A 68493-nucleotide genomic window follows, 5' to 3' on the forward strand; every position below is an offset into this window, starting at 1 on the left:
CACCCTTTCGGTGTGCCAGACTCATAGCAATGACATGAACAATGAACCTCCAGTCTCTTGTGAGTCCTCCTCTCTTTATTTCTTTCTTTTGACTGAAGTCCCCTGCATAACCCATTCCTCGAAAACCATCCAGAATATCATCTTTGCTTAGGCTGATCGGATCTTGATCATCGTCTTGTAGCTTCAGAACCTTGCGGATCCTATCTTCAGTTACCTCTATTCTTTTGTTTCGAACTGTTGACGATATCCCTCTGTTGTTGTTGATAGTCTCGGGTTTTGCATTTTCCCAGAATTCTTGTATGTGAATTCTGTAAACCTTAACATCTGTTTCCACAGCATAACCGATTCTGCTAGATCGAACCCATCTAGCTGCATCTTCAAAATCTTGTGGCACCTGATCCAGATTGATGCTTTGATTATGTTTCAACGTTTTATCCCACTCGAGGTTCTTCACCATACTGCATTTGTCACGTAAAACGAGGCAAGTTAGAAATAGCTTGAGAGAATAGATATTTACACGAGAGACTATACACAAAACAGTATTTACAAGAAAGAATATTAAAAGAATTTAAAGAAGTTTGTTAATTAATTAATTAAAAAAATATTTCAGCATAATTTCGCTGCCGGGTCATGATTTGCCTTCGCTGGTGCCGGTTATCGAGATCCGGAGTCTAGATCAACAACAAAAATTGGTCATCGTCGTTGTCTTCGCTGATGTGCCAGACAGACATTATCGTTGATGTCGCACACCGATTAGATACTTTGTCTTCACTGAGTTCGCTAGTGGTCCGGTCAACTTTGTCGGCATCAATTCCGGATTTAGTGCAACTGTACCGGGTTAAATTCGCTAGCGAACTTAGCGACGACGTGGTTTCGTTTCCGAGAACGGTTTACCAGCGAAGGCAACGTACTAGATCGCTACATGAGCGAAATAGATTGTTTTGCTGGTTGCTCGAACTCGCGTTCGAGACTTTTGATCTTCCGCGACCAGGGCTATTTCGCTATCATCGCTATGTTCATATTAAAATCGCTGGCATCAACAATTTCTTATTAAACCCTTGAAAAGCCCTAATAGTTAACATCCAAACGATCAGGCATGAGTTTTGGACAAATCGGGACATGTGCAGGCATTGTAATGTCGGATTTACTCGGTTTTATACTTGTAACATCTAACACAATCAACAGATTCGTAACTTAAAAAGAACAACATAGCGTTAATCACAACCGAAACCCACACAATGTTTGAAACATGAACCGTTAATCCGAACAGATCAAGAGGTGAAAGTAGTGATTGAGTGAAAGAGATTACCTGATAATCTTGATCGGAAACAAATCTTGTGAGAGAAATTTAGAGGTGTTATGAGAATTCAGTTTGAATTATGGTGAAAATATTTGAAATTTTAAAAGAATGGTCGGTTATGGATATTTATAATGGTGATTAGGATATCCAGCGAAATAGTAATTTCGCTGGTATCTTAATTTCGCCGCCTTTGTAAGATTTCAAAACAATTTTTAAGTTCGCTCGTAGATTTCAAACTTTCTCGTAAAACGTGCCCAGTATGTTTTCATATATTATTTATTATGTAATATTCACAATTTTGCTAAAATTTGGGCCATTTTGACTCCGAACTTCAAATATCCAGCTCTGGGAGGTTCCATTTGATGCAAATTTCCTTGAGATATTCCACGCTCATCGTACTTACCTGCAGAAGATCATATTGCCAACACTTGCCAAATTCTTTATATATTATTATTATTGTTTACTAACCAGGGCACAAGAAAAACTGCCATTATGTTTGTCCGCTTAAATCCATGCATCCTTCTTTCAACATGCCTTCGGAGAGCGCTTTTATCATGTTTTTGGTAATACTGACAAGTCTTCGATGGCCCCCACACAAGCTATTAAGAATAGAATCATTACGCCCCCGTGAGTCCCACATCAGGACATACCCCCGCGATCAAGGTATGCACAAAGATTCCTCATAACAGGTGAGTATATTGGTTTCATTCTCTTCAACGATAGAACAGAGATCAGGTCTGTACTTTCGTACAACAGAGATCCCAAGAGCTATCGAGGGCTAAGACAGATAGTTCGGTGAACAGGTCAGTACCACTGTACAACAGAGTTACCAAACTAATCTATCTAAGGATTGTGGCCAAAAATGGCGCTTATTATGGGTTTTGGCCAAAAAATGGCGCTTATTAGAAAGGGTTTGGCCTTTTTTTATGGCACTTATTACTAAAAGAATATCATAGCGTCTAGGTCAGCATGTATCTGGATGTAGCAGAAGAACAACTATGATATCCTCCGAATGAAATACCAATATAAAGACCCGAAATCTCAGACTTTGGCAATCTGCCAACGCAAGATTCAAGACCATTAAGCCATATGCCGCAACGTGTTACCCACTGAGATGCGTAATGCCTGAGAAAAGCCAGAATTCTTGTGTAGACATTATGTTTTGCTCCCTAACAGCAGTTTACTCGTCGGTGTTGCTAAATCTACCAACACGTCGTTGCTTGGTACCCCGATTTCTTTTTGTTTTCTGTTTTTGCAAGAAATGACAAAGTGTTAGCAATTTTCTATCACTTCCTCTAGCAGGAGTCAGACATAAGCATTTGTTTTTGGATTTTCTGAATATATCCCCCTTAAAATCTTCATTTTCGTGAGTCCATTTGCCCGAAAATAAAATTTTAAACAGAAAATCTTTTTGGTGGGCGACGTTTTTCGATACTTGTTTTACACTCAACAAACAGTTTTTTTTAGTAGTATTTACTGAAAAATTAAATCACAAGATTCATTTCCATTCAAGGAAATTAACCATTTCCAACCAGGTTACCAGCTGGTTGAATCGGGTTTTATCGAAGGCTTTCGTGAAAATGTCGGCCCGCAGCTGTGTTGTATCCACTGGCACCACTTGAATATACCCCTTCTCGTAGGCATCTCGAATTGTGTGAATTCGAATTTCGATGTGCTTTGTTCTTGAGTGGTGTATGGGATTCTTCACAATTCCCAGACACGCTTCATTGTCGATGAATATAGGAGTCTTCATGACGTTGATTCCATAATCCAACAACTGATTTTGTATCCAGAGAACTTGTGAACAAGCAGCTGTAGGCCGCGGTGTATTCTGCCTGAGCGGTTGAGGTGGACACCGTTGTTTGCATCTTGCTTTGCCATGAGATCAAACGATTTCCCAAGAATTGACATCCTCCTGATACAGACCTGCGATCTACTTTACAACCTGCATGATCACTGTCAGAATAGGCAATAAGATCAAAATTACTATCTTTAGGATACCAAAGGCCTAGCTTCGGAGTTCCTTTGAGATAGCGGAAGATGCGCTTTACAGCAGTTTCATGAGATTCCTTGGGATTTGTCTGAAATCGAGCACAAAGACAGACTGCCCACATAATGTCCGGCCTGCTAGCCGTCAAATACAACAGAGAACAGATCATCGAGCGATAAAAGGATTTGTTTACTGGTTTTCCTTGAGGGTCTAGAGTAAGTTCTGTCTGAGAGGCGAACGGGGTGCTTGCAACTTTGCAGTCGTTCATGTTGTACTTCGTGAGAATGTCCCGAATGTACTTGGCCTGATGAATGAGAATCCCATCCTCCTTTTGCTTCACTTCTAACCCTAAGAAGAAATTCAGCTCTCCCATCATGCTCATTTCGAATTTTGCCTTCATGACGGTCTCGAATTCTCTACACAACGCCTCGTTAGTTGACCCGAAGATGATATCGTCGATGTAGATTTGAACCAGCATTACATCCTCCCCGATCTTTTTGGTGAAGAGAGTCATGTCGATCTTTCCTCTGGTGTATCCACACTCTAACAAGTATGTGGACAAAGTCTCGTACCAAGCACGTGGAGCTTGGTGAAGACCATAGAGTGCTTTGTCCAACTTGAAATAGCGACCTGGAAAATGAGGATCTTCGAACCCTGGAGGCTGACATACATAGACTTCTTCCTTTACTTTCCCATAAAGAAAAGCACTCTTAACATCCATTTGGAAGACTTTGAAGTTTCTATATGATGCGTATGCCAGGAATATTCTGATTGCTTCCAGTCGTGCAACCGGAGCAAACACTTCCTCGTAGTCAATCCCTTCTTCCTGACGAAAACCTTGTACTACCAATCTGGCCTTGTTCTTGATTACCATTCCACTATCATCCATCTTGTTACGGAAGACCCATTTAGTGCCAATTGGAAACTTTCCTTCAGGTAAATCTACTAGTTCCCAAACTTTAAGCTTCCTGAATTGAGATAGCTCTTCCTGCATCGCCTGGACCCAACTGGAGTCTTGAATAGCGTCTTCGATGTCTCGTGGAACTGATTGTGACAGAAAAGCTGCAAATAGCCCTTTGTTGATGCTTGACGACTGCCCACGTGTACGCACTCCTTCTTCGACTGCGCCGATGACGTTTTCAAGAGGATGATTTCGATTTGTCTTGTATCCAGCATTTGTCAGAGATTCAATTTGCTACGGAAGGTTGGTGAAGTGTTCGTCCATGTAAATCACTGGTGGATCATCTTCTTGAGTTGGCTCATTCACATTCCCCTGTGAAGAAGAAGCACCGTTTTCTTGGGTGTTCTCAGGCGAAGTGTCACCAGTTGCTTCATTCACAGCCAGAATAGGGTCAGCAGATGATGGAGATAGACGGGTGGTAAACGGGGTTAAACCAATGTCTGATGAGTCAAACAATGGTTCAACTTGAGTGTCTTCAACAGGTTCTGTTTCTGGAACTGCTTCCGGAATTTCAAAGGTGTTAAAAATCACACCCACATCGTAGAACCAATCAGGAGTACTTCCGGTGTTGGTGTAGTTTCCTTCTTGAAAATCAACATAGTAAGATTCAAGCACCATCTTTGTTCTTTTGTTGTAAACACGGTAGGCTTTCTGTGTGGATGAATACCCCATGAAGTAGCAGATATCACCCACTGCTTCGAATTTGATGAGATTTTCCTGAGTGTTTAGAAGGGTGCACGAACAACCAAATGGTTTGAAGAAGTCAATGAGCGGCTTTCTTTTGAAGAGAAGTTCATAGGCTGTCTTTCCATGTGGTTTTACAATGAGTACCCTGTTTAGAACGTAGCATGCCGTATTTACTGCTTCTGCCCAGAAGATGATTGGAAGCTTTGAGTCCACCAGCATGGTTCGTGCAGCTTCGATCAACGTTCTATTCTTGCGTTCAGCAACTCCATTTTGTTGGGGAGTTCTGGCTGCACTGTATTGCAGATGAATTCCCTTTTCTGCACAGAAGGATATGAAGGTTTGATTTTTGAACTCGGACCCATTGTCACTTCTGATCGACTTCACTTTTAGTTTGGTCACGTTTTCAATCAGCGGGATGAATGATTTGAGAACTTCAGCTGTCTCGCTTTTTGCTTCAAGAAAATAGACCCACGAGAATCGAGAGAAATCATCTGTGATTACCAAACAGTAAGAACTTTAGCAAGACTTTTAACACTAATTGGACCAAAAAGATCCATATGCATCAATTGAAGAGGCGCAGTGATCGTATTCACTGCTTTGGACTTGTGCGATTTGTTGTGTTGCTTTCCCTAGGCGCATGCTATACATTTTTCAGAAAATGGGAATTCTTTAATCGGAAGACCTCTTACTAAGTTTAACTTAGATAGTTTATTCATATTTTTAAAATTAACATGCCCCAATCACCTGTGCCAAAGCAGTGACTCTGATTCTGAAGCCTTAGAGATCAAGCAGGTTAGATTGTCGTTTGTCTTGGGATTCTTCATATTGAGCACGTATGTGTTGTTTTGTCTTGGAGCAGTGAGCATGATCATTTCAGCAGGAACAACATAACCGGGCTTGAGAAACAAGCATTCCATGTCATTGAAAAGCACCGATATTCCTTTATCACAGACTTGTGAGACACTCATGAGATTGTAGCACAGCTCCGGAACATAGTTGACATTCTCCAGCGTGAGGGCTTCAGACACCACATCTCCTACTCCAACAATTTTTCCTCCTTTCTCGTCTCCAGCGAAAGATACGAAATCACCATCGATGAAGCGAAAGTTCTTCAGAAGTTCCTTCAATCCAGTCATGTGTCTCGAACATCCGCTGTTCACATGCCAGATGTATTCCATGAGCATACGAAGCCATTTCTGGAGTTTATTCTGATATACAAAAATATATACAAATTAGCTTGATTTAGGAACCCAGATTTGCTTCATTTGGAATCTATCGTGGTTTTGACCCACGTTGACCTCTTTTTGTTTCCAAAAATAGGCAGTTGACTCAACCAGATTTTTAACAGACTTTTTAAGATAATTTAATTGATATGTGGAGAAAAACATGTTCTGGTTTAGAAAACTTCTTGGTTTTACAATGTTTCGCTGTATGTCCTAAGTGACCACAGCGAAAGCATCTTTTATGTCTGGGTCTTTTGGTGTTAGAAGATGATGTATGTGATGAGAGTCTTGAGCTTTCTGCTTTCTTCATTTTCTTGTCCACTCTGCTTTCATCTTCTGAGTATTCTTCATCACTGTCTGAATCGAATGAACTTTCAGACATGTTGTCCTCGCTTGAGCTTTGCTCTTCACTTGCTTCGTAACTTGACTCATTGTAGCTTTGATCTTTGTTTGAACTTTCTGAGTCTTGGTCTTCAATGGTTTCAGAACTTGAACATTCGAAGCTTTCATCATTGGTGGGTTGATCTTCACTTGAGGATTGCTCGGTTTCATCACTAGGGAATTCTAGACTTTCATCACTTGCTGTTTGATCTTCACTTGAACTTTCTGATCCTTGCTCGTCTTCTGAGGCAGTGATGCTTGAGTCTTCATTGCCATGATCTTCAGTGACACTCTTTTCTGAATCTGTCACACCTGTTCTAGAAGGAATAAATTCGGGAATTTCCTCTGTGAGGAATTTTCCAAAACTATTCTTTTTCAATTCTGGCACAAATACAGGAGATTCACAAGCAACTTTATCATCACAAAACACATAATTTAAATCATGACATTCAGACACACAATGTTCACGATCACGGGTCTCAAATGTAGGCACATGACCCTTATAGTCATCCGAAGATTTAAATTTAGGCACTCAGCCATTACAGTCATGCATCCAACTTAAATTATTACATTCATCCTTAACATTGTTTTTTCCTAGAACAGTTCCAGGCGAACCAGTTAATGGTGGAATAACTGTCGCCTGAATATCCGATTCCTATTTTTGACCCGCCGCAGTCTCCATCCTCATTGCACACATCTTCTTTACACACAATGGGATCTGCATTACTTTTAGAACAGTTAGCGGTTGTCTCATTTTCATAAAACTCATTTTGTTCAACAGAGGCCTTTTCATTGATGAGATCATTTTCGGGATGAGGAGTCGGCATAGGCACATAGTTTTTGCTATGTGGTGGGAAGAATAGTTTTCTTTCATTTCCGTGCCTATCCTTATACCCAATCCCGTCTTTCACAAACGTTGGTCGTTGGCAGTTTTTAATGTCAGTAAAGGCCTTTTGACTGACATTCCATTTATCTATTATAATTTGTAATTTATTCTTTTCGTTCAAAGCTTTTTCTAATCTTTCTGTGAGATCGTTTATGATAAAATCTTTTCTAAACACAAATTCTTTTAGAGTTTGCATTTTAGCTAAAGTTGAATTCAACTTTCTCTGATATGCAGCCTCATTCTGTTTAAGCTCGTTGTTAAATTTTAAAGCTTTGTCTTTTTGTCTCTCATATTCTAGATTCAACGATTTGTAATGTGCCACGACATCAACGCATGCAGGAGTGCATAATTTTTCTTTAAAACTAAGTGGAATACTGTTTACCAAGTCCTTGTCAGCTTTCTCTTTTGACGAATCTGCTTTCATGGCGGCTGCTGGGACCTTTTCCTTACCCTTCTTTTGATCAGATGCCTCTTTCGAAACATGTTCCTCTGCTTCTCCACACTTCTTTTCATTCTCAGGCTCCATTGAAGTCAGAATGCTTTTCAAACCTTTGTCAGCAGTATTGTCTCCTTTTGGAATTCCGGCTGTCTGCTTTTCAAACTGCCTTGATGGGGATTCACTTGAGATCTTGGCCATCAGAGCTTTGTTGACTTGCTCCTTTGCTTCAGTAATTTCTTCACTCCAATCATAGTCTTCGACGACTAAAGCTTTTGGCGTGCTAGGAGACGCGTTGTTCTTGTTCTCTTCAACTGTGATTTGCTTTACAGCAGGAGTGGTTTCACTGTTTCCTTCTTTCAACAGAGGACAATCACGCTTGAAATGGCCTAGATTCTTGCAGTTGTAGCACCTAAGTTTAGATTTGTCAAAACCAGCTTTTCCAAGACCCAAACGCTTTCCTGTTCTGTCTTGAAATTTCTTTAGCCTCAAAGTGATCATGGCCATTTGCCATTTCAGATCCATTTCCTCCATGTCATCTGGATCAACCTGATACATGTCTTCAGCAGTGAACATCTCCTTCTTTAGTTCTCCAGACATCAGGGCTTCATAGCTACTCAGAAATGTGTTGAAAAGTGCCACGTTTTCAGTGGACACTTTCAACGCTTGAGTGTCAACAGGGATAGTCTTCTCAACAAGTTGTGGAGCTTTCGATGCGCTTGCGGAAGCGTTGGCGTAGATTATGTCAGAAGCTGGTGGAGTGATGCCCCCTGAAGCAAGAAATGCCACATTTTTTAAACCAGCAGTGGTTTGAGTTGACTTTGGTGGGTAACCAGCAGTGTTCATCTCTCTTTTGTTGACATCCATTTCAAAGGCTCTTAGGGTGTTGATCAGGTCGGACAGAGTGACAGGATTTGGATTGTTGAGGAAATCCTTCTTGATCATCATGCATTGTAGGCTCCATTCCTTGGGAAGTGAATCTAGCAGCTTCTTTATTGCAGCACGATTTGTGACAGGATTTCCCGCTTTCTTCATTTTGGTCATCATATTCAGAAAGCGACTGATGTGATCGGAAAGACTTTCTCCACGAACTCCACAAAACATGTCATATTGTTTCTGCACCATATCTCTCTTGCTTTCGATCAACTCTTCATTTCCTTCATAGTACTCAATCAATGCATACCAGAGTGCATTTGCAGTTCGGTGTTCTTCAAACATGTTGCAGTCGTTGGTTGATAGTGCCATGGTTAAGGCAGCATGAGCACGACGATCACGTTGGATTAGAGCCTTGTCTTCATCAGTAAAGGTAGTTGCATCATTGTTGGCAACTACCGCATCTCCTCGAACAACCGTTGGAATGTGGGGTCCAACGGTGACAGAGAGCCACAGATTGTAGTCTGTGTACTCGAAGAACGATTGAATGCGAGTCTTCCAAGTGCTAAAGTCTTCAGCCCCTTTCAACTTTGGTGGCCGAGTAGTGGTTCCAGTCTCAAGTTCCGCTTGAGCAATTGGACTTAGTTGATTCAATGACATCTTTGCTTGATTTTGACGGAATAGGGCTGATCAGAAGCTAATTTCGCTGACAAGTCACAGAAGACCTGTGACAGAGTTAATTTCGCTGATGACAAGAGAAGCTCGTTCAATTTCGCTGACCGATCTTCCTGATCTTCAACCTTCACTGGTACTCTAGGTTGTCCATCACGGGTGAACGAGCTAATTCCGCTGACAAACACAACACAGACGTTAGTTGGATTAATTCCGCCGATTACCGTGATAAGAACGTTGTGGTTCAGTATCACAGTTCTCGAAGTCGCCTTCGATAATTTCGCTCAAGGGTCACCGGACACTATTTCGCTGATGATCAGTAATTTCGCTCGAATGATGATCGTCGAAATTAATGATCTTGCGATAGTTTCTCAATGATTTGATTATGTTCGCTATATTCAACGCTATGTTCGCTATATTCAAAAATTAATTTCGCTGCCTTCAAAAATTGTTCACTGCATTCATGTTAATTTCGCTGGACAGAGGGTTTAACACAAACTAAAACCCTCTAATCACTCAAAAACAACTCAAAAACCATGTTTTGATGCATCAAAATGTCCAAAATGACTCCCTAATCATGTATTAACAACAACCTATCGATTAAACACACCAAATCAATCCATTTTAAGTCCAAAAATTTGAAAACTTTGAAACTCTTGAAAAACCTTCAAAACTAGAGTAAATTACAAGTTTTGTCCTTTATGTTTGTATCAAATTGCAGGCGGTGTCCTTTGCCTTTAAATTTGACGAGTTTTGTCCTTAACGTTTCAAAATCCTGCACGTTATGTCCTTTAGCCCTAACTCAGTCAGATTTTTTTGTTAAATATGGTCATGTGACTTGCCCATGAGGGCATCTTTATCATTTTACCTCCCTATGGACTATTGATTAAATAACTTGATATTCAAGGGACTAATTGGGTAAAAAATAAAACATATTCTCTCTCCCTCTCTTTCATCTCTCTCACTCTCTTCACCCACTATCACCACCTCCACCTCCCACCACCAACACCCACCCACCGCCACAACCTCCCGCCACCAACCTTCAACCGCCACATCCCATCTCCCAGCATTAAAGATAATTGGTGGAAGAAGATAAATGAAGAAAATATCTTCACTGAACACTAGAAGATGTGAGCTTGTTCCTCCATTAGCTAACAAAATAACAACTCCAGTGCATGTCATCCAATTAAACAAAAACAATAACCATTTAATTTCAAATTAATCTACTAATTTCACAATTCAACAAACCTAAGGGATTATCAAACACACACAGAGAGACTTTACACTTACAATAACAAGTGTTGTGATATACTCATTCATCCAGCGATTCTCCTCCAGCAGATGCCCAATCACAATACAAGCACAAAGAAGAGCAACAAACAAGTTCATTTAAACCACAGAAGAATACTCTGAGGTAGCCAGTGTAGTACTCCCCATCTTCCCAACCAAAAATCCTAAATTGGCCAGTCGAATCACAAACGTCAGCAGCAATTAATCCTCAAAATCAGCAATTAATCCTCAAAATCAACCTTCAAACAACAACATCAAAACATAAACTCAATCACATCAGCACATTAAACGAAACGAAAACCTAACATTACCGATTATATAATGGTGTGAATCGATGAAACTAACTAAACAGCTTGATCTCAACCTTCGTCTTCAAATCAGAACATCAATCATCGTTTCTTTCTCTAGAAAATCGAACTTCGTAGGCGATTGATTCTGGTTATCCGGTGCAGATTCCGTTAACTACAACCATAAATGTGATCAGAGAGAGTGTGTGTGTTTGAGTGTGAAAGTGTGAGAGACAAAATGGGGGCAAAACAGGAGAGAGTGATGGGTCGCCGGAGGTGGTGGTGGTGGCATATGGTGGGTCTGTGATTGAGAGAGGGGGATAGAGAGATAGAGACTGAAGAGAGAGAGATTGAGGGAGGTTTTGAGTTTATATATATTATTTTAACTAAATGCATAAAATCACAAAAATACCCTTATCTGATTATTAAAATTACAAAAATACTCTAATTTAACAGAAAAATTTAACTGTGTTAGGCTCAAAGGGCATGTCGTGCAAGATTTTGAAATATTAAGGACAAAACTCGTCAAATTTAAAGGCAAAGGACACCGTCTGCAATCTGGTACAAACATAAAGGACAAAACTTGTAATTTACTCTCAAAACTATGAAAAATCTCAACAAGAACACAACAACCAAGAGCACTAAGGCTCTGATACCAAATTATGGATCCCAAAATCAATCCGGATCACAGTGGTTGGTTGTTTTAACCCAAAACACCTATTGATTAAGTGTTTGAGCTATGAAAAGTCAAGAATGATCAAAGATGAAGGTGAAGCTAATGGATTAATGAATACAACAAGTGTTGTATTGAATCCAAACAATAAGATAAATCAATAGAACACCTTGGATATCAGATTTGAGCACAAGATCAAAGATAGAATGTAACAACACCAATATTCATTCAAGAGCCAAAAGCTTACCAAGGTTACAATGTGAGGGCTATTTATAGTGTTCCTGACTAGCCAGCAAATTTATAAATTTGCTGGAATCTTATCTACACTAGGTCAGGAACCTTAATTCTAGAGAATTACAAAACAAGCCCTTTTACATTCAAAATAGCTACAAACTATAACTAAACTAATCCAGCACAAGTATCAACGATCTTAAAAGTTCTAACATTAGTCCTTGCGAAACGAATGAACAAATTAGTCTTGATAATCAATTGAACAAGATAAAGTGTTGAAAACATAATAAACTCGGCTAGAACCTTGGTTAAATTAGTGGCCTAAAAATAGTGACTACCGAATAGTCGAAGAAATGCCTAAGTGAGTTCGTTGAACTCAATTGTGCATTTCATATATATTAAAAAGGGACAGTTGACTTTTGAGAGTCAAACTGACCATTAATAAGATCGAATGAAAATTTTGATAGAAAATACGTAAGGGGGAATAATCGTATTAAACTATGATTAGTCTAACCACCTTATGAATGATGAATGATAGTTTGGTGCTTAACAAGCTAGGTAGAAGCTTGGGGAGAAAGCGGGTCGAACGAATCAAGTACGAGAAGAAAAGCGTAAACTGGATGAGAGGTATGTAAAGTTTATGCCCCTTTATGTTACCTACAAAATGCTTAATTGCAAGTATTTTATATGAATTCTATTAAGTGATTGGAATATGATGTTCCGGAATGATTTAATGCGAGTCGGAACAAGGGAGAATGGTAAGAAACCATGAATTATAGTAAAAAGTGTAAAATGGTAAATTAGACATGTGATGATGAACAAATAAGAAATTTTGAATCCATACGTTATGATGTAAACCATGACGGGTAAAAGTGGTAAAATAGTAGTCTAGACATGAGTGGGCGGATGGGAAAAGAGATTCAAATAGACACCATATGGCGTAAGTCATAACGAGTCAAACAAACAAGAAACGTTTTTTAAGTAAAACGAGTTCAAGGAGAAAACCGGGATCGGTTTAAGGGGTGAAATGGTAATTAAATACCATCTCATATGGATGAATGGTCATTTAGACTAAATGGGTCAAATGGTGTTGTTAACACCATTTGACAATAACATCTGATAATTGCTTGTTGAGTTTTGTGTTCTCAGGAATTAACATAAGGTTCGCGTTACTATCAACTAGTGATTAATAGTGAAAGGTATTGAAACGAGTCGATATTATGACCCGAGCCAGGTACGCATGAATAAGTTATAGTTAAATGTGCGATTTTGGTCAAATAGTTAGTGAAAGCCTTGTAAAATAAGGGACTTAAATTGACCAAAAAGCCCTTGATGGATAAATCGGGCAAACGACCCTTATGGATTTTTTAGAAATTTGTATTACGATTATGAAATCCTTAGACACGTATAAAAGTAATAGGCATAAACTTTCGTAGGTCAAATGCCTAAGAATGGGTCATTGCTTTAAATGACCAATCGAAGGGTAAAAATTCGGGATAAGGGTTTCATTATGTTAAATCCACCACAAAAATAGTGTGGTGGAATATAAGTAGTTATTTAAATATGGGAATGCGAAGTGAGAAAAGAGAATAGCGAGTCGATGCTTAAATGCATAAAAGATCCTCTAAACGGGTCAAAACGAATTATGTGCAAAACTTGGATATTGGCCGTGTAATTCACAAAGTTATGAATCCAAGATAAATATTTTATGTTAAATACATTGGTGTATGATTTATGATTAACTAGAAACAAGTTCATGATTTTTAAACACAAACGGGTCAAATGCGTAGAAACTAAATATAAAGCCGAGGGCTTAGAATCCAGAAATTTGTTAATCCGAATGTCGGATTTTAACTCCATGTGATGGAGGATCAAATTACAATCGCATAGGAAAAAGAATCGCGTAAAACGGATCAATAACGAATAAGTTATGGTCGTTTCCGTAAAAACTAGTGTAGCTGGCAAAGTGCAGGTCCCAGAAACGGACCTGCTGGAAAAGGGTCTCCCTCGCGTCACGTGAGGGAGCAAGGTGGTTCTGGCGCGTGGCATGACGTAGTCCGTTTCTGAAAATTGTGTTTTTTTTAATTATTTTGCCTCGCGAACTCGTTTAAACACGTTTTAAACTACGTATGACTAATTCAATTCATGTTTTATGAATTGTAGGTATAATTTACAGTACCAAACAACGATCAAGCTCAACGAAGAACCGAACACGATCAAGTTACAAGCTTCCGCACATTGTTAATCGTTATTTTTAAACGACGAATTTAGTCACCTTATGTGGTATACTTGAAAGTTGTAAAAGTTTTAATTAATCCGTATTTTCCAATATACTTGTAATTATAATTACATGATTATGTTCGTGATTTAAAACAAAATCCGCTTAAAAATAGTAAGGGTGTTACACACAACTACTCTTATCAGACCTAATACACAAATCAAGATAAGAAACAACAGATAAACAACCACAACAGGCCACAAGAAATGCATAATATAGCAACACAGAGAAAAATAAGTAATCAAAGAAATGCCAGTCCTCACTACCCCGACTTCAACTACTCCAACAACAGAAAATAAAAGAGAAGAGTAAGAACGATCTTACAGCGGGTGCAAAATAACTCCAAATAAAACCAGATCTGTAGTTTTCAAGAACTACAAGACCTAATTTGCTAAAACAACAATCAAATGATCCCGGTTGGTTTGCCCTGAACCTTCTAGGGTTTCAGAGACTAACGCAGGTCTTCAATCAACACCGCACAAACCCTAGTATAGGATTTGTCTTCACAGATCTCCCAAGCACAGATTCCAAGGATGCGAAGCAACACACTACTATTCCGATCAACAAGGGGTAAGAAACCCTAACAGACACACAACAAACACTATCAGAATAAGATGCGGAAGATAAATCAAAAGCTCTTTGGCTCTGATACCATGTCAAATGGTATGAAAACAGCTGATAACACACAATATAGCAAGAAAACAAGCGACAAAAGCTTTTATTATTTACCCAATCTAAAAAACACCCCCCAAAACCCTAGATCTTATTGATCTTACAAACAGTAAGATCTAAGAACAAATACAATGAAACGATCAACTGATACAAACAATCAGAAGATCAGAAACAATGATCACACACGATCACTAGATCTATCAAAGATCTCAAAACAACTAATACAAAAAAATACAAAAGGATACAATCAAAGAACAAAGAAGACTGATAAACTTGAGAGTTGTGTGTAACAAATGAGAGAGACTGGCTGGAAGTGTCTAGAAGGCTGCCTTTTATACCACCTTTTTGAAATATTACACTTCAGTCCAAGAGATCTGTTGATGACGATCGCAGCCCCTCAAATGTTTCACATACACCCTTTATACTTCCAGCTGTTATAACAAACATATAACAAACTAACAACGGATAAGCAGATTAGCCCATCTTTTGTGATTATATAAACAACCCAAACATAACAGGCCCAGACATGTTATAATAAGCCCAATAAATAACATATGAACGAGAATTACTCTTTTACTTTTAGCAAGTTTCGAAGGGTTCTATTTAACATGTGTTTTGTGGAGTAACTAGTCAACTAAAAAACGTGATTTAACAAAAGAGAAGATAATTAAATCATTGATAGAAACTTCGATAGCACAACGACTGTACATCGAACATTTCCATTACCTTTTATAAACATTGATAGTTTTAAAAATACAATTTCGTTCACAACGTCAACCAATCTATCTATTTATTCTAACATATGCACAAGTTCAAGTGACACTTGCAATAAACTTAACTACTTCAACAAGATATAGATAAAAAAAACTTACCATCACTCTAATCGAATTTGATTTCATACATGTTACAAAATGACACATAAACCAATACAAAACAAAACTTTTATTAGTATTAAGTATGCAAATACCCGGCCAATTTTTAGGCCCAATATGCATTACAAATACACTAGTTGTTAGATGAAATATCGGACAAATATATAATTTCTAAGAAAAAAAGTACATAAAAATTTATAAATAGTTCAAGAAAATAAAATAAAACTATTAATTCAGAAATTTCAAACTTACAAAATTACCATGAACCAAATAAAGTGATCAACTTAACCCATCCAAAATCTTTTCCTAAAACATTGATATATACCGATAGATGGATATATGGTCAGTCAGTACTGGATCCCACACTGAAAAGTTTGAAAGAAAATCCAATCCAAACTCTTATTCTGAAAACGACGGATAACCAACGGAATGCCCGTTGGTAAACTTTTCCATCCAAAAATGACAAAAATGCGTATTTCTCTCCAAAATTTTAGTCGATAATCCATTAGTAAATGCCGGTCAAGCTAAGGGAAAAATTTACCTCAGTAATCTGTCAGTGATTGCAAACGAATTACTAATCATCTTATTTGATTTAGTTCTCAGAGTAAATTGCGGTTTTGGTCCCTGTAGTTTAGTACTTATTGCTATATCCTACAAAATCGAAACGTCTTCGACTCACATACCAACATTTCTATTTTATTGCAATTTCACTCCACTAGACTGACTCCATCCACTTTCTAGTTAAATCCTGATCACATTAGATGCATGTGTTGGGTAAATTCATAATTAACCATATCAATGATTTATTATAAAGACCTGAATACCATCACGTATTTTTAGAACAATTCACCAAGTGTAATTGGGCGTGCAAGTGAAATAGATAAACTTATGCATGATTGTTTTGATTCCAAAAACTAATTAATCAGGAAAGGTAATACCGTAATATATATGTCTTGGAGTTTTGTCCAACACTTTCTTGAAATATCAGTTTATGTAAATGCGTTTTCAGATTGCATTTAAGTTTTGAGTTTTAACATGTCTTGTATGTATGAATGGCGCTCATTTCTTATTTGTGTTTCTAATAAATATATACCAATAAGTTTTAACACTTTTAGTCTGGTGTATTATCGAGCACTTGTCTTTTTGTTCTAATATATACTTTCTTTACATCTGGGAGGATATAGTTGCCTTTCCACTATATGTTCAGGCAATTTCCAATATATATATATATATAGGGGATGGTTCAAATGAAAAACACTTTTATTGTGAAAACTCGAAAACTAACTAAAAAAGCCTAAAAAACACACAAATTTTTTTTTCAATTTTTTTTATAAAAATCGCTGGTTTTTATATATAAAAAGAAATTAAAATTTTTTTTTTGTAGTACACATGTGTAATAATACACATGTGTATTATTACACATGTGTACTACACAATTTTTTTTTTTTGAATTTTTTTATATAAAAAACCTGCGAAATTTGGTTTGCAAAAAAAAAATTGTATGTTTTTTTGGCTTTTTTAATTAGTTTTCGAGTTTTCACTATAACTAGTGGTTTTCATTTGAACCTTCCCCTATATATATATATATATATATATATATATATATATATATATATATATATATATATATATATATATATATATATAGGGAAGGGCTAAGTGGAAAACCCCATCTTTTTGAGAAAACTCTGAAAACCCAATATCAACCATTGATTATGTTTCATCTAAGTAGATCAATGGTTCTCATATTTTTAGGTAAATATTAGTTTTTAAATAATTCTTATATTAGTTTCTAGTACAACTAAAGGGCAATTTGGGTAGTGAAAAAGGTACTTTTTGTGCTTTTGAACATTGAAAGTGACTTTCCAGAACCATCAAATCATCATAACACTTTCTCTTTCTCTTACCTCTTCCTCTTTCCCATTTCTTCACCCCAATCTTGAAGACAAAGAATAAACACTCTTCAAAATCAGGAGAAATAAACAACCACCACCAGCAACCACCTCCTCCGGCGAAACTCACCGGGCTTCTTCTCCGACCCTCTCTCTCCTCAATTTTCAACTCATCTAACAACCATAGCCACGCCAATCTCTCTCCTCTCCGTCTAATTCTACAAAAAGCTTCAACCTTTAGAAGCAAATGAAGGGTCTGAATGTCTCTATAATTTGTTGTTTTAGAGAGAGAACGATGGCACGATGAATGTTTTTAGAGAGAGAGTTGATGTTTTAGATAGAGAAACAATAATCTTTATTTTTTAGAGAGAGAGAGTTGAATGTTCAAGTGTGTGTGAGAGGAGAAGGTTTGAAGACCTTCTTCGTGTTCATCGGACGGTTCTAGATCCGGTAAGTGTTCTTGAAATATCATTTCACATTTGATTTTTTGTTGAAATGGTTGTAATATGTTTTTGTGGGCTGAAAGTGTTCTAGTAATAGTTAATGTTCATGTATTTTAAATAAATCCAAAAATTTAGGATGAGATTTTGAATGGGTTTTTTTTGTTGGTTTGGTTGCTTGTTTGGGGCTTTTGATCTTAACAATAAGTGTTTTTTTGTTGGGTTGCTTGATTTACAGAGACAGACCCATAACATGTGTTAAGCACCTGTTAGAATGATATATAACTTGTGTTGATTTACAGAAACAGATCCATAAAAGATATTCAATTGACAAGCTGGATGGATGTAGGCGACGTTAATGCGGGGACATTGAATAAGTCACATCCCTTGGGAAAGAACTCTTCGTTCATTTATAACATGTGTTAGTGGTTCATGCTGTAACAGAACACCATGATGTAACCTGACATGTGTTCATGTATAACATGTGTTAAGCCCCTGTTAGAATGATATGCAACGTGTGTTAACCTTTTGTTAATTAAAAAAAACAAGTAATATCTATTTTATTTTTGTTGATGTTTAAAATATCCGATGATGTGGATACTGAGCGTAAAACTTGTACAAGTAATAAATGTACAAGTTAGTATGTAACGTATAATATGAAACAAGCCATTTATGGTAACACATGTACCGGTAATTTTGGAATATATAATATGAAACGGGTCATTTGTTTTGCACATTTTGGAATGTATAACATGTGTTAAGCCTCTGTTATAATCTTTTTGTAACCTGACATGTATTCATGTATAAGCTAGTGGTTTACAAAACACCATGATGTGTATATACTGATCTAACATGTGTTACAATTTGTTTGTTCGGAACATGTAATTGCTTAACATGTGTCAAGGGTGAAAACAGTCAACGGGGGCGATGAGTTTAATAGTGAGCTTAGTTAATATCGTAATCTTGTTGTAACCCCACTTGTATACATATGATAACATGTAAGCATCCATTATAACCCGACTTGTATTCATGTATATGAAAGTGGTTTGCAAAACACCATGATGTGCATATACTGATCGTAACACGTGTATAAGTTAATATGGAACATACAAGTTAATATTGTAACACCGTATACCTGGGATAACATGTGTTAAGCCTCTGTTATAATCTTGGTTTAACCCAACATGGTGTCATGTATAAGCTAGTGGTTTCCAAAACACCATGATTTGTATATACATACTGTAAATGTGTTACGCGCCTGACATGTATAACGTGTGTTAAGCCTCTATTATAACGTGTGTTAAGACTTCCAGAATGGATGCATAAACTCCAATAGTAACTTAATAACAACATAGTATACCTGATATAACGTGTGTTAAGCCCCTTTTATAACGTGTGTTAAGACTTCCAGAATGTGTTAAGTCCATACCGTTTTAACATCATGTACTAGACAAAACAATAAGAGTCTCACATTACATATTACTAGTAAACGAAAATACATAGCACTAAGAAAAATGGTGGGCCGTTTACTATACCCATAACCGTATAACTGATATAACGTGTGTCAAGCCTCTATTATAACGTGTGTTAAGACTTTCAGAATGGATGCATAAACTCCAATAGTAACTTAGTAACAGCAGAGTATGCCTGCTATAACGTGTGTTAAGCCTCTATTATAACGTGTGTTAAGACTTCAGAATGGATGCATAAACTCCAATAGTAACTTAGTAACAGCAGAAGTACAAACACGGGCGACTCCAACACAAAATGTTTTAAGTCCATACCGTTTTAACATCATGTACTAGACAAAACAATAAGAGTCTCACATTACATATTACTAGTAAACGAAAATACATAGCACTAAGAAAATGGTGGAGCTTCTTTTAACAGTCTGCCTTAGCTTTTCAGCGGCTACCTTTGCTGCCTTAGCTTTTCAGCGGCTACCCTTGCTTTATTGTTTGGGTCGGTCTTGAAACGGTTTGTAAACATGTGGGTGTGCGTATGCCAGGGAAGTTATAAAAATGTGTTTTCATGTCACACGTAACACGTGTTACGTTGTACATGGGTTTCATGTCACATGTAACACATGCATGTCCAAGAAGTTCAAACTATAACACGTGTTAGTTGTGTTGTGCTGTAACATAAACATGGTCATGATCCTTGAGCATCTGATCCACGTTTGACGAAACCAACGGTCCCGATAATTGGATCTTATTTACCTTGTATCCATCACCGTCCTAATAACAAAAATATAAGATAACCGTTAAGTCGTTAACCAGACATAAATATTAACACATTCATAGCCAGAAAATCTTTTTTCTCAAATAACATCAAAAACAGTTACTATTCAGATCAAAAGCCCCAAACAAAGCAACCAAACCAACAAAAAACAGTTACTATTCAGATCAAAAGCCCAAACAAGCAACCAAACCAAGCACAACTTTTTAACACAAAAATAAAAACCTGCAAATTATATAAACATTTACCCCTTTTAAGAACCATTTTAACAAAAAAAAATCATGTTTCATCTCTAAAACAGCCATTACACAAAAACCTATTAACAACCATTTTAACAAAAACATCAAGTGTGAAATGATTTTTTAAAATAAAATACTCAAGAGATTGTTGTTTCTCTCTCTAAAACAGCAACTTTCTCTCTCTAAAACACTTACCGGATCTAGAATCATGCGATGAACACGATGAAGATCTTCAAACTTGCTTCTATCTGTGTGTTTTTGGTGTTCTTGATAAACATGATGAAGATTGTTGTTTCTCACTCTAGAAATCAGCTTTCAACAAGCATGAGCACAACCGAGATGAAGATGACGACGTGAGATGAAGCATGAACACACCCGAAAATCAGCTTCGAAATAAGCATGAACACACCCGAGATGAACAAGATGAAAATTGTTGTTTCTCTCTCCAAAACATTAGCTTTCTCTCTCTATAACACCAGGAACAAGGTTCATCATGTTTGGGATCAGACGATCTGGTGACATTAACTCATGCGTTGTTGGTGGAGTCTCCATGGACATTAATGGTGGAAGGAATATATGTTCCAGAGATGAAGTTCATAAACTCTACTCAAATGTCTTTATTATAAGGTAAAAGATAAAGATGGAGGTTTTGAAAGTACATTGGGAAGTGAGTTGTATAATTATGGTTGTCAAATCAAAGGTAGAAAGTAATCTTCTTGGGTAAAGTAAGTTAGAAGTAAAAATACAATTATGCCCTTCTCTACAAATGAAAGATGATTTTTTCTATGCACACGTGGATAAATGTGGACCATGCATTGGGTTTGCAAGGTTTTCTCAAATTCAAGGGTTTTCCATATAACATTATCCTATATATATATATATATATATATATATATATATATATATATATATATAGAGGCCAGTTAACTTACAATAGGGCTTATCGTACATTACGTACACGATAACCCCAGCCGTCAGATCTTCATCTCCCATGCGATTTCATACCTCCATGCGAACTGTACGAACTGTGCGAATTCAATCTTCCACATGTGATTTCGTCCATCTACACACCCCATGCCATTTTTCACATTACCCCATGCTAACCATTTTTTCACATGCGATATTCAATCTTCCACATGCGATTCTACACACCCCATGCCATTTTTCACATTACCCCATGCTAGCCATTTTTTTCACATGCGATATTCAATCTTCCACATGCGATTCTACACACCCCATGCCATTTTTCACATGCGATATTCAATCTTCCACATGCGATTTTATCCATCTACACACCCCATGCCATTTTTCACATTACCCCATGCTAACCATTTTTTCACATGCGATTTCATTTGCATGGGATTTCAAACATGCGATTTCATTGCATTTTCAAGCCATGCGATTTCATTTGCCTTTTTATAACATGCGAAAGATTGAATTCGCACCAGATCCGCACCAGATCGAACGGCTAGGATAATCGAGTACGTATCGTATGATAAGCCGTAATGTATTTTACACTTTTCCTATATATATATATATATATATATATATATATATATATATATATATATATATATATATATATATATATATATATATATATATATATATATATATATATAACGGGCCGCTAAAATAGAAACCATCCCCAGTTATAAGAACCGCGAGAACCACTCTCAACCAATCAGAAAAAGGGGTAGGTTGGTCATTTACCTCAAATGTCAAATCTCACCATCTCTCTTCATTTAAATCGATCAGACATTGTCTCTCTCCTTATTTTGTCTCCTTTTAATTTGTCTCTCTCCTCATTTCTTCAAAAACCAGAGATTCATCTTCAACCCAAGCCATAACCCACCACCATATTCATCTTCTCTGATCCCCTCATCCCACCTAATCTGTAGCCACACCCACTCCCCATTGTACCCCTCTCCTTCTCCGTCTCCGGTGGATGCCGCCGCCGCACAGGGGGGTTTCACTCATGTGTGAGCGGGCAGTGGATGATGATGTTACTGCGTTCCCTCGTTTCTCCGATGACCCTCAGACCTGCAACCCATCTCTCATCTCCTCCAAGGAACCCAAAAGATGTTTGATCAGTGATGAGGAGGTGGTTGGTCGGCGGCGAAAGACGGTGGAGGGAGGTGGTTGGTCGGCGGTTTCATTTATGTGGAGATCAGAGCAGAAAAGGGGAGGGTTTCACTTATGTGGACGCCACCGCCGTCTCCGGTGGATGCCGCCGCCGCAAAGGGGGTTTTCACTTAGGTGTGAGCGGCGATGGCTGATGATGTTACTGCGTTTGTTCCTCATCGGTTTGTTTTACGGCTGGTGATGTTCATGTGTTTGTTGGGAAGACTTTTTTCTGGTGATTTTGAATGTTTTGAACCTGAAAGTTTTTGCTGGTGCTTTTGAATCTTTGCTGGTGGTTTTTGCTGCTGCTTTTTTGAATGTTTTTGAATCTCGGTGCTTTTGAATGTTTGAATATGGTGCTTTTGAATGTTTTGAACATGTTGAATCTGGTGCTTTTTGAATGTTTTGAATCTGGTGCTTTTTGGTAGATTTCGAACAATGAACTTTGTGGGTTTTGATCCGTTTTGGATTTGGGCGATGATGATGCAAAAAAAACGTATATTTTGATGACGATGGCGTGGCACGGTTGGAGGATGGTAGATTTTTAAACCTGCAACCCCACTTTGCAGGCTCTGATTATCGGAAAAAATCTGAGCCAAACCGCGTTTTTTTCAAGAATCCAAACATTGTTTTGATTTTTGTTGTTGATTTTTTTCCCACTCGATGATGATAACAATCTATCTGAAACACCTACCGAGTTGTGATTTCTGGGTGCGTTCGTTTTGTGTAAAAAAGTTTATGAAAAAAAAGCTAAAACCGTAAACTTTTTAACGTAAAACGTAATTTTTTTTAACGTAAAACGTAAAGGTTTTAACGTAATAGTTAAAACCGTGAACTTTTCAACGTAAAACGTAAAATTTTCAACGTAAAACGTAAAACGTAAAAAGTTTAACGTGTCAACGTAAAACTTTAACGTAAAACGTAAAAATTTTAACATAAAACGTAAAAAGTTTTACGTAAAACGTAAAACGTAAAAAGTTTTAACGTAAAATGTAAAACGTAAAAAGTTTAACGTAAAACGTAAAAGACAAAAAGAGTAATTTTACTAAATTACCCCTTTAGATTAAAATATTAAAGACATAATAAGAAAAAAAATACTTAATATTATTTTTAAATACTTTTAATCTTGTCCATCAATCTTGTTAATCTAGTGGCTAGAAAGTGGTTATCTCGGTTCTTACAACTGGAGGTGGTTTTCATTTTAGCGGTCACACACACAAACACACACACACACAAATATATATATATATATATATATATATATATATATATATATATATATATATATATATATATATATATATATATATATATATATATATATATATATATATATATATATATATATTATAGCCTTGGGTATGGATCCTAAGAGAAGTCCACCTTATTTGAGGAACTTGAAAAGCAATCTGGACCACACATATTTCCCTAAGCAAAAAATGCAAAAAAAAAAAAAAAAAAAAGTTAAAAAATGCAATTTTTTTTTTAATTTTTTGTGGATTTATACACAGGTAGAGGATCCTGTAAAAAGTGCTCAAAGTGTGAGAAGTGTATTATAACACTATATATAATAGTATATAACACCATATAAACACCGTATAACAATATGTAACACCATATAATACCATATAACACTATGTAACACTATATATCATTATATAACAAATATAACACTATAGGTTGTCTGATAGCATGTCTATGATAGATGTATAGTGTTATATTTGTTATATAATGATATATAGTGTTACATAGTGTTATATGGTATTATATGGTGTTACATATTGTTATACGGTGTTTATATGGTGTTATATAGTATTATATATAGTGTTATAATACACTTCTCACACTTCTCACACTTTAGGCCCTTTTTACACTATCCTTACCCTTTATACTCATATGTATATTGTTAATCTTTTAGCTATACATATATGTATATTGTCAATTATAGATATATGTATATACATGTTTAAATTTGAAAAATAAGTGTTACAAACCCTAAACCCTAAAGCTAAACCCTAATTCTAAAATCTAAAGCTAAACCCTAAAGCTAAACACTAATGATAAACCCTAAAGCTAAACCCTAATGCAAACCGTAAAGCTAAACCCTAATGCAAACCGTAAGCTAAACCCTTATGCTAAACCCTAAATACTATTGCTAAACCATAATGCTAAACCCTAAATACTAATGCTAAACCCTAAATACTAATGCTAAACCTTAAATAACACTTATTTTTCAATTTTAAACATGTATATACATATATGTATATTTGATAACATACAAATATCTATAGTTAAAAGATTAACAATATACACATGTGTATAAATAAAAAAAAACCTTAAAAAAAACAAAACATTAAAGAAAAAGCTCCGTTTTTTCCCAAAAAAAAAAATGCATTTTTTTACATTTTTTGGCATTTTTTTTTTGCTTAGGGAAAATGTATGATCCAGAATATTTCTCAAGTTTCTCAATTGGCTTACTAGTTCTCACATTATCCTTATCCTTATAGCTAGGGGTGTAAACGAGCCGAGCCGAGCCCGAGCCCGACTAGGCTCGAGCTCGGCTCGTTATGTTTTTATGAAGCTCGAGCTCGAGCTCGGCTCGGTTCGAGCCTACTTCTCTGAGCTCGAGCTCGGCTCGCGAGTAAAACCCAAAGCTCGAGCTCGGCTCGAGCTATTTCGAGAACAACCTCAAATGAGCTAGATAGAAGCTTTGCTCGAGCTCGTTTCAACAGCGATTAAGGGAGCCAAAGCTCGGCTCGAGCTCGGCTCACCAATGTTATTATCATCATTATTATATTATATATATATAAAAAACTAAAATTTTGTTTAGGCTCGTTTGGGCTCGCGGCCCAAACGAGCTTTGTATTTTAGGCTCGAGCTCGGGCTCGATAACTAAACGAGCTCTATTTCAGGCTCGAGCTTGGGCTCGGGCTCGTTAAGGCTCGACTCGTTCGAGCTTTTAACTGAGCCGATCACGAGTAGCTTTCGAGTCTCTAGGCTTGTTTACACCCCTACTTATAGCTTTAAAAGAACATATACATTATAATATGGCGCCCAAAAGAGAGTCATCAACAACCTTATAAGTAATCAATCCTCCGTTAAACTGGTGACTAGTCCGAGAAAGACTGATCTTACTACTATAATAAATCAAAGTCATAAAATCCCATGTGTCAACACCACAAGCATCCTCCTTTCTCTCTTTCCTATGTGTCAATCTCTCACAGTAGGCCTTGCAAAAAAAAACCCATTTGGGTTTTTTGGGTTATTTTGAGTCATTTTAATAATGAGGATGGGTTAGGATGGGTTAAGAAATAATTAAGGATGGGTCAGGATGGGTTATATGATATCTATTTAAAATAATTCGTGGGTCACGATGGGTATTATGCTGGGTAAAAGGGTAACTCAAAAAATAGACTCATAGGCAGATTCTTCATCCGAACACTAGTGTTCGTAAACGTTGGCTTCACAAACGATAAAAAATTTTAAAATAATAAAAATAATAAAAAATTTCTAAAAAATCAAAAAAATTCTAAAAAATAAAAAAATAACAAAAAATAAAAAAATTCTAAAAAAATCCAAAAAATACTAAAAATCCAAAAAATTCTAAAAAACCAAAAAATAATAAAAAATCCAAAAAATTCTAGAAAATAATAAAAAATTAAAAAAAATCAAAAAAATTCTAAAAAATCAGAAAAATATAAAAAATAAAAAAAATATAAAAAACCAAAAAAATTATTAAAAATCCAAAAAATTCTAAAAAATCAAAAAAATTATTAAAAATCCAAAAAATTCTAAAAAATCAAAAAAATTATAAAAAATCAAAAAAATTATAAAAAATCAAAAAAATTATAAAAAATCCAAAAAATTATAAAAAATCCAAAAAATTCTAAAAAATACAAAAAAATAATAAAAAATCCAAAAAATTCTAAAAAATCCAAAAAATTCTAAAAATTCAAATAAATTCTAAAAAATCAAAAAAATAATAAAAGATCTAAAAAAAATACTAAAAAAAATATAAAAAATCCAAAAAAATCTAAAAAATAAAAAAATAATAAAAATACAATAAATTCTAAAAAATCAAAACAATTATAAAAATCCAAAAATATCTAAAAAATAAAAAGAAATCTAAAAAATCAAAAAAATTATTAAAAAAACCTAAAAATTTCTAAAAATTCATAAAAATTATAAAAAAATCCAAAAAATTCTAAAAATAAAAAAAATTCAAAAAAAATCAAATAAATAAAAAATCCAAAAAAATTATAAACAATCAAAAAAATTATAAAAATTCCAAGAAATTCTAAAAAATCAAAAAAATAAGAAAAACGCAAAAAATTCTAAAAAATCAAAATAATTCAAAATAATCAAAAAATAATAATAAATCCATAATTAAATAAGTATAAAAATAATAAAAAATCAATAAATTCTAAAAATTCAAAAAAAAGTTTTTAGGATTTTTTTGATTTTTTTCGTTTTTTTATTATTTTTTTATTTTTAGACCTTTTTTTTCATTTTTTAGATTTCTTAGATTTTTTTTTGATTTTTTAGAATTTTTTGGATTTATTATTATTTTTTGATTTTTTAGATTTTTTTGGTTTTTTAGAATTTTTTGATTTTTTAGGGTTTTTTTATTTTTTAGAGTTTTTTGGATTTTTTAGAATATTTTGGATTTTTATTATTTTTTGATTTTTTAAAATTTACTTATTTTTTTATATTTTTTGATTTTTTATAATTTTTTGATTTTTTATATTTTTATATGTTTTTAGAATTTTTGGATTTTTTAAGATTTATTTGGATTTTTTAAGATTTTTTTGGATTTTTTATAATTCTTTTTTTATTTTTTTGAATTTTTGGATTTATTATTTTTTTTTTTGGTTTTTTTATTTTCTAATATTTCTTGATTTTTTAAGATTTTTTTTTTTGATTTTTTTTGAATTTTTTGGATTTTTTATATTGTTTTTTTAATTTTTTTAAATTTTCATGATTTTTTATATTTTTTTGATTTTTTTAGAATTTTTTGGATTTTTTATTATTTTTTTGGATTTTTTATAATTCTTTGAATTTTTTATTATTTTGTTGATTTTTTAGAATTTTCTTGAATTTATGTATTTTTTTTTTTATTTTTTATAATTTTTTTGATTTTTTAGAATTTTTTGGATTTTTTATAATTTTTTTGGATTTTTTATATTTTTTTTGGATTTTTTATATTTTTTGGATTTTTTATAATTTTTTTCGGATTTTTTATAATTTTTATAATTTTTTGGATTTTTTGGAATTTTTTTTTTATTTTTTATCATGCCCAAATCAATCTTAACAAAAACCCATTTTAACCTAAACCCATTCTAACCCATTTCTTAATAAACCCATCCTAACCCAAACCCATCCTAACCCATTACCCAAACCTACCCAACCCACCCATTTTGCCACCCCTATTCTCACATATCTGATCCTAGGTGTCATTTTCTGGTTTTTTTCTTTAAAAAAAAAAAAACCTAATGAGAATAGGCAGGCTTGTGGACAAAAACTCTGAATTTTGACCATCTATCACGTGAGTTTGGAAAGAAACCAAATCTCATTTCAAATTTCAAATTCTCTCTCTTTCTTCATTTGCTCTCTTCCCAATTCACATCTAGGGTTTTTTAGATTCATTGAGAGCCCCTTTCTCTCTCTGGCGATTCAAGAACATCAAAGCGATTTCACCAGATCTATGAAGATTTCACAAGATCCAATTGATTTGAGATCCAAATGATTTCAGATCTTCATTGACCCTCTCTCATTTTCATCTTATCTCAGGTTCAGCTCTCTCATTTTCATCTTATCTCAGGTTCAGCTCTCTCATTTTCATCTCATTCTCTCTGTTTCTTCATCCGTTCAAGATCCAGATCTTGGTGAGTACCAACATTTCCTCTCTCATACGGTAATTATATTGTTTATTTTTCAATTTGTAGTCAGTATTTTAAATGTTCTTAATATAATGCTTTAGATGATATCCATACAGATTCAGATAGTGACAGTTCATCTGAAGATCAGGTCACTCGCCTAGAAGTTGAACGGTGCAAATTAAGGTAAGCAGCTGATTATTTTTATGTTTATCGTTTAACACATGTCAATCCTCAAATAAATCCATTTATTAATTCAAGTTAAAACTATGAACTTTATGGTAAACAGATATATGAAGTTGAAATGAAAGATATGAGAAAAAGTTGAATCGATTTTTTTTTAGGTTTTTAATTCAAGAAAGAATATGTTTGTTGCTTTGATTTCCACTTATTGGATGTGGGTTTCCCTGTTAGATTTCAATTCGTATAATAATATTAAGCATCCACAATAATGAGCCTTTTGTATTTGTAGATTCATTTCTATCCAACTTTCTTTTAAAGCCATAAGTCCTTTTCTTTTAGTAAATTAGTGTGCTAATTAAAATCGGTATTTTGTTTTAACTTATAAAACCTGGATTGAATCTGTTGTTTTAGGAATAATATAGTTGAATAAAAAAAATCCTAATTTTATGTTGGATCCGTTTCTAGACTTTTTCTTTAATCAATATATGTATGCCTTTTTATGAATCTTTGTTTTGGGTTGGTTGGTGGTGAAAGGACCGTGAAGAAGCTCATTGTTTGAACTTATATGCTGGCAATGATCTGTACAGATTGCCCCCCCCCCCCCTTCCAAGTAGCAAAAGGTGCATGCCGTGTTTGTGAAATTTGGGGAAGAAAGCAATTTCTAGATTGAAGGAATCAATGTTTCGAATCATTGGCTTCTTAGCCATTTCAGTCAAGTTCAGCCTCATAGTCTCAAATGCACGGTGCTTAATGTTATTTCCCTCCTTTCAATTGATATAATTTTGTCGTTCATTACACTGTTATCTTAACTTGTGATCGATGATGACTAGGAGGTTGTCTTCCTACAAGTTATGAATGAGTCAGGTTGAGCCGCATATAGTTCATTTGTCCAATTTAATAAGAAGATGTGGACTGTTGGTACTATGTTATAACATATTAGCCTGCTTTATTGTTTTGATGTTGATCTTTTCAGAGTTAGTTTCTAATAATTATTATTACATTTTGCAGAGCACAAAAGAACAAGATGTAGCAGTTGAACGAAGAGGCTAGACACTTCAATCATGCTCATGTGTAAGCCCTAAGTTTAATATCATATTTACCATATCTAGCATGATCCGCTTAATTTGAACCTACTAAATTGAAGGAAAGGGTGTCTAATGTCTTTTATGTACACTGCAGTGGCTCACCTCTTATGACATTCTCATGAGTTCAAGAGATTTGGGCCAGGGGGAGCTGAAGCGTTTAAGGTAGATAGAAATGACGAAGAAAACAAAAAATGTTTTCTAACCATGGATATCGATGAAATTCTTGAAAGAGCATATGTATATGAGGTATGGGATCATACTTTTTACAAAGGCAAGATGTCGATTATTTATTTTTTAAAACTCAAAGGTTCATTCAGGCCGTTTAGTTGGAATAAACAATGTTCCTTCTACACGTATAACTGGTACAAACATTTTCAATGCATTTGATGCTAAAATCTGTGATTCACCTACATTTATAGTGGTAAATTGTAATCATTGCTATTAATTTTCACATTTAGGTGAAAGTGCTCTTGCCATTCAATTCAATGAAAGTGAGTGTCAAATATTTTTTAATCATGGTTTACTATGATAAAATGATAAATTTTTTTAAGCTTATCAATTTTCATAACACTTAATGTAAACTTATGTTTTCAATTTTGTTTTAAAGCAAATACTATACTTTTAATTTTTTTTTCTACACAAAAAGAAAACAAAGATGTGCTGGAAGATAAACATCATCCTTTAGTTTGCTTTTACCAGATCCCATTTGAGGTTTTCTATTACCCTCAGTGGCAGTCAGGTAACCAAATTAACCATTTTGAATCAATTTAGGGACACTAAAAGTATTGTTATGCAACAGACTATCAATCCTAAACTCAGTGCCCATATACTATGAGCATGATTGAGCCTTTGATGCACGAAATTCATTTTGCAGTAGTATGTAGATACATATAGCAATTCCAAGAAATAGGTAATTCCATCTCCTTCACTTCATATTAGAGCTGAGAGGGTTGGGACATTGGGTTACTTAATTTTGCGTCAAAATGATCACTTTTTCTAAAGTGGGTTGGGTTGGATGGGCCCTCTACTACATGTTCATGGTTTTAGGTCAAAACGTTACGTTTTCTAAAATGAATTGGATTGGATTGTAACTCTACTACATGATCATGGTGTTGGGACAATAACAGTTCTTTTTGATGAGTTTGTTGTGCCAATGTGACTATCGGTGTTAATAATGGATTTCCTAACTCTAGGCCTTAGATTTTAAAAGTGAGAAGCGCACAAAAGCGACAAGGTCTAAAACCGAGGCGCGAAGCACCAAGCGCAATAGCGCATCTCTTTTCGTACCCAAGGCGCAAATAATTGTATATTATTCTAGAATATTTCACATAGGTTTCTAGCATCATTTATCCAATTTTTAGACACAAAAAACTTTATATATGTTCTAGCATCGAAATTATACACATTTACAACCTGAAAAGCAAGCCGTACAACCAGTCACCTAAATCGCTCATCCACCTGCGAATTATGTATTGGATCGTTTTGTACCTAATCGAAATTTGTTTTGTACCAAATCAGTTCTGGTACGCGACTATAATTGAATGGTATGTTGGTCTGCTTTGATTTTGCAATCGCTGTGATCGTTGTTGGCTTTTGTTAATTGGGTCGCTAATTAAGGTGAGCGGATGCAATATAAAATGCGTACGGTACGTTTTTAAAGTATCAATCGCGTATGACAATAGGGATAGGACACTATCATTGGAAAGTTTGTTAAATATATATCTTCCATTGCAGGCCAATTTAGTAATTTCTATTTTAATTTGTGTATATCGAACCAGATTCAATGGTACATCGTACCAAATCGTACCAAAATGAACCTACCCCCTCCGTACCGAATTCGTTCCATCTAGCGAATCGTGAACCCGAACGCGTACCCGAACCGGAGCGAACTACGAATTAGGTGACTATGCGTACAACAACTTGCTGCATAAAATATGAAAAATACATGAGGCGCCCGCCTAAGTTGCGCCTTGGGGTCAATTTTTGCTAAAATTTACGGCTTAGTTGCGCTTCATGTAAACAGTGTGCTCTACATGCCTCGCCTTAGGCGAGCTTTTTAAACCCAGCTATAGGCACTAGATGTCATTTGTGAACTTCAAAAACATTTCCTGATTAAGAGGTCCCTTATAGATTAGCATCTTACTTTTGTGTTTTTACATTTTGTATATGTTTGCATATTTCGTCAGATAACTCTTTAAAAAGTTTGCATTTTGTCGGTTTTTTTCTTTCAAGTACGCAAAATGGGCGGACTGGCAGGCTGGGTAACATATGAAAGCCGTCGTTTTATATTTGTGGGTCAGGTGGGGTGAACATGCATACATCTTTTTCAGTTTTTTTCATTTTTTTATAATTTACAATTATAATTATCTTTCTTAAGTAATTGACATGGGTCAACTTGTGGCAATTCTGCATCTGTGATTGTCATAAACGTAAACACATATCATATTACAAGAGGAAAGTTAAATTCACTTATGATACTATTTACCTTGCAAGCTGGATTTTGCAATTTTATATATCCAAAAATTTTTCAGGCACTCAACCAAGTTGCAAGGGTTGACCAGACCTTTGACTCTTTATTGGTTGTAAATTTAAATCTTTTGTTGCTATGATGCATTGCTGAACTTTGTGGGTAGTACACAACTCTGACGATGATTATTAACTCTTAGTGTGACAACTGTGTTGCTTGAGACAAGCAACTAGATAAGATGCATACACGAGTCTGAGCTGATGCATCACAAATGAAACCATTTGTATTTGTTACATCTATATCTTGTTAATTTGTAAGTTGATTTTGCATTAAGGTGTTGTACCTCATGCTTTGTTAGTGTGTGCGGCTTTATTTGTTGTACATCTTCTTTTATGGGTAGTTTATTTTGTGAAATGGGCATCGTCATTCCGTTTAAAACATGTGGGTTTCTTAGTTTGTTGATACCGGTGTTTCTTTGGGGTTGTCTTATATGGTTAGCCGACAAATTTCAGCTTAGTCTCATCCAAGTTGTTACTATCTTTGTTTAATGATTGTGATTTTCACTATGCAGATATAACACGATGAGCAATTGTTATTTGGTTATCATTTATGGGTGGTAATTAAATTTTTTATATATTGGTGATGACGATATGTTAGCCTTGGCGTGGTAACTGAGATGGCTTCAAATAAGCAACCAGATGCAACCATTACCCTGAGCCTCTTTTCGAAATGCAAATTAATACTATATAAATTACACATTTTATGTTCTAGGGTTTCCTACTTAAATTCATTACCGGCAATGATGAACCACGTGTTGTTCCACGCCTCTTAATTGTAATTATGATATGTCTTGAATTACATAACCCCATGGTACTTATATAAATACTATTTATATGTCTTTCAGAATGTCGTCTTCAAGTGAAGAGTCAAATGTGTTTGTACGACTTAAACAAATGTTGGAGGATGTCATCACATCCGATTGTTAACTTACGGAAAAACTTAATGAATTAACATAAAAAGCGGGTAATATTCGTAAAACTGAGGAGGAATTGCAAGTGGTCATGGACACACTATATGCAATTTACAAAGCTCGCAAAGATGTTAAAGAGTAAGGTATACAATCAATGATGTTAATATGAACGTTGATAGTTTTTGTTCAAAAATGACCGATTGGAAAATTTCCGTCATACTAATATAAAGGGTTATTGGATTTTATCACCCACAATTATCGACCTTTGGCCATTGCCATCCCCAACTAACACTTTGATGCCCGACACCTCCAACTTGAATTTTAGTTTGTGCTGGCACCACTCTGTTAACAGATTACTAACTCTGTTAGTTTCTGATCCTACGTGTCACCACCTTGCTTACATGGACATGATTACATGGCGATTACGTGGCATATATAAGAACCTTTATTAGCAACCTGGTATTTCTTACAAAGTTATCTCTCTTTTCTTTCTCTCTCTCTCTCTAACCTTCCACCCACCACCACCATATCCCACCACCACTAACCCATAATACCCCTCCCCACCACACACCACCCCTTTCTCCATTGCCACCACCTTGCTATCACCGCCACCATCAGTCGACCCACCCCTTTCTCTCTTTACCACCGTCATCCTCAACCTACATTGCCATCACCTTGCTACCACCGCCACCATCAGCCTCCACTGCCACCGCCGATACCTTCCACCATTACGGCAACTATAAGAAACCGAACCGCCATCCCTTCATCATCTACGTCAACCGCCGCCCTTTCATCATCTACAACAACCACCGCCCCATCATCTACAACAACCACTGCTCAAGAGTAGGAAATGAGTCAGATTTGTCGAAATTTTGTTGAAATCGACTCAAATCTACTAGTTGTTGTTCAAATCGTGTCAGCTCTGTTAGTTCTTGTTGAAATCGACGACAGTGACTGAAGCAACAAAATTTGGGTCAGTCTTTAATTGTTGAAACCGGCTACAGATGAGAAACTGACAGTGATGATTAACGAGATCGATGCGTTTGGTGACAGAAGCATAAGTTATGAGGAGTTCAGTATGATAAGTGCGGCGTTTGGTCTGCCGTCGTGTGACGATGAGTTGAGAGGTGCGTTTGAGGTGTTTGATGCGGATCACGACGGTTTGATAACGGCGGAGGAGTTGTATGAGGTGTTTAAGTTGATCGGAGATGGACGGTGCACGTTAGAGGAGTGCATGCGTATGATAAGTGGTGTTGATAAGAATGGGGATGTGGTTGTCTGTTTTGAGGACTTTGTGGTTATGATGGAACAGCAGAGATGATGAGAGATGTGCCACGTAATTAAAATATAAACATAAGACCCCAAATAATCCACCTCAACTTACCACATAGGAAATGGAGTGCCACATAGGATAAAAAATTAACTAAGTTAGTGTTTGGTTAACGATGTGGTGCTAGCACAAACTAAAAGTCAAGTTGAAGGTGTCGGGCGTCAAGTTGTTAGTTGGGGGTGGCAGCGGCCAATAACCTTAATATAAAATCAATCATGTTATTATTTATTTGTGCTAGGTACATGATAGACCTGCTGGACAACGGACACTCACATAAAAAGTTTTTAGTCTCATGTAACATTGTAGAACTTTTGTTGTGGAAATTAAAACAATCAAAGCGGGGTACCGTATATGATTTATTTGTATAATTGTATCCTGATCTGCTACTCTAAAAAACGAATTAACCGAAACATTACTTGATAAAGTTTATTAATCGAAGTCCAAATACAAGAAAGAGCTAGTGACACTCAACATGCCTAGTGAGTGGCTAAACTTGAAACGAAATTATTATTAGGTTACAAGAACTATAAAAGCTCGTCACCGGAACCATACAGACACGTAACCATGCCTGATGCAAACGAAGATTGATGATGCAGTTACATCGACGAGTTTTAATTAGCGAGGGGAACCAGCTGAATGTTGATCTTGGAAATGGTGGCATCTTCTGCCCCTGCCCTTGGCACCAAAGTAACCAAAACATACTCATCATTTTCAGCTTCAAGGTCCTCCAAAAGCTGTGTGAGCCCAAACGCCGCTCCACTCGTCATGACCATATTCCCTCCGAGGCTATGTGGCACCTGGGCAAAAGTACCAACAAACTCGCTTGAAACCGGAGTGGTCTCGATCCCATCGTCTACATCATTCACCAACACGTCAAACTTGAAAAACTGCTCACCGTTGTATTTGATCCCCTCCAAAAATAGCATTTCACTAGTTTTCATCTTGTCATCCTCGTTCCTCTTTGTTGCTGGTCTCTTCACTAGAACCTTCACCGCCTGGTCTAACTTCACAGGAAACTCAATCTCCTCCACCTTCTTCACAACCCCAAATGAATTAGCTGCAATGTTGGACGCCTTAACTCGACGAATCGGGCGACCCTGGAGCCATGTGAGTCTTGAAGGTTCGTAAGTGTATCCCATCTTGTTGATGTCTACGCAGTCTTTGTTATAGACACGTACAAGTCTTTGGTTCTCATCGTAAAACACGAATGATGCATTCAGCCAGTCGTCGTTACATGGATTTACGTTTCTGAAGTCCAGCTCGTTCCAGATTTGCCACATGCGGTCGACATTGGAGTGATGTACGTAAAAGGCTGGATCATACCCGGCCGAGTAAAAGTTCCCCAAGTCCTCATTGTTAGGCATCCTAGGGTTACCCACCCATATGTGCACCGCTGTGTGAACACCACTCTCTATACGCCCAGCCAGAATCTTGGAAGGATCTGGATCATAATTGGTACCAAAAAAGGCATCTGGAAGTGCCGTGGTGGTTCCAATCATTTGAGTGTACATTGCAGATAGATTTTCGCTTATCTGCTGGTGTGCACAGCTTTTGTCACCAGCTGCACTTGAAGTATCGAGATCGACGATGGCGGGAGGTAAGTGTGCGCAATTTCGGTAAGGGTCAAACAATGGGTTGAATTTGGGATTGGGTGGTTTAGTAGGGTCTGGGTTAGGGTAAGGGGCTTCAAACATGTCTGGAAGCAACATTCCCTTGGGATTGTCCCAGTTCCAGTATGGTAAACCGAAAGTTGGATCATCGATTAAGCTACCCAAGATCCGCTCATAGAAATATAGGTACCAGCGGTGGAAAGGAAAAAAAAGCGAGTTGTTGTGAACCTGGATTTTTAGCTCCGGATGACCATTCATATATTGACTGTAAGCTCCATTGCAGTACGCACAATGGATCTTACCTTGTTGTTTCCAGCTGCGTGGATCTTCGTCTGGAAGTTCCTTCATGCGCTTGATCGCTAATTGATACTTTGCGATGTACTCTTCAGAAAGTCGATCTGCCGCAGGTCGAACACGAAGTTTGGTGAACTTAGGCAAGACGTAAGGAACTGCGGTAGTCTGTGTGGTTGGAGGGCAACAAGCATTGCCTCTTACAGCGTCTCCGGGGATAAAGCCGTCTTCCGCAGGAACACAGTTTGAAATATTGTCTGGAGAAGTGATGGGGTATGCTAAGGCCGAACCGATGTTGGTCAAGTTGGCCGCACCGTATAGACTGCCAAGGCCCAGGAGCATGTTTCTCCGGTCTACGTTCTGCATGGGAAGTATGAGCTTCGGGTTGTTTTCCGAGTGGTCATCCATGGATGACTTGCATGAGACTTTGAAGCAATAGGTACTGGATGTTTTGGAAAATAAGGGTGGTCGAGAGGACAATGAAGTAGTGGGAACAGCGGACAAGCTAATAGAAGCCATTGTCGACTGTCGTTAAGTTGTGTTCTAAGTTGGCTACGGAAAGCCACTTATATAGAAAATTTTCCGGTAAAAATTGGATCTAGGACGTGTTTCAAAGTAGGTTGAAGAAATGATTACGATAAACAACGTAGATTTAAATTTACAGACATTTGTCATGACATGAATTTTATTCGCACGTGAATTTAAATTTGCAGACATTTGTCATGAAATGAATTTTAATTTAGAGACATTGTCATGTGTCCCTTTTTCAATGCTGTGTTTAACCTATTAAGTTTTATAAAAGGGTGAACGGAGTGGGGCGGTAAACCCACTCAGTACCGACCTCCCTTAATTGCCAACAAGTTTACCGAACAAGCTTTACCGAAATTGGGGGGGGGGGGGGGGGGCGAAATTGGTGAAGGTTAACCGACTTGGTGATCAAGGGAGAGAAAAGGGAGAAAGAGGTTGTGTGGTGGGGCCCATTTCTTTTCAACCAATCACACATTTTTTTTAAGTAGTTATCTAAATCTTCTTAGGTAAACTACCGCCAACGTTTTTTAGCATTAAATAAACAATTGACATGAGCTATGTGATTGGGTGATTTGAGAGTTTACCTACTTCAAGTGTTTAACTACTCTCTTCACCCTAACTCTATAACTCAATTTCTTGATTTTAGTTTTCTGCTAGATTTTGTATAATGATGACAAGGCCGGCTTAGAGGGGGTGGGCGACGGCACGGGCCCAAACCCTCCGGAGGCCCAAATATTTTTAATTTTGTATAGAATTTACATTGTTTAAGCTATAATATATATATATGACACAAAGAAGCTCTTGTTGAAGTGGTCATTGCTTTGCTTAAACAACAAGGAGACGTGGGTGCTAATTCCGGCGTCTCCAAATTATCTATTTTAGCTTCATTTTTTTTTGTTTTTTAGCTGCATATGACATTCAATGCTTAATTTTGTGAACTACATCTTTTTCAAATTATCTATTTAGCTTCAATTTTGGCTTCATCTTTTCATTTAATGCTAAAAATAACTATTTAAAGTACTTTCATATAAATTTTAGTGATTAAATAATTGATGGTTTAGGGGACTAGGGATGGTTCACTAGTGATAGAATCTATCACCCCCACTATCCAATCAAGTCATGCCATGTGTACAACCAATATTCTATCACTAGTGATAGAAATGTAGGGGCTGATATCACTATTGATGGGATTCCAATGTACAAGTATTAATGCACAATGTACAAGATACCATTCATTCACTCATTCACAAAACAACAAACAAGTTCAATATACAACGCGTGATAGTGGTCACGCGTTGTAAAGTTAACGCGTGATGGTGGTGACCGGCGGCCGTGTATAACGCGTTGTCAAGTTCATCACGGAAGCTTTTTGCTCCCACCCCGGGTCCTCTTATAATACATGAAAATTTACGAATAGAGCCTAAAATTTTTATCTCAAACAGAGACAATTTTTATTTTGTTATTTTTGGAGACTACCCTGTATTATGATCAAATTGAATTTATAAATGCACCGCAATTAGGCTACACGGTATGGGGGTCGGCCCCGGCCCGTCGCGGGTCGGCGACGGTCCAAACACCGTGCCGCCCCCTACCGTCGCCGTCCTCTCCGTCCATATGTTGCCGTTTGCGACGATGCAAAAATAGTGGGTCCACCTCAATTTTTTTGACCGTTACTAAATAAAAAAAAAAAACAAAAATACCATAATTGGGGAAAATGCCAAACGGTCACTTTTTTAAAATATATAAATATTACTTCCATTTTCACTATCAAACACCAAATTAACCTCAACAATTCACCTCTTTCTCATATAATTTTTACACTCCTTCCACTATTCTCTCAACCTTCTTCCACATAATTTTCATGGATCCGTTCAACAACCCGGAGAACCCGAACACTTCGAACAACCCGAATACTCCCAACAATCCGACCCAACCAAATGTTTTTTCGGTTCCGGGATATTATCCAACGCTAGAACCGAACCAATTCTCCCAATATTCATCGAACGCGTTTGCTTCATTCCAACACTCGCCAAACCAATTCACTCAAATCTCCCAAAATCAAGCTCTTCAACAAATGATGATGCGGGGTGCTTGGAACTTCCCACCCGTTCAACCTCAACCGATCCCCACACCACCCGTTCAACGTCAACCGATCCCCACACCCCCCGTTCAACCTCAACCGATCTCGACCCAATCCGAACCCGAAGACGATGTGGAGATTGTGCCCGAAACCCAACCGCCTAAAGGGAAAGGAAAACGAAACAAAGGCAAACAAGTAGTGGGTGATCAAACGTTGAAAAAATTACAACACGACATCATAAAAAAACATCAAATTATTTAACTTTATGTTTATTTTTATTAAGTCTTTTTTTTTAAGTTTATGTATTTTTTTTTTAATATTTATGTAATGTGGGTTTAATATTAATGAAAATATTTTAGTAGTATATTTGTTAAATGTTAAAAAAAATAGAATACTAAAAAAATTAAAAAAAACATAAAAAGTGGTGGAGGACTATGACTAGGATCATCCTACCATGCCTTCTAGTTTTGGAGGATGGACCATCTTAGAGAGGAATGTGACATGGCGCCTACGTGACGGATCATCCTCCAAGGATGGTCCATCACCATACCATGTAGTCTTACTAACACAGAGTAGAAGATCGACCATTTTTTTAAAGAATTTGCAAACTCTTAATGAACTTTACTATTAGTTTGTTATTTTCTTATTTAAGACTTTCAAAAGTTAATTGAAAATTAATTACAAAAAATGTTGACAAACAAATATAAAATCTTCATAAATTAATAATTTTGGGACCGACATATTTAATTAATTTAGCGGAATATTATTATAATGATAAATTAGTATTTTATTAATTTAGAGATACGCATGACCTTTAAATTTACAAGTGTAATGTACATTTACAAATTAATTGAACTAGTTGATTTTCCGACCCCGCGTTGCGGCGGGGATCCAATGTCTGCAAAACGCGTGCCGACAACGGCAAGCGGATACTGAATATCAAAACATAAAAAAATGGTTTTTAAATAATCTAAAATATAATAGTAGGACCCACACGTCCTACACGTTGAAAATTCGGCTGTTTTCAGTTCAGTTATAACGTTACTAACCCGTTAAAATATAGATGAGCTCGGTACCGGTAATTACATCCAAAGTACCGATCCCGAAAATAATCAAAATTAGGTACCAGCACGAAAAATGCTCGGTACTGTACGGTATGGTATTTGAAGGTAAAAATACGTAAATACATGTATGGTGCTAGACCGGTGTCGAAACGAAAGTAATGATTCTGAAAACGCCAAAAGGTGGGTACCAAATTGGTACCAAAAATGATTTGGTATAGTAAATTTGGTACAGATACGATACCAGTTTGATTACAGGATTTGATACCATTTACTCATCAATAATTTAAATATCCCAGCTAATTTTACATGTTACAATTCATTCATTATAGAAAAAGACAAAAAAGAAAACAAAAGTTGTGTATATAAAATCTCATTCAAACGAAATACAATTTACTTACCACATGTATGAAAAACCCCCAAAGTTGGGTAGTGGTACCGAATATACCTGGTACGGCACCGGTACGGTACCAGTATTTGAGAGTAAAAATCGGTACCGAAAATGTTAAAAGTCGGTACTGAGAATGTCAAAAGTCGGTACCGGATTGGTACAAAAAATGTACATGGTTTGATAAATTTGATACCGATAGCGGTACCATTTGCTTATCCATGCATAGAGTTACTGTTCATTTTGCTTGTAAATTTAATTTAATATATAGGTAAATTTGTTAACTTCATTGTTTTTAATACAAAAAGTTAGTTCGGGTACCAAAAAATAAATTAGAAAAACAAGTTTCAATTCACATTTTTCTCCATGTAGAGTACATTAAACATTATCTTACAAAAACAAGTTTCAATGCACATTATTTTTTACTATACAATCTTAGAATTTAGAATCTTTTAGAAATTATTAATTTATAGTTTCGTTGGGACCAATATATATCCACTAGGATTTCAAAAAAGTTATTATCATATTATTTTATCGATTGAGGTCCAATTTTGTGCTGGTCCCAAGTTGGGACCGTACAAATTATTAGTTTTATCGTGGTTATTAATTTATCGAGTATTAATTTTTAGATGTTTTACTGTATTATGATTTTTATATTGTGTCACTCGGATCAATTTCTTGGTATGGGAGACTTCTTCTTTCTATATTCTTTGACTTGGTGTGTTGGTTTGTTGTTCGTTTTCGAGCCGAGGGTCTCTCTGGAAGCAGCCTCTCTATCCCTATGGATAGAGGCAATGTCTGTCTATATCCCACCTTCCCCAGACCCTATAAATAGCTTTACTATTTGTGAGATTTACTGGGTATGGTTGTTGTTGTATTGTATTATGATTTAAAAATGTTAAATTAGCTAACATAACTGGAGAATAAAATATTTATTTGAATCACTTTTTTTCAATTTAGGGTATTAGGGGGTTACGGGTGGTTATCACTCACCACTCATTTATCACTCACAATATTCAATCAATTTCTGTCATGTCATCAACCATTATTTCATCACTTATAATCTTTTTTTATTGGAAATGCTCATCATTCACAACACCCAATAATAAACACTCACACCCCCTCACATCCTTCCATTTATCACGGAAATTATTTATCACGTGTTAAGTTTGTTGATGGCGATGGTTTGTTGGATTATATCTCGCATGCAAAACGGGGAAATAGTACCCCACCCCGGGTCCCCACGCTGATTGATATGTATGAGCTTTGCATATTGTTTAGATTCATTGTATTGTTGAAGACAATACGTAATCGAGTTGACGTCACTCGATCCGTGCGTTAAAACTGAATGTTATAAAAGCTATAATGAAATAAGCTTTAAAATTATATATGCTTTTTTGTTTAACATATAATTTAACAACTTATTATATGTGTACAAAAGATATATGTGATTCTATATCTATATATATATATATATATATATATAAGGGAAGGATCCACTAAAAAGTGGATTTTGCCTAAGTAACCTAAGAAAGATTATAAGGGTGGACGGGGCACCCTTCGGGGACCCCATCGGTGAGTGGGTTTACCTATTAGGGGGGGGCTGCCAATGAATAGGTGAGTTAGAGAGAGAGTGGGAAATGGGTGAGTGGCTGCCGAAGAGAGGGGAGGAGAGAGGGAGGAGAGAGGGAGAGTTTGGCCAATCAAAAATTTCCTTTTCTTTTTTTTTTTTTTTTTTTAAAAAAAAAACAACTCACCTAATAGGGGAGTGCCGCCATCAAAAAGGGGTATTAGGGGAGTGTTAGAGGGGAGTTGACGTGGCTTATTCTGGTTGGTTACGTGTAAGAGGGGGGACTCACCTAAGAGGTGAGCACCCCTTACACCCTAATAATGACATGTGACACTCCTAATAAGTAGGAATGAAAGACATTTTGGTCTTTATAAATAGGAGTAAAAATGACATGTGGCATATCTTTTATTTTTTAAAAATACAACAAAAAAATCTAGTACAAAAAAATTTAACACAAAAAATCTAGTACAAAAAAATATAGTACAAAAAAATCTAGTACAAAAAAAGATAGCACAAAAAAATCTAGTACAAAAAAATATAGCACAAAAAAATTCAGCAAAAAACGTAGTAAAAAAATGCAGCACAAAAAATTGATAAAAAAATTTAGCACAAAAAATTTAGCACAAAAATATAGTACAAAAATCCAGCACGAAAAAATGTTATACATCATAGAAATACAACACATTTTAGTGGGTTTTTTTAGTCTTCATATTTTATATAGCAATATGGTACTCAAATTAAAGATAAAAAGACGCTCGATTTTACGGTGAAATTTTTATGAAAAAATAATGTCGTATAAAAAAATTATGAACGTTTAAAAAACGGAGGTTGAATATCCATGTGCCTTGCATGTGGAGAGAGAAATTCCATAAATATGATTTTCCAAAGATACCCTTGCACTTATCCTTTCTCCTACACTTTCATCTTAACCATTGATTTGAAAAATAAATGATTAAGATTCATTCTTATCCTACTTACGCAAAATAAACTTTTTATTTGATAGGGTAGGGATATGGTAAAAAGTGTCTAAAATGTAAGAAGGGTAAGAAGTGTTTTAAACCATTAGATATTTGATTTAATGGTTGAGATCAACATGGTATAAAAATGTAAATTGTGTTTTAATTAGAGGGACCTTATGTAAAATTGAAGGGCAATAGTGTCTTTTTCAATGTTTGAAATATGGTAACCATATCATACACGACCAAAAACTCCTACATTCACTCCTTTTTCCTTAAATATAGGAATTAATGATTCACCTTAATTGTAGGAGGTCTTTGGTTACATATTCGTTATACATTATCATAAAGAGAACTGTAATCAGATTCATGGCGTGGTGTTTTAAAACAACTGGATAAAATTGACTATGATTCAAGTCATGGTGTTTTATCTGGAGACATTGTTCATGGCGTGGTGTTTTAAACATCTATGATTCAAGTCATGGTGTTTTATCTGGAGACATTGTTCATGGCGTGGTGTTTTAAACATCTATGATTCAAGTCATGGTGTTTTATCAATACAAAACATTCCCAGATTTTAAAACACCATGACTATGATTCAAGTCATGGTGTTTTATCTGGAGACATTGTTCATGGGGTGCTGTTTTAAACATCTATGATTCAAGTCATAGATAAAACACCACGCCATGAACAATGTCTCCAGATAAAACACCATGACTTGAATCATAGTCAATGTCTCCAGTTTTTTAAAACACCACGCCATGAACAATGTATGATTCAAGTCATAGATAAAACACCATGCCATGAACAATGTCTCCAGATAAAACACCATGACTTGAATCATAGTCAATGTCTCCAGTTTTTTAAAACACCACGCCATGAACAATGTATGATTAAAAGATGTTGCGATTAAAAGATGATGAAGAATATAAACAATCAGATGTATAATGTTTCCTTAAATTTCTCCTAATTCAAAATTCGATTCAAACCTTAAAAAACTAATCGGCAGTTTTTTTTTTTTTTTTTTTTTGGCAGTTATTCTTGGAAATCAATTAAATGATAAAAATGTCAAATTACTAATATACCCTTTTGAATTAATTAGGATAAAGGACACTTGTCATTCCCAAATTATTTCTCACACTTCTCACAAAAGTCACACTTTTTACAGGATCCTCTACCTTATTTGATATATATATATATATATATAGAGAGAGAGAGAGAGGATCATGCGAGAACCACCTCTTATTGTGAGAACCGTGAGAACCAATGTGAACACACCAAAAATGCCTAAAAATAGCTAAAAATCACACAATTTTTTTTTAAATATTTTTTATATAAAAATCGCTACTTTTCGAAGCCAAAAATAAAAAATAAAAAAAAAAAAATTTTGGCCACTAAATGTAGCGATTTGAGCATAAAAAATATTAAAAAAAAAATTTTTTTAGATTTTTTTAGGTTTTTTGAGAGGTTTAGTTTTTAGCATTTTAGCTTGGGGGGGGGGGGGTGGGGGAGGGGGGTTAGCTTGGGGGGGGGGGGGTTAGGTTTTTTTGTGGGGGGGGGGGTGGGGTTTAGGTTTTTTTAGCTATTTTAGGTTGTGTTCACATTGGCTCTCAAGGTTCTTACAATAAGGGTGGTTCTCGCATGAGCCCCTCCCTATATATATATATATATATATATATATATATATATATATATATATATATGGTAAGGTTCATGCGAGAACCACCTTTACTGCGAGAACCGCGAGAAACAATGTGAAATAAAATAAAATCTAAAAAAAATAAAAAAAAGCACTCAAAAATTTTTATATATTTTTTTAATATTTTTCTTCAAAAAATCGCTATATTTCGTTACCGTAAAAAAAAGTTTTTTTTCCGACTAACAGTTATCCATGCACATGTGCATATGTATCATTACTTCGACAAATTCGGTAATACGTTATCAGGAATAGACAATTGCAATTTAATTTACAATACCATTAGTAATACACTACTTTTTACATTACTAATATTCAAAATGCACATGTGTATCATTAGGTATAACCATGATATAACGTGTTTTGGTACAAAAAGTTTGTGATTTTGAATGGAGAAGTAGGCCCATATACATGTTTTTTGGTTAGTTATATCTAGTGGTTGATGGTTTGGTTATAGTTGTCAATTTATGATGTAATATGTTGATTGGATGGTATAAATGGTGTTTACATACATGTAATAAAGTGAAAATATTGTTAATGGTATTGTATTATGGATGGTAGGACGTAATGGTATTGTATTATGGATGGTAGGAGGTAATGGTAGTGTATTATGGATGGTATGATAGATGAAAAGGAAAGTGTATTCAAAGTAGTGTACCAAAACACCTTATTTCATGTTGATACATATAAATGCACATGTGCATTTCTAATATTGGTAATGTAAAAAGTAGTGTATTACATATGGTAGTGTAAATGAAAGTGCAATTGTCTAATATGTGTAATGAATTACGGAATTTGTCAAAGAAATGACAAAAATGCACATGTGCATGCTTGTGTATTATGGATGGAATGATAGATGAAAGAGAAAGTAGTGTACCAAAACACCTTATTTCATGTTGATACATATAGATGCACATGTGCATTTCTAATATTGTTAACGTAAAAAGTAGTGTATTACACGTGGTAGTGTAAATGAAAGTGCAATTGACTATTATTTGTAATGAATTATGGAATTTGACAAAGAAATGATACATATGCACATGTGCATGGATAACTGTTTCTCGAAATTTTTTTTTTTTTGAAAATATTTTTTTATTTTTTTATTAACAAAATATAGCGATTTTCCAAAAAAAAATAGTAAAAAAATTTAAAAAAAAATTTTGGGTGTTTTTTAGATTTTTTTAGGAATTACTGTTTGTGTTTACACTCGTTCTCGCGGTTCTCGCAATAAAGGGTGGTTCCTAACGGATCTTTGTCATATATATATATATATATATATATATATATATATATATATATATATATAAATTTGTGTTCCTAATAAAAATAAAGTTATTTAATTCCATGAAATTTAATTTTTGAAAGTGAAACGTTGTGTTTGATGGTTCAAAGACAACTCATGTATTTGAAATTTGTGTTTGATAGTTCAAAGACAACTCATGTATTTGAAATTTTTAAGTATATTTTTGGAGAATAAAATTTAAATCATTTCCAACACCAAAGAAAACAAAGTACATGTTTTCAAACACAAACGTTTAACATCAGACTTACAATTATGATTTTCCTTTTATATTAAAACCAGCCGGTTTTGTAAAACCAACCAATGACCATCCAACTTCATTTGTAATATCTTCTCTCTCTTTTTTAACATCATTTATAATACTATCTTCTCTTTCTTTTTTCTGATTGTACACAAACATACTAAATGGCTAAAAGAACAATTGATTATAAAAACAATAAAAAATCAACTAAAAACTAACTAACAATGAACGCTAAAGATCCTATATATATATATATATATATATATATATATATATATATATATATATATATATATATATATATATATATATATATATAAAAGAACAATTGATTATAAAAACAATAAAAAATCAACTAAAAACTAACTAACAATGAACGCTAAAGATCCTCTATATATATATATATATATATATATATATATATATTTAGGGGAAGGATAAATCGAAAACCCGCTTGAGTTGAGAAAACTCAGAAAACCTTTGTAAAAAAACCATGTAAACTCAAGAAACAATTCTAAAAAAAAATAGGAAATGTAATATACATATATTTGAACATTTTTAAAAAAGAAACACAAAAAAACACCAAGTAGTTTTTTTTTTTAAATGTTACAAAATTTCAGGTTACATAACATATATGTCCAAAAAAAATGTAACATACAAATTTTCAACATTTTTTTAAAAAAAATAGTAAGCATTTTTTACATTTTTTTTTCATAAATAGGTCCGTGTACATTTATATTACATTCCCAATTTTTGTGCCTCGAAATATGACATAATGGGTAAACTTAGGCCTCTGTGGTTTCTCAGGTGTTTTACTGCTTTGTTCATAAAAATAAATGCTTAATGCATTTAACACCTGGACTTTAAAGGTTGAGGCTTGAGGCATAGTTTGAATATGCCACAGGTTATCTAGTAAACACTGTTGTTTTTCTGTTAACTGCATCCCAATAATTGGACGAAACTTTGTATTGGGATTATCACATCTTTGTAATGCATAATTACCAAAGGTAATAACCACATTTTGTGTATTCTGTGATTCAGAGCTTGCCCTTTGTGTAAAATGCCTGTTTTTTGGCGGACGAACATTTGTAGCCTTTGATTGACTCGGGTTGTAAAACTGTGTAATATTGTTGAGATCTGTTAGTGTTGCAGGCAGTTGTCTCAAATTCTGTGTTTTTGCTGCTTGTATTGACTAGCTCATGAGTTTCTCTGTTTTCTCCTCTTCAGATGATGTATTCATTGGAGAGGATTTTGTAGGCTTTGTAGGATGTATAAGTATTGTCTTTCCTTTATCTTTTTTCCTGTCCATCTAAAAGCAACAATCTGTTAATATTACGAGATAACATATCGGCTATCCCATTATTTTTCCCTTTAATATGTTCAAAATTTATTTGATATCCACTTCCTTGGATAATGTTTTGTAAATTAACCCATCGGGTCCTGTTTATCTTTTTACTTTGATCGTTTTTTATAAATTTTACAATAGCTTCACAATCAGTTCTTACTGTAAATTCTTTGTGAAGAAATAGTTTGAATTTTTCTAATGCATATATCAATGCCTGTATTTCAAAATCGATACTAGTCCAACTTGTTTTGTTTTGAAAATTACCGCTTGCATAAGCACAAATTTTCTCTTCTTGCTTAGGACTATATTTACTTGGTTTGCAGAGGAGAACTGCTCCCCATCCTTCTTTGCATCCATCTGTCTCAATAATTATGTAATCTGTAACAAGTGGTAATTCTAGTGGTTTAATATTTTTAATTGCCATTTTAATTTCTTTAACTAGTTTTATGTCTTCTGAATTAAAGTACCTTTGGCCATTTTTTGTTGTTTTACTGTATAAAGGCCCTACTAACTTTGATAAATTTGGAACAAATTTTCTGGCATAATTGACCAGTCCCAGAAAGGCTTGTATTTGTTTTAAGTTTTCAAATTTTTCTGGGAAATCAAGTATCTTTGTAGAGATATGTGACTGTAATTCTATTTTTCCATTTCCTATTTCTAATCCTAAGAAAGATATTTTTCTTTTAAATAGTTCCATTTTTCGTTTGGAAATTACTATTCCATTCTTTTTTATTTCTTCAAACACCTGTTGTAAATGTTTTTCATGTTCCTGTACTGTTTGGCTTGCTACAAGTATATCATCAATATATACTAAACAAAAGTCGTATTTTAAGAAAATACTATCCATAAATCTTTGAAAAATTGAAGGAGCGTTCTTTAGCCCAAAGCTAAGGACATTCCATTCAAACTGTCCTTCTGAGCATGTAAAAGCTGTCCATGGCTTAAAACTTTCTTCAAGTTTTAACTGATTATATCCTGATTTTAAATCAAATTTTGAAAAAACCTTCTTTTTCTATATAAGATTTAATAAAGTGTCTTTATTAGGAATATTGTATCCATCATCTACTGTGTTATCATTTAGTCTTTTGTAATTGTATACTATTCTTGTTTTACCTCTTTTTATTTCACTATGGTTTCTTACTATAAAGGCTGCTGATCTATGAGGACTTTCTGATTTTTTAATTAATCCTTGGCTAATCATTTCAGGGATCTGTTTTTTAAATTCTTCTTTGTCTAAAGGACTGTATTCTACATTAGCAGTTCTTATAGTAATATCTGGATTTTTTAGTTTAAATTTGCATATGTATTCTATATGTGATTTTGTAATATCCTCTCCTATAAGACCAAGTCTTTCTAAATGTAAAATCATAGGGTGATTTATACTTTTTGTAATATCTTTTCCTTTTTCTACTTCATGACTTAGAAAGTCTGTTAACAGTTTTATAGTTTCATTTTCTATTGGATTATTTCTTTTTTGTTGCCTTAAAAATTCTAAACTTCCTTGACCACCACGTTTCTGTGCAATCTTTGACATATTAATATACCTTGTTGTTGGGACTGTATAGATTTGTTTACTGAGTGTAATAAAGTTTATATTTGCTTACTAATTTTTTAAATTTTTTAAATTTTTTATTATTATACTCAGAAATACAAACATGGATATGTAAAAAGAAATATAAACAGAAATAACAGAAATATATAAGAAATATTTTAAAAGAAAGAACAGTAAAAAGTAAAAATATAACAGTAAAAAGTAAATAAGGGGGGTAATAAAAACTTTCTTACAGTGGGTAATAAGAAAATGGCTCCTGAATGTGAAGGCAGAAGCTTGAGTAGAACTTGAGATTTATGCACAGCGGAGTGAACAAGGGGTAACAAAAGGTAAAAAAGACTCTTTTTTTTTTGGAATATAATATGAAGAACAATGAACGAAACTAAGGGGCTAGGAGGTTAGGCTAAGGAGTGACGGAGAGGATTTTAGTGTGCCATAAGGATGAATGAGAATGCAAGAAATTTCTATTGAATTCTGGGATGATTTTTACAACTGCATTCTATGCCTTATATAGAATATAATATGAAGAACAATGAACGAAACTTTATTAGTATGAAGAACAATTAGTATATACCCTCTGATATGGAATATAATATGAAGAACAATGAACGAAACTAAGGGGCTAGGAGGTTAGGCTAAGGAGTGACGGAGAGGATTTTAGTGTGCCATATCAGAGGGTATATACTAATTTTTTAAATTTTTTAAATTTTTTATTATTATACTCAGAAATACAAACATGGATATGTAAAAAGAAATATAAACAGAAATAACAGAAATATATAAGAAATATTTTAAAAGAAAGAACAGTAAAAAGTAAAAATATAACAGTAAAAATAATGGGATAGCCGATATGTCATATTTCTGAGTATAATAATAAAAAATTTAAAAAATTTAAAAAATTAGTATATACCCTCTGATATGGCACACTAAAATCCTCTCCGTTACTCCTTAGCCTAACCTCCTAGCCCCTTAGTTTCGTTCATTGTTCTTCATATTATATTCCATATCAGAGGGTATATACTAATTGTTCTTCATATTATATTACAGGCATTGATATATGCATTAGAAAAATTCAAACTATTTCTTCACAAAGAATTTACAGTAAGAACTGATTGTGAAGCTATTGTAAAATTTATAAAAAACGATCAAAGTAAAAAGATAAACAGGACCCGATGGGTTAATTTACAAAACATTATCCAAGGAAGTGGATATCAAATAAATTTTGAACATATTAAAGGGAAAAATAATGGGATAGCCGATATGTTATCTCGTAATATTAACAGATTGTTGCTTTTAGATGGACAGGAAAAAAGATAAAGGAAAGGCAATACTTATACATCCTACAAAGCCTACAAAATCCTCTCCAATGAATACATCATCTGAAGAGGAGAAAACAGAGAAACTCATGAGCCAGTCAATACAAGCAGCAAAAACACAGAATTTTAGACAACTGCCTGCAACACTAACAGATCTCAACAATATTACACAGTTTTACAACCCGAGTCAATCAAAGGCTACAAATGTTCGTCCGCCAAAAAACAGGCATTTTACACAAAGGGCAAGCTCTCAATCACAGAATACACAAAATGCGGTTATTACCTTTGGTAATTATGCATTACAAAGATGTGATGATCCCAATACAAAGTTTCGTCCAATTATTGGGATGCAGTTAACAGAAAAACAACAGTGTTTACTAGATAACCTGTGGCATATTCAAACTATGCCTCAAGCCTCAACCTTTAAAGTCTAGGTGTTAAATGCATTAAGCATTTATTTTTATGAACAAAGCAGTAAAACACCCGAGAAACCACAGAGGCCTAAGTTTACCCATTATGTCATATTTCGAGGCACAAAAATTGGTATTTTTAATAAATGGGAAACTGTGGCTAAACATATCCAATGCCCCAATCCAATTTACAAAGGCTTTACAGATTTCCAAAAAGCTATAGAAACAGCAAGAGAACATTTTGGGGTAAGTGGCTTTTACATAGAACCTGAAGAGGTTCAAACATTTGCAGACATGGCTAAAATTAAGCCAGAACAAATAATTAAAAATCAAGAAGAGCTGATCACTGAGTTACAAGATCAGCTTGTACAACAAGGAAAAAATACACACTCTATACAAGAAAAAATTGAAAATAGTCTGCTAAAACAAAAAATAAGTTTATTGGAAGCAAAAAATACACAGTTATTACAAAAGCTTGAGAAAAAAGATAAAGACAAAACAGATTTACACAGGACGTTTGAGTGTTTCAGGACCAGGATTCTTGATACACCTTGGCAGCAAAGCCTAAAACCAATTATAGAAAGATTCCCAGAATTTGAGAATCTTGTTTCACAGAAAGTTTGTGCAGAATTTCCTTTAATTTTGTACAATTTGCAACAACAGCTGATAGACATGGCATTCAAATTTGATAGCGAACAGCAAGGGTTCAAAGTGGTAGAAAGAACAGATGAAAAAGGAGATGGAACTGGTCTTCTATTACTTCAAATATATCATCCTACAAAATTGACAAATGAGCAGATAATTCAATTTTATCATCATGGTATGATCGATTATTTGGAAATAAAGTTAGACAGAAAAACAGAAGATCTTCTCAACCAGCTTGGAGAAAAGTTCATTCTAATTGCAGGAAATATGGCAATTAGATCAACGACTTCGATCATTGGTTGCAAAATAATTTCCTCATTCCCTTATACAGATGCATACACATATAGGCCAGCAAGAAAAAGGATTTTCATTGAACATAAAAGTAGAATCGGCCTTCAAAATCATCTACAGACATCAATGACAACAACTAATATAGAGTTTTCAACTCTACCTTGGTTAAGTCATTCAGATGAAAAAAGTCCAAATAATTTTACACAATTTATCAAAAAATATCAGGAAACCCCAGAACTTCCTGATTATTATCCATGGAGAAATTATCACTTGGTAGGTGAAGGACATTATATACAAATCTATACAAAGCCAGTCTGGAGAATGCTTCTACCCTTTGCAGGGGAAGGAGACACCCTGCAATTACAACACATTATCAATTTAGAAGACGAAGAGGGCAATGACTTGGAAGACTGTTCTAGTCCACAATCCATAGACTCAACACACAGAGATTTCTAAAAAGACATGATGAAAACATTGACCTAAAGAGACAGCATTTCTAGACAGATTGTTGCCCAGCACATGCATCTGAAAGAGAATCCATTATTGTAGATAGTGCTTATTGTCTTTTTCTTTCTTTTATTTGTATCCGTTTATTTTTCTGACACTAGAGCAATATGTACAGTATTTTGTTTGTAGGATAGCTTTTCTTTTTGCCTATATAAGGCATAGAATGCAGTTGTAAAAATCATCCCAGAATTCAATAGAAATTTCTTGCATTCTCATTCATCCTTATGGCACACTAAAATCCTCTCCGTCACTCCTTAGCCTAACCTCCTAGCCCCTTAGTTTCGTTCATTGTTCTTCATATTATATTCCAAAAAAAAAAGAGTCTTTTTTACCTTTTGTTACCCCTTGTTCACTCCGCTGTGCATAAATCTCAAGTTCTACTCAAGCTTCTGCCTTCACATTCAGGAGCCATTTTCTTATTACCCACTGTAAGAAAGTTTTTATTACCCTCCTTATTTACTTTTTACTGTTATATTTTTACTTTTTACTGTTCTTTCTTTTAAAATATTTCTTATATATTTCTGTTATTTCTGTTTATATTTCTTTTTACATATCCATGTTTGTATTTCTGAGTATAATAATAAAAAATTTAAAAAATTTAAAAAATTAGTATATACCCTCTGATATGGTATCCCAGAATTCAATAGAAATTTCTTGCATTCTCATTCATCCTTATGGCACACTAAAATCCTCTCCGTCACTCCTTAGCCTAACTCCTAGCCCCTTAGTTTCGTTCATTGTTCTTCATATTATATTCCAAAAAAAAAAAAAAAAGAGTCTTTTTTACCTTTTGTTACCCCTTGTTCACTCCGCTGTGCATAAATCTCAAGTTCTACTCAAGCTTCTGCCTTCACATTCAGGAGCCATTTTCTTATTACCCACTGTAAGAAAGTTTTTATTACCCCCCTTATTTACTTTTTACTGTTATATTTTTACTTTTTACTGTTCTTTCTTTTAAAATATTTCTTATATATTTCTGTTATTTCTGTTTATATTTCTTTTTACATATCCATGTTTGTATTTCTGAGTATAATAATAAAAATTTAAAAATTTAAAAAATTGTTTGTATTTCTGAGTATAATAATAAAAAATTTAAAAAATTAGTATATACCCTCTGATATATATATATATATATATATATATATATATATATATATATATATATAGGGTTGGGCTATATAGAAAACCCTGTCTATATAAAAAACCCTAGAAAACCCAACCTCCCGACATTTTTTTTCTTTGAAAAAAATAACACATGTAATATACATGTTTTTAAGACTTTTGGGCCCAAAAAATCAAAAAAGCGCCGAAGGGATAATTTAAAAAAAAAAATTCAGCAATTTCTGTCTTTTTTGCCTAACACATGTTAGGCACTGAAATTTGTTTATTTTTTTTAAAAAAAATCCCTTCGGCGCTTTTTTGTTTTTTTTGGCCCAAAACACTCTAAAACATGTATATTACATGTGTAATTTTTTTCAAAAAAAAAAAATGTCGGGAGGTTGGGTAAAAATGGGGGGAGATTTGGGTTTCCAGAGTTTTCTACCTAAATTAGGGTTCTCTGTCTAACATTGTCCTATATATATATATATATATATATATATATATATATATATATATATATATATATATATATATGATAGGAATCATAATCCAAAAGGAAACTAAATAACATAATATTAGGAAATTAAATTTCAAATAAATATAAAATAATATCCATAGATATCTCTACATCATACTCTTTGTCTTTAAAGAAAACTCGTCCTTGAGTTTTGTCTTAAATCTAAAGCTACCTGGATCAAAAAGAACATCAACCCGAAACTCTTGCACTATCATCACAACCCACCCAAATTGTTCAACTTAACGAGTCGTCTTGCATGGCTCTTGACTTGTACTACCTAGGTCGAATGGAGCATTGAACCCCTTCTTGTTCAATATATATTTTGTCTTTTCACCAATTTGATCAACATGAAGAGGGTCATATAATAAGTGACTTTCTCCACCCTCTTGTTACGACCCCAGCCCCGGTTTGACCCGGTCAGGAGCCGCGGGACAGCGAAAGATTTTAAAACATGATCTTTTTAAAACTTGAAATGCCCGATTATTTTACTTCATAATTCGGGATAAACCCCGTAATTTACAATAGAAGAATTTTACTAGGAAATTCCCTGATTTATTAAAACATGTTTATTTATTTTAACCGAGCCACCTCTTCAAGCTGGTTAGTGCTCCGTAGCACGTTGTCCTTGATTTACAGCAGGTCGCCTGAAACATGTTTTAAAAATATTTTGTTAGCGGGGAAATACTGAGTGAATCATTCATTCTGATAAAATGACACATAGTTATAAATTACAGCATAAGAGCGATTACAATGGCTTCTATCTTATTTTTATCTGGCACTTTGTCACTTGTTGACGATGGTCATACCATTATTGGGTCTTTCCCCAAGTAGTGACGTTTATCACGGTGAGGATTTATTAGCCTAACCCGTGAGAAATTAGTAATGTGCACAATACCCCACTAGCCAGTGATTTAAGATAACCACGACTTAATCCCTGTAATTATAACTTTTGAAAATATGGAGTATTGTAAAATATGATTGATAAAAAGAGAATGACTCACATTGCAGATTTATGCGGGCAGAGTTTAGCCTACTGATTAGCCTGATAACCTAATTTAAACAATAATGCACACGAACTAGGTTAGTAAATACAGCAGTTACGATAACTCACGAGATACAAACCCTCACAACGAATGACAAAGTGCGATACTTAACATCCATCGAATTTACGACGAATGACAAAGCATAACCCTAATGTGGGCAGCACTTAAACATCCATTGGATAGTTACAATCGATCGGACATTAAATCGTAATAGCGATCGAGTTATTACCCTGTTGGTGCGGCAACGTTTCGTGTTCGTGTGTGTTTTGAAGTAAACAGTGTATAACTCAGTGTATGAAGCGAAATTTAACGTCGAAACAGGCAAACAGTTCAAGTCCCAAGCCCACTGCATTTATAGCCTGAATTGGAGCCTCCCGCGTGTCGCGACAGGATCCTCCGCACCTGTCGCGTATCGCGGGGCAATCCAATGTAGGCTAGGATAGGCTTGTCACTAGTGTAGGCCTGCTGAGTTGATAGTTCGAGAATTTTCAATTTAGACAACGAATTGTGATGATAATCGTCAATTAGGGTTTAACCCCCTTGAGTTTTAGGGGCCCTGATCCTGATTCTGATTATTCTGAAAATTTTAGGGGTTATGTAGGATTACTTGGGGGTCTCAATTAGGGTTTCCTATTGGGCAAAATAAAATAAGAAATAATACTTTTAATGAGAGTTCTTACATTCTCCCCACCTTAATAAAAATCTCATCCTCGAGATTTACTGGAACATGTAGGGATATTTTCGCTTCATCTCTGATTCCAGCTCCTAAGTGTATTCAGGTCCTCTTTTCGAATCCCACTTGACTTTGACTAGCACGAGTCATTTGTGTTTGAGAAACTTGATCTTTCTATCCTCTATCTGCAGTGGTTTCTCCCCAAATTTCAATTTTTCATTTACCTCTATATCTTGAAGAGGTACTACCAGGGATTCGTCAGATAGACATTTCTTGAGGTTGGATACATGAAATACATCATGTACTCCAGCTAACTCTTCTAGTAGTTGTAAACGATAAGCAACTGGTCCTATTCGTTGGATTACGGGAAATAGTCCTACGTACCTTGGACTCAGCTTTCCTTTCTTACCGAACCATACTACTCATTTCCAAGGAGAAACTTTCAAGAGTACCTTGTCTCCAACTTGAAACTCTAGTGGCTTGCGTCGATTGTTAGCATAGCTCTTTTGGCGATCTCGAGCAATCTTCAGTCTTTCCTTGATCTGAGTGATCTTGTCGGTAGTTTCTTGTACAATTTCAGGACCTGATAATTGACTTTCTCCTATTTCTGCCCAACAAACTGGAGTTCTACACTTGCGTCCATAAAGCGCTTCAAATGGGGCAGCTTCAATGCTTGAAGATAACTATTGTTATAGGAGAATTCAATTAAAGATAGGTGATCGTCCCAGTTTCCACCAAAATCTATCACACATGCTCGGAGCATGTCTTCCAGGGTTTGTATTGTTCTTTCACTTTGTCCGTCTGTTTGTGGATGATATGTAGTACTTAAATTTAGTCGGGTTCCCATTGCTTCCTGGAAACTTGTCCAGAGATGGGAAGTGAAACGACGATCCCTATCCGATACAATGGAGAGTGGAACTCCATGCAAGGATACTACTTCGTCTACATACAACTTAGCTAACCTTTTCATACTAAAGGTTTCTTTCATGGGTAGAAAATGAGCTGATTTGGTTAATCGGTCTACAATTACCCAAATCGCATCATTGCCTTTTCTGGTTTTGGGTAATTTAGTAACAAAGTCCATTGTTACGAGTTCCCATTTCCATACAGGCATTTCTAATTGTTGTAGTAGTCCCGAAGGTTTCTGGTGTTCTGCTTTAACTTGTGAACAAGTTAAACACTTAGATACATATCTAGCTATATCCTTTTTCATTCCTCTCCACCAGAAATTATTTCTTAAATCTTGGTACATTTTATTGTTTCCGGGATGTATGGTATACCTAGATTTATGAGCTTCCTCTAAAATCTTATCTCTTAAATCTCCCTACTTAGGTACCCAAATTCTTTTCTTATGGAATCTCCAAATTCCATCCTTTCCTTGCTCTAACTCTTTTATTCGTCCTTTCATTCCTTCAGTATCGTCTTCGATTGCTGTTTCTTGAACTTTCTTTAATTGTTCCATTAAATTCAATTGCAGATTTATTCTAAGAGCACGAACTCGTCGATGTTTCTCATGATACTTACGACTTAAAGCATCTGCGACTACGTTTGCTTTTCCTTCGTGATATTGAATATCACAGTCGTAGTCACTTAGGATTTCCATCCATCTTCTTTGCCTCATGTTTAATTCTTTTTACCCAAATATGTATCTTAAACTCTTGTGATCCGTATAGACAGTAAACTTACTTCCATATAGATAATGTCTCCAAATTTTAAGGGCAAAAATTATGGCTCCTAATTCTAGGTCATGAGTTGTATAGTTTTCCTCGTGCTTTTTCAATTGTCTTGAGGCATACGCAATTACCTTCTTGCGTTGCATTAACACACATCCTAATCCTAGCTTTGAAGCATCGCAATATACTTCAAAATCTTCCGTTCCTTCTGGCAAGGCTAGAATTGGAGCATTTGTTAACTTTTGCTTTAAAATCCTAAAAGCCTCTTCTTGCTTAGGTCCCCATTCAAATTTGACTGCTTTACAGGTTAGCTTAGTTAATGGCATGGCTATCGTAGAAAAATCCTTAATGAATCGCCTATAATATCCGGCTAATCCTAGAAAACTTCTAACTTCCATAGCCGATTGCGGGACCTTCCATTTGGTAATTACTTCTATTTTGGAGGGATCTACACGAATACCTTCGTGGTTCACCATGTGTCCTAAAAATTGCACCTCCTGTAGCCAAAATTCACACTTCGAGAATTTGGCGTAAAGCTTTTCCCTTCTTAACAAAGTTAAGAGTGCATGCAAGTGCTGACAATGTTCATCCTGACTTTTGGAATAAATAAGTATATCGTCGATGAAGACAATTACAAATTTATCCAAATACGGTTTACGGATCCGATTCATCATGTCCATGAATGCCGCAGGTGCATTTGTTAGTCCGAAGGGCATGACTGTAAACTCGTAATGACCATACCTAGTTCTGAAAGCAGTTTTAGGTATGTCTTCTTCTTGTACTTTCAACTGATGGTATCCGGAGCGTAAGTCTATTTTAGAAAGATACCTAGCTCCCTGGAGTTGGTCAAAAAGATCATCAATCCTAGGTAATGGGTATCGATTCTTAATTGTAACCTTATTCAATTCTCTATAATCAATACACATTCTCATTGACCCATCTTTCTTTTTCACAAACAATAATGGAGCTCCCCACGGAGATGAACTAGGTTGTATAAAACCTTTACTTAGTAATTCATCTAATTGCTTTTTCAGTTCTAGCATTTCTGTGGGTGCTAGCCGATAAGGTGCTTTAGCTATCGGTGTAGTTCCAGGAATTAGATGAATCCTAAATTCTACTTCCCTGTCGGGTGGTAATCCAGGTAGTTCTTCTGGGAATACATCTGGGTATTCTGAGCTACTGGGATTTCTTTAAGTTCCTTACTTTTCGTGTTAATGATTACTGAAATCATATACACTACTTCTTGTTTTCTTGAATAACTGGCCAATTTCATTACTGAAATGAATTTTAGTGGCTTTTGTGGTTTATCTCCTGTAATTGAAATTACTTCTCCTGTCGGTGTATGGATTTCTATAGAATTTTTATCACAGATAATTCGAGCATGGTTGGCTACTAACCAATCCATTCCTAACACGACATCGAATCCGGCTAAATTCATAGGTAACAGGTTTGCAGAAAATTTATGGTCTAAGAGTTCTATCTTTGCTTCTCGCAAAACCTTATCTATGTTAACAGAATTTTCATCTGCCGTTTCGACTGTAAAAATCTGCCTAAGGTTGGTTAAAGGTAGATTAAGAGCTTGACAAAATGAAGTATTGATAAAACTTTGGTATACACCAGAGTCAAATAATACTTTTGCATACACGTTGTGCACTAGGAACGTACCAGCTATCACATCTGGAATGAGTTCTGCTTCTTGAGTGGTCAGCTGGAATGCTCTGGCATTCTTCTTAGTAACTCCTCGGCCGTCTTGGCTTTGTTGTCTGCTGGTTTGACCAACTTTGGGCAATCTGGCCTAAGATGTCCAGTCTCTCCACAATTATAGCAGACCATGGCTTTCTTCTTCCTGCAATCTTCTTCTTGATGCCGTGGAATTTTACAGAAATTGCAATACCCCTTGCATCTTCCAAAATGCTTCCTTTTACAGGCATTGCAAAATGGAACAGTGGAAGATTGCCAAGTTCCTTTTCTCCGAAAATTATTACGGTTACCCACACGGAATCCTTGGGTAATCTTTTGGGCTACTTCCTTTTTCCGATTTTCTTCACTTGTGCGTACCAGTTCGTCAGTTAGGGTGTTAGCTAATTCTACCGCATCGTCAATAGTGCGAGGTCTTAACGATATTACGGATTTCGCCAATCAATCCTTAAATATAGCGGGAAATAAGCACCGGTTCTGGCGAAGCCAGGGTTGGTACCACCCTCGCATATTCGAAGAATGTTGAAGTATATCCTCGACAGTCTACACCTATCATCCGATGGTTCAGGAATTTATTTACCATTTGTTCCTTTTCATATTCGGGACAGAATTTTCTTTCCATTAGCTGCTTAAATTCCTCCCAATTCATGGCCTAGGCCATATTTCTTCCTTTGGCTTGAAGTACCGTATTCCACCATTCTAGCGCCCCTTCTTTAAAAAGATGCGAAGCATACATAACCCTGTCTTCTTCAACACATTTACTTATCATAATTACTGCTTCGGTTTTCTCCAACCAACGCAGTGTCGCAGTCGCCCTTTCATTGCCTGCAAATTCAGCTGGTTTACAAGCAAGAAATTCTTTGTAAGTGCAACCAGGAGTTGCAGTTTTCATTTTCTTAGGGAGTGGGGCCTGCCGTGGATCATTATACTGATTAGTATGCTTGCCGCCTCCGTTTACGCTATTACTGATGTTATCTTCTTGAGTACGTTTACTAGGAATAATTTGTTGAGGTTCAACAGGTTTCTGGGCAGCAGCCAGGATTGCTGGAATAGCATTGGCTATCCCTTGAGCAACGATATTTTCGATATCTTGCCTAGTCATAAATTGACCTTCCTGATTTTGCTCTGATTGGTTAACTTCGTTAACTGGTTCATTATTAGCATTTGCCATCTGATAATTAATTTATATACATAATTAGCATACAATAATTAATAACTAAATATAACAAAACAATTGCACATAATCACACAAATTTTTACAACACACGTATAGCCAAAATTGTCGATTTCTCGACTTCCATTTTTATATTATATTATGCATCCGTACACATTGTTATCTTACAAAAGTTTTATTTTTAAGTTATTTTACAGAGTTATATTTACTATTGTTATTATACAAACACATCCTCCCAATCACACTATCCCTTGTCAGTTGGCATTTTAGAAGCGACGTTCCCTCTCGTCGTACTTCCAGGAGATTTGTTCTCACCTCCCGGATCCTATTCCCTACAGTCACCAGCTCCTCGCCAAAATGGCGGAGTTCAGCTAAGTTTTCATTACTCATTGGTGGGTTTGGTATAGGTTCTGGGTCAAACTGAGGGAAAAAAGGTATAAAGGTTATTAAGGAGGTTTTGAAACTGCCAGTCGTTAGTCCACCACTCGTCCATTTCTCCTAAAGGTTAGGTGTGGATCAGAGGGTCTGGAATAGCTGGTTCCAAATTTATTGGAAGTTGGGTTTCAGCAGGATAAGGGTAGAGGTTATTGGTGATAGGTCTAATGATATCACAGCTTGCCAGTAGGTGATCTAATTTTTCCTGAAATGGTAATTCTTCAGTTTGCTTAGAACTTTCCCCAATTTCTATTTCTGATTGCCTAGAACTTCCCCTATCTCAATCCCTTTTCCTTTATCCATAGGATTTTCTATTTTGGGAGCTTTCCTAGTTGCTGGTTTCCTCCTGCGTACCCGTCTCCAGCCTACAAAATATTCTCCTTTTCTTAGGCTTTGGTTTCTCCGGAGGTGGAGCTTGAAATTCCATAGGTTCCTCCACATCGGCAAAGTAACCGGTAAAGTCGTTGGAAACTTCCACTTTTACAGGATAGAGATTGAGATTTTCTAGGGCTTCAGATAACTCGTTCATGCAGTTTAGCATATATGCAAAAATGCACACAAAATGCTAAGTTAAAATTTTATAATGAAATTTCACAAATAAACATTCAAGTATTATTGCATCCATGGGACTAATTTAATACAAAGGACAATTGAAATTAAAACATACTAGGGTTTATTGTAAACTTATTTATTTACTAGGTAAAATTTTCTTTAGAGTTTCTGGATTGTAGGTAATATGGGTGCTAATACTGGGTCAGGGTATTGGTAGTTTAAAGGTTGGTATTTACTGCTACAGTGGCTAACATATAGAGATCTGCCCATTTTTCATCTAATTCGTCTTCCCATGGTGGATTATTGCCTATTTCCTGGGTTTCCTGATTAACCCTCACTTCTTTTGGTTGTGATTTCTTTCCTTTCTCTTGACTTTTCCTAATAATCAAACTTCTTTTATTAGGAGAAAGTGGCTTCTCAAACTGTGCCTTACGGACAAATATTCCTTCCTCAGTATCTATGGATTGTTTTGAGGATGATGATCTCTTATCTTTTGGTGCATTATCTAATTGACGATAGATGTCTGAAAGTCTTTGCTTACCCATACTGTAAACAAATATTCAAATAATAAAACATATATAATCACAAAAATGGCAATCAATAAAATTAAGTATTTGCTAAATACTTAATTGGCTTAAAAAACCTGGCTCTATACCACCTTTTCCTGTCACGACCCCAGCCCCGGTTTGACTCGGTCAGGAGCCGCGGGATAGGAACCCGTGGTATTTAATTTATGCGACAGCGGAAGATTTTAAAACATTGTCACAACCCCCGATCCCTAGTTCCCGGGAACGGGCGGCCGCGAGCCAGTTTCGGTGGTATCACGTTTATTTATCCAATTTGGCAGCGGAAATTTTCATCAGGACCGTAGTTAGGAAATATGTTATCAGAGTAAACCACCACAATTTATAACATTAAACACGTGGGTAAAACCCAAGTTTTCAATACATATAAATTCATAGGAATAAATCCCATTTTATTTAATAAAACATCTATTTTATTCTTAGGTAACTTTATTGCCACTTTTCCAAGCCTTCAGTGCTGTCCAGCTGGCTTCTAATTGGCTTTCACATTTTGTTACCTGAAACGCGTTTTAAAAACATTTTGTCGGTGGGAAATACTGGTGAGTGAATCCCAGTTTAATCAAGTTTAAATAAAACCATTTTCACAGTGTACAGTATTGAGGGCGCATCCGCAATTACATTTGTTTCCAAGTTATATCAATTACCACCACACGGTAATGTCGTCCCGACTTATGGTCATGTTACTCCTTTACCAGGTGGTAACAAAATTTTGTATACAAAACCCCAAATTTACCGACTGTAATTGTATTCTTACAAATACTCAATAACTGTTGTTCGCATGGAAAGATATTTAAGGTTTTGTAAAAACAGTTAACAAAAAGGAGATTACTCACAAAAAGGTTTACACAAAAGAAGGATTACTCACATTGCTGTCTTAGGTTTTTTCGTAAGGATTTCCTGGGAATAATCTATAAATTACACAAATGCACGTGTGTTAGTATAATAACCCATTTTAACATTAGTAATACCCTCCCCGAAACGGTATTCCAACGACTACGTCGGGCAGAACCACGACAGCCGTTACGGAACCCTAGATCAATCGGGCAGAGTATCTAATACGTCTCCAGGGGTTATAATACTTACATCGTAGCAGAACCCCGCTATTTAGGGTGTATTGGACTCGGGTATAATGCCCACTATTTAGAATTTAGAGAGAGAGAGTTGAATGAAATGAACGAAACAGACTGAAGGCCCGTTGCCCTCTTATATAGGGCTGTAATCGAGTCTCCACGCGGCCCGCGTAAAGAACAGGCCAAGCTTACGCGGCCCGCGTCAACGCGTAGCTTGGCTGGGTCACCAAGTAGACTTGACACGGTGCTGACACGTGTCAGCTCAGGGCTGCGCCACAATTTGGGACACTCGCGGCCCGCATGAACTTAAACTGGATCATACGCGGCCCGCATGAACTAAAAATTCAGCGGAGTCCGGTTACACCCTCACACGGCCCGCGTAAATGGTTGGGGTGGGTCTATGCGGCCCGCCTCAACTTAATATTTATTGTTTTTAATTTATTTTATATATTATAATCTACTTTGGGCTCGGTTTTCACATACGGGGTGCATATAAAGACATATTGAGACATTTTAAAATATATTAGGGTGTCGAAAAATTTATGAGGGTGTCGGTTTACGTTAGGGTTGTTACAAACATTATCTTTTTAAAACTTGAAATGCCCGATTATTTTACTTCATAATTCGGGATAAACCCCGTAATTTACAATAGATCCAACTTGAAATGCCCGATTGTTGTGTCAAGAAATGAAGTTGGTCCTAGCCATCCACCTCCAAATCCAAGTCCGTATACGTTTGCATGGCCAGATCCAACATCCTTTCCATTATTTTCTTGCCAGCCAGTGGTAACCAGGTGCACCATTGGGACACAAGTTAACCTTGGATCAGTTGCGCAGTCATCCGTTGTAAGCCTTCCACCTCCTGCGTGCACTACATGGGAGCAAGCCTTATCCGTTCTTCCCTTGGCACGGAGTACAGCCATGAGTATCCCTATGGGAATGAACTATGTAACTCCACCAGAAAGCCTTCAAGGCTTCAACCTCATGCCACAAATGATGGTCCAAACGATGGCAAACTTCCCTTGACAACATTTCATTCACCAAGTGCTAGCCACCCAAGGGAACACTAACAGCAACCTGGGCACAAGAGCAGAAGAAGATCTGGCAAAACCATACAAGCCAAGCAATCTGTCCTGTTTTTCTCAACAAATTACTGACTATGATTTCCAAACCTGGATCAAAATGCCATCTCACATAAGAACATATGATGGAACGAAAGATCCCGAAGATCACCTCCAAATCTTCACCGGGGCTGTAAGAATCAAGAAGTAGTCCAACGCCGAATGCTGCCTTATGTTTTGCAAACCCTTATAGGGTCTGCTCGAATCGGGTTCAATGACCTACCAGACCGAAGTATCGAACCTTTGATGATTTGAGCAAAGGCTTCTTGGCTAACTTTTCAACAAAGGAGGTATGTCAAAGATGCAACCGTGATCTTCCAAATCAAGCAAAGGAATGATCAAAGCCTTAGGGATTTCATTGAGAGATACAAAAAAGAAGGGTTGACACACGTGGGAGCCGATGAAAAGATGAGGGCTGCAGGCTTCATGAATGCAATCACCTCCAAGTATCTCACCAGGGACTTCAACAAGTGCCTGCCCAAAACCCTTGAAGAATCCCTTGAAAGGGCTGAAGCTCACATCTGGGGGAGGAAGCTGTCGATATCAAGGAACAAAGAAAGAGGGGTCCTAGCTGGAGGAGTAGTAGGCCCAACAGAAAAAAGCAACTATGGGTCTTATGATAAACATTCCAGGAACTCAGATCCTTGAAGGTTTGAAGGCAGGAACCCTTCAAGCAGGGAGAAAGCTGTGAACTTTACAGCCTTAACCACAACCCCACAGGAAATCCTTGCTACTGAAGAGGTAAAACATAGCTTCCGACCACCCAGACCTTTGCCCAAGAGCAAAAGAAACGAAAACTCCACTCAGTTTTATGAGTTCCATGAAGAAAAAGGCCATCACACCAATGACTATATCAACTCAAGAAAAGAATTGAGGAAGCCGTTAAGTCTGGAGAACTTGCCCATCTGGTTAAAGGGGTGAAAGACAAAATGGCTGATGGAAAAAGCAAAGAAGTAAACATGGTGAACCTCGATGAAGAAACCCCCGATAAACGGCAACTCTTGGAGGCTTGGGAGCTTCAATGCTTGTGCTTCCCACCACCAAAAAAGGGGCTTCTCTTGAACCCTTTGGTGGTGGAAGCCATTGTGGGAACCCTGAAAACAAGCAAAGCTTACATTAATATAGGGGAAGCAATGGAGATAATGTTCGAGAAGTGTTTCAACCAACTCAGCAACAATGAGCGTTCAATGCTTCAACCAGCCGAGTTATCTATTAAAGGTATTGCTGACATCCCTATCAAGCCTTTGGGCCAACTAACACTCGATGTTTGCTTCAGAGAAGGTAAAATGGAAAGGACCAAACCACTCACCTTTGTCGTAATCAACATGCCTTCTAGCTATGATGTTATCATAGGAAGGCCGGGGCAAAGTGAGTTTGGTATGGTTGTTTCAGTTGGTCAAGGTGTTGTCAAGTTTCCCACCAAAAAAGGAATTGCAACCCTTCAACCTACCCAAGAAGCCTTCCTGGTTGAAGGGGAAAGCTCAGCAAAAAACGAAGAAGAAGAGCAAGTCTGGGTCATCAACCCTAAGTATCCCCAACAAATGATAAGGGTAAACCCCAACCTCGCTGAAGACACTCTCTCATATCTCAAGAAGCTGCTGGTACACAACATGGACATCTTTGCATGGTGTCCTGATGACATGACCGGTATCCCTCGAGATATCACCAAACACGAGCTCAAGATCCCACCAAATGTGAAACCTATTGTTCAGCAAAAAAGGATTTTAGCCCCAGATCGAAGCCTAGCAGCATGTAAAGAGGTTGAAGGGTTGGTACAAGCTGGCATACTCCGAGAGTTAAGTATCACTCTTGGATAACAAACCCCGTAATGGTCAAAAAGCCCGATGGATCATGGAGAATGTGCATTGATTTCAAAGACTTGAACAAAGCATGTCCAAAGGATTGTTATCCTTTGCCCGAAATTGATCTAAAAGTAGAATAACTCACATGCTTCCCCTTCAAATGCTTCCTCGATGCTTATAAAGGCTACCACCAAATTCAAATGAAGAAAGAGGACGAGGAGAAGACAACCTTCCACACTGATAAGGGTATTTTTTTAATCAAAAAATGCCTTTTGGCCTGAAGAACGCAGGGGCAACCTACCAACGGTTGGTGGATAAAGCATTTGTTGAACAAATAGGTAAAAATATGGAAGCTTATGTGGAAGACTTGGTAATCAAGAGCAAGACTAAGGGCCAAATGCTTGATGATATACAAGAAACATTCCGGAACCTCAGGAAGATAAACATGAAGCTCAATCCTGTGAAATGCTCATTTTGTTTTGAAGAAGGCAAGTTCTTGGGGCACATCGTGGGCAAACAAAGCATAAAAGCCAACCCCAACAAAGTTAAAGCTATCTTGGATGCAAGGTCCCCCCAAAGCAAGAAGGAGGTCAAAAGCTTGAATGGTAAGCTGGTAGCCATGAAGCGTTTCACCTCCAAACTGGCTGAAAAGTCCCTTCCTTTTTTCAAAACCCTTCAAGGGTGCACAAACAAGAAAGACTTTAGATGGACCGAGGAAGCTGAAGAAGCCTTTAACCAAATGAAACAACACATGGCTTCATTACCAGACATCGCCGCTCCTGAACTGGGGAACTAATCACTGTCTACCTATCAGTTGTTGAGGAATCCCTAACCATCGAAAGAAACAAGGCTCAGGTACCAATTTAATTCTTTAGTAAAACTTTAAAGTTGGCAGAGACCAAGTATCCCCCATTGGAAAAAGTTACTCTTGCACTAGTAAAAACAGCCAGAAGGCTTCGAAGGTACTTTCAAGCACATCCCATACAAGTGGTCACCTACTAACCAATAAAAAATGTGCTTTAAAAACCTGAAACCTCCGAGCGTTTAGCTAAATGGACAGTGGAACTAGGTGAACACAACATCATCTACGTTCCAAGAAAAGCTGTAAAAGCCCAAATTTTGGCTGACTTCATTTTGGAAATCCCCAAGGAAACAATAACGGAAGTTAACACAGCCTCCACCGAACCTTCTAACCCTAATACTTGGAAGATTTTTACCGACAGAGCTTCCGATATTGAAGGATCAGGAGCAGGGCTAGTCCTGATCGATCCTAATGAATTGGAATTCACATATGCTCTTCGGCTTGAATTTCAGACTACCAACAACGAAGCCGAATATGAGGCACTGGTCGCAGGACTCAAGCTGGCCAAAAAGATGGATGTCAAAAGGCTTCAAGTCTTCATAGACTCTCTACTTGTTTCAAACTAAGTAAACGACCACTACAACAAAAATGGCTTTTTAGGACCTTTTCTGTGGGACGCTTAGAAAAGAGGGTCCTAAAAAAACTATCTAAAAGGACTAATGAACTTTTTGGGTCCTTTTATAATATACTCTACTAAACTGGTGTCCTAGAAAACTATTTAATAGGATGGATGATTTTTTGGGATCCTTTTATCATATAATTTAATAGGACACTTAAACTGTAGATCCTAATAAAGTACTTTATAAGACATTTAATTGTTAATGTCTCATTATGTGGTAGTGCATTAGGACACTTGATCATATAGGGTCCTATTATAACATAACTTAATAGGACACGTTGTAGTTAAGTCATAAATGTTCAGTGTTATAGGACCCTTTCTAGTCGAAGTCATATTAGAACTTAACTTAATAGGACACTGAACACTTGGGTCTTATAACTTTAAACTTTATAGAACGTGATGCGTGTGAAGTGTTATATATATTAGGTGTATATTTTAAGCCCTTTCTACACTTTTTAGCCAAGTTTTAAATTTATAAACACGATATTCACTAACACTAAACACACATATGGGCAAGTGCACCCATCGTGGACGTAGTATAGTGTTGGTAAGATACCGAGGTCGTCCAAGGACACAAGAGCTTTTAGTACCGGTTTATCCTCAACGTCTAATCAGATCAAAATGTTAGAAAAAAAGTTTTTAAACTAGGAAAATAAAACTAACTAAAATGCTGAAAAGTAAAATAAAAGTAAAAACAGATAGACAAGATGAATCACTTGGATCCGACTCGTGTGTATTGTAACCTTTGATTATTTCCACAATTTTGCACTTGTTTAAGAGATTATCTTAGTTTTTGTAGTAGGCCCCTCTTTTGAAGGCGACGTTACCGTCAACCCAGTAGTTTGAGTCAACAAGGATACAATCCTAAAGGGTCGGATTATTGAAAGATAATTAATTAAGTTATTAATGCGTAATGTGGTAGGCCCCTCTTTTGAAGGCGACGTTACCCTCGACTAAGTAGTCTGAGTCAGCAGGGATACAGTCCTAAGTAGCCGGGTTAAAGTTTTAATAGTAGTTTAACTTATGAGGGGGTCAAAGAGTTTGGACCCCCGCCATCCAATACCGTTGGGTATTGAAGGAGGTCCTACTAAATTTGACCCAGGTCCTTTGCAGGATCTATACATTAAACAATGGCAAGACTCTTACCAAAGCGTTCCCTTAACCCCCGACCAGGTAGCCAACATACCTCCATATAGACCGTGGAGATATGAATGGTGAAAATCTTTA

At 35.8% G+C, this 68493-nt stretch overlaps 2 protein-coding genes and 2 long non-coding RNA genes across 4 annotated transcripts; 2 read left to right on the plus strand and 2 right to left on the minus strand.

Moving 5' to 3' along the window:
• The first annotated feature begins 29302 nt into the window (after positions 1–29302).
• LOC110874639 lies at positions 29303–30212 on the plus strand. Its single transcript, XR_002556107.2, has 3 exons — positions 29303–29622; positions 29713–29775; positions 29884–30212. It is a non-coding gene; the product is annotated as an uncharacterized LOC110874639 (long non-coding RNA).
• A 3999-nt stretch (positions 30213–34211) lies between these two features.
• Positions 34212–34555, plus strand: LOC110874640 (probable calcium-binding protein CML36; the record flags this gene model as incomplete). The annotated part of the gene is made up of 1 exon (XM_022123164.2): positions 34212–34555. A coding segment is annotated over one exon (336 nt), but the record flags the coding sequence as incomplete, so codon positions are not given.
• A 401-nt stretch (positions 34556–34956) lies between these two features.
• On the minus strand, positions 34957–37060 carry LOC110878549 (polyphenol oxidase I, chloroplastic). Its single transcript, XM_022126877.2, has one exon. It carries the CDS (start codon positions 36974–36976, stop codon positions 35168–35170), a length of 1809 nt encoding a protein of 602 aa, XP_021982569.1. The 5' UTR covers positions 36977–37060; the 3' UTR covers positions 34957–35167.
• A 1881-nt stretch (positions 37061–38941) lies between these two features.
• LOC118490661 lies at positions 38942–39272 on the minus strand. The gene is made up of 2 exons (XR_004889793.1): positions 39160–39272; positions 38942–39099 (listed from the first exon to the last, which is right to left on the minus strand). It is a non-coding gene; the product is annotated as an uncharacterized LOC118490661 (long non-coding RNA).
• Positions 39273–68493: the final 29221 nt, after the last annotated feature.

The sequence above is a fragment of the Helianthus annuus genome, chromosome 3 (genome assembly GCF_002127325.2).
Source record: "Helianthus annuus cultivar XRQ/B chromosome 3, HanXRQr2.0-SUNRISE, whole genome shotgun sequence".
Classification (NCBI taxonomy): domain Eukaryota; kingdom Viridiplantae; phylum Streptophyta; class Magnoliopsida; order Asterales; family Asteraceae; genus Helianthus; species Helianthus annuus.

Bases quoted from the DNA above. Each gene is read 5' to 3' on its own strand.
- LOC110878549 (XM_022126877.2), bottom strand. From the start codon at position 36,976: ATGGCTTCTATTAGCTTGTCCGCTGTTCCCACTACTTCATTGTCCTCT.